At 33.9% G+C, this 61,673-nt stretch overlaps 5 protein-coding genes, 1 long non-coding RNA gene and 1 pseudogene across 9 annotated transcripts in view; 3 read left to right on the forward strand and 4 right to left on the reverse strand.

Moving 5' to 3' along the window:
* Window positions 1-804: 804 nt before the first annotated feature.
* LOC130810785 (LRR receptor kinase SERK2-like) lies at window positions 805-10,786 on the forward strand (annotated as a pseudogene).
* A 2,464-nt stretch (window positions 10,787-13,250) lies between these two features.
* On the reverse strand, window positions 13,251-16,091 carry LOC130811109 (pentatricopeptide repeat-containing protein At2g45350, chloroplastic-like). The gene has a single exon (XM_057677283.1). It carries the CDS (start codon window positions 16,008-16,010, stop codon window positions 14,079-14,081), a length of 1,932 nt encoding a protein of 643 aa, XP_057533266.1. The 5' UTR covers window positions 16,011-16,091; the 3' UTR covers window positions 13,251-14,078.
* A 2,886-nt stretch (window positions 16,092-18,977) lies between these two features.
* Window positions 18,978-19,863, forward strand: LOC130810518 (uncharacterized). The gene is made up of 4 exons (XM_057676616.1): window positions 18,978-19,150; window positions 19,228-19,423; window positions 19,510-19,645; window positions 19,725-19,863. The coding sequence occupies exons 1-3, from the start codon at window positions 19,052-19,054 to the stop codon at window positions 19,605-19,607; spliced, it is 393 nt and encodes a 130-aa protein (XP_057532599.1). The 5' UTR covers window positions 18,978-19,051; the 3' UTR covers window positions 19,608-19,645; window positions 19,725-19,863.
* A 1,108-nt stretch (window positions 19,864-20,971) lies between these two features.
* LOC130810786 (protein FAR1-RELATED SEQUENCE 11-like) lies at window positions 20,972-29,556 on the reverse strand. The gene is made up of 4 exons (XM_057676913.1): window positions 29,514-29,556; window positions 22,383-23,334; window positions 21,576-22,300; window positions 20,972-21,028 (listed from the first exon to the last, which is right to left on the reverse strand). The coding sequence occupies exons 2-4, from the start codon at window positions 22,882-22,884 to the stop codon at window positions 20,972-20,974; spliced, it is 1,284 nt and encodes a 427-aa protein (XP_057532896.1). The 5' UTR covers window positions 22,885-23,334; window positions 29,514-29,556.
* On the forward strand, window positions 24,109-29,980 carry LOC130809679 (uncharacterized). Of its 2 annotated transcripts, XR_009040890.1 has the most exons (3): window positions 24,476-25,007; window positions 27,174-28,108; window positions 29,694-29,980. XR_009040890.1 is itself a non-coding variant. In XM_057675440.1 (2 exons), the coding sequence occupies exon 2, from the start codon at window positions 27,174-27,176 to the stop codon at window positions 27,930-27,932; it is 759 nt and encodes a 252-aa protein (XP_057531423.1). In that variant the 5' UTR covers window positions 24,109-25,007; the 3' UTR covers window positions 27,933-28,395. The 2 variants fall into 2 exon arrangements, 1 of the variants encoding a protein (XP_057531423.1); XM_057675440.1 differs by lacking the exon at window positions 29,694-29,980 and having other exon boundaries at window positions 24,109-25,007; window positions 27,174-28,395.
* A 401-nt stretch (window positions 29,981-30,381) lies between these two features.
* On the reverse strand, window positions 30,382-36,833 carry LOC130809680 (50S ribosomal protein L19, chloroplastic-like). 3 transcript variants are annotated; one of them, XM_057675442.1, is made up of 7 exons: window positions 36,223-36,833; window positions 35,313-35,414; window positions 32,192-32,446; window positions 32,022-32,108; window positions 31,775-31,908; window positions 31,447-31,597; window positions 30,382-31,007 (listed from the first exon to the last, which is right to left on the reverse strand). In XM_057675442.1, exons 2-6 carry the CDS (start codon window positions 35,412-35,414, stop codon window positions 31,495-31,497), a joined length of 681 nt encoding a protein of 226 aa, XP_057531425.1. In that variant the 5' UTR covers window positions 36,223-36,833; the 3' UTR covers window positions 30,382-31,007; window positions 31,447-31,494. The 3 variants fall into 3 exon arrangements, with proteins under 3 accessions (XP_057531425.1, XP_057531424.1, XP_057531426.1); XM_057675441.1 differs by lacking the exon at window positions 30,382-31,007 and having other exon boundaries at window positions 31,182-31,597; XM_057675443.1 differs by lacking the exon at window positions 30,382-31,007 and having other exon boundaries at window positions 31,182-31,597; window positions 35,313-35,376; window positions 36,223-36,554.
* A 21,292-nt stretch (window positions 36,834-58,125) lies between these two features.
* Window positions 58,126-61,673, reverse strand: part of LOC130809681 (uncharacterized) — a 3,972-nt gene continuing 424 nt past the window's right edge. The window contains exons 1-3 of the long non-coding RNA XR_009040891.1: window positions 61,251-61,673; window positions 60,756-60,859; window positions 58,126-58,339 (exon numbers count right to left, since the gene is read on the reverse strand). The exon at window positions 61,251-61,673 is cut by the window's right edge and continues 424 nt beyond it. This is a non-coding gene — a long non-coding RNA (uncharacterized LOC130809681). The remainder of the gene's footprint in view (window positions 58,340-60,755; window positions 60,860-61,250) is intronic.

The raw sequence follows: 61,673 nt of genomic DNA on the forward strand, positions 1-61,673 counted from the left end.
AAAACCTTTGCAAACTTCCGGACACAAAAACAATTCAAGACAAAAATAAAATAAACAGAAAGCAAGGAAATGACGCAAAAATATATTGGGAGAAAAAAAGCTTTATATTTGCTTCAACCCGAGATGATATTATGTTCTTTGATGCTTACCTGTTGATGACGAAGTGCAACAAAGAAGAAGCAAGATGACGGCAGCAAGATTGAAGAAGATGGGAGTCTGTTTCAAGAAGAAGAGGATAGAAGAAGAATGGCAGTGAAGATTGAAGAAAAAGGAAATGACGGCCAGCGCCCAGTAGTGAAGAAGAAGGGATTTCAAAGGCCCAAAGTAGATTTAGGGTTTTGAAAATTTTTTTTTAAACAATATAAACCGGGTCTTTTTTAAATTTTTACAAAAATTTGAAAATAAATTTCAAGCTTTCCAGAAAATTGAAAATAATTTTTAAAAAAATCTGTACATTTCTTGAGGCGGGGCGGGGCAGGGCGAGGCGGGGATGGGGCGGGTATCACCTAAAACCCATCCCCATCCCCATCCCCGCGGTGGGTATGAATTTTATACCCGTACCCGCCCCATGACCCATCAAATCGGGACCCGGTTGCCTATTTTAAATCGTAAGATTGTAAAATCGTAGATTAGAATTAGGATTCTGATAACTATGCTACTAGTAAATTAATAATCATGTCCACCATAAAAACAGGACAATTTTATTTTTAATATATTTAACAGCAATTAAAGAGAGGTTTACACAAGGTAACAAAGAGACTTGAAAACAAATAAAAGATATAAAATATTATTAAAATATATATTATGGATAAGAGGCAAAATGGAAATGAGCGGGGACCAAGGTTGTTTAAATTAGGATTCTATCGAGGATCGACAAGGGGTAGGATCGAAATTGATAGAATCGGATCGTATGATCGTAAGATGTATTTTGATATGCTATAAAATGATCAATTATTATTTATATTTGTTAATATTGGTTAATTTTTTAAGTTTTAAGTTGTAAATAAAGATTTATTTGACTTTTTTTATTGATTAAAATGAATACATTTAATAATCAACTGCAAATTAGTAAGTACATGAATTTTCACAATAGTGATAAGCTTATATTTTCAACTTATATATATATATATATATATATATGTGTGTGTGTGTGTGTGTGTGTGTGTGTGTGTGTAACTAAAAGATAGAATAGAAGTTTTTTTTTTTATTTTTTTTGATTTTGATTATACTTGTAGGATTGTAGAATCATTGATGATCCTATCAACTATATTTCTAGATCTTGCTAGGATCGTATGATACTATATTTATTAAGATCCTACATAGATTTAGAACGCTCGGTTATTTTTAGATTGTAGAGTCGTAGAATCGTAAATCAGAATCAAGATTTTGGGTATGGGACAAAGTTAGACCTCATAGCCACCACTTATCCACTATTTATGACGGATTAGACTTTTCATACTCATATGCACCGACTACCGCTAAATTCATACCTAAATCTATCCAAACATAGACAGGTATAGTGTGAACCTATAAAATCATATGCACGTGGCTGCTATTTGATAAATCATTTTTTTACTAATCCTTGCCAATCCACCCACTACAAGCCCCTTTTCACTACTTTATCACCAAAATACTTATTAATAAGATTGTGCATATAACTTATGCTTTAACTTGACTTACCTTCATCAATAAAATGTTATCGCTTATCATACTAAATTCTCATCAACAAATTTGTCTCTCGCTAGTCGTAAGATTTTCTAACTTACCCAAGAATTAATTTTTTTTTAACATTAATTGCCCTATTTTTTTTCTAAATGAGATTGATTTCTAATAAATTAAACTTATTTTTTTTATAAGTTCAATATATATATTAGCTATATACAAAGGGACCATGAACCTTTTGGTAGTTTTGTATTGTAATAGCAAATATAGCTAGTAAGGAGTTCCCCACTTACCTACACCCCAGAGCGGATCGAACTGGATCCCGCATCCATATGTGAAGACACTAAAATTTTGTAGAAAATTTATTGTTTATAGGATGACCTTTATTATTGAAGCGTTTATGGGACACTCATAACCAGTTGAACTACACACTTTCAATTTAATTTTTGTCTCTTACTATTCTTATTAATTCGCAATTATGAAAATTAATGTCCCGACATGAAAATTTGTCAAAATAGACTATAGATATTATTTTTAAAATGGAATTCAAATATTAATTTTTAACATATTTACTTATGATTTGTCTAAATTTTTAATTGAATTTTTTAAAAATGATTATACTTTCACTGAGTCTTAGATCCCTTACTGCCTACGCCACAAATACCAAGATTTCAAATTCTACTCACTACTCACTACTCACTTCATTGTCTTTTTACTCTTCACATCTTTGCAATCTGTGCTGACCTTACTCCTTTTCTCACTTTCTTCTTCAGTTATTATTCCCATCCCTTTCTCTCTCCACTCCTTCTCTCTCCTCAAAACCCCACATTCTATAACAAAAGCTCTCATCTTTCTTTTACCAAATACACTTTTCATCTTTCAACCCTAAAACCCAGAAGAAAATGGAGTTTACTCATTATTTTTATACTTTCTTTTAATACCTCTTTTTCTCTTATGCTCTTTATCTGTTTGTGAAAATGTTGAGCTGAAAACTCTCATTGGCATTAAAACTTCTCTTGACCCTCATAACACCTTCCTTTCTTCTTGGAATGAAAATGGGGATCCTTGTAAGACATTTGAGGGTCTTGCTTGTAATGAGTTTGGCAAAGTGGCTAATATTTCATTGCAAGGTAAAGGACTTGATGGGGTTTTACCTTCTTCCATTGGTGAGCTCAAGAACTTATCTGGGTTGTACCTGCATTTCAATAGGTTAAGTGGAGAAATACCTAAAGAAATTACTGGTTTAACTCAGCTTACTGATCTGTATTTAGATGTTAATTATTTTAGAGGCAGCATTTCTGAAGAAATTGGAAATCTCTCTAATTTGCAAGGTTAGCCTTCTCATATAGAAGTTTTTTTCATTAATTTATTAGCAAAGGTTTAATTTTTTGGAGATTTTCTTTAAATTGGAATTGGTTTTTTAATTACCCTACTGTTTAATGTGCTTCCTAATTCCAAATTTGATTATTATAAATGTGTAAGTCAGTTAAGAAAAAAAAATAATAGAGAGAACTAAAAGTGGTTCAATTTGCTTGTCTTGCATTGCAGTTTTGCAGCTTTGTTATAATAAGTTAAGTGGGAATGTCCCTACACAGATAGGTTCCCTTAAGAAGCTCGAGCTTCTTGCTCTGTAGTATAATCAATTAACTGGTCCAATTCCTGCTAGTTTGGGAGAGTTGGACATGTTAACTAGGTTGGATTTAAGCTTTAATAGGTTATTTGGTCCAATTCCTGTCAAGTTAGCTGAAGCACCCTTGCTTCGAATCTTTGATGTTCGAAACAATACTCTTTCTGGCAATGTACCTGCTGGTAATTGAACTTTAACTTCCTATATTAATTCAAATTTACTTAATAGATTAATAGATGATTGAGAAAATAAGGAACTAATATGAACACTAACAAATGCAGCTTTGCTTAGATTGAGTGATGGATTCCAGTATCAGAATAATCCAGGTTTATGTGGGGTTGGGTTGCTTCCTTGAGAGTTTGCACTGATTCTGATGACCAGAATCAAAATAAACCTGAAGCTTTTACACCGGGTTCTGGTGGGTTGGGGAATACAGTTATACCCGAATCAGCAAACCTCCCCATAAATTGCAGCCGAACACAATGCTCTAACAGCTCTAAACCCTCACATGCTGGTTTAATTTCCGGGGTAGTTTTAATTTCTTTGGTCACAGTCGTTGGTCTTTCGATGTTCTCATGGTATCGACGCAGAAAACAAAAGATTGCAAGCAATGTGAATAATGCTGATGGTCGGCTTAGCATTGATCATTTTAAGGATGTTTTATAGGAATGTTGCACCCCTCATTAGTCATGAATATTCAAATGGGTGGGATCCTCTAGGAAAAGGTTCCCAAGATTTATTTGAGAATTATATGTTCAATATGGAGGATGTAGAATCTGCTACTCAGCACTTCTCTGAAGTGAATTTCCTAGGGCGAAGTAATTACTCAGCTGTTTACAAAGGTGTCTTACGAGACAGATCAATAGTTTCTATCAAACGCATAGCTAAGACTAACTGTAAGACATATGAAGCAGAGTTCTTGATGGGATTGAAGATCTTAACTTCCTTACAACATGGGAATCTTGTGAGGATTATGCACCAAGATTGGGTCCCTCAGACTCACAATCTTGCATTGAATCACTCTCGCCTTTGGAGATAGTCTGTAAAATGCGAAAACACACACAATCCTCACCAGTATATACCCAAGAAAGCACTTCTTGATTCTCAGGCCAGCCTCGTGGTCTCCCTCTTCAGGCTTCACTCACCTTTGGGTTGAATCCACGACCTTTCTCTAAGCTTCACTCACTCTTGTGGAAAGGTTACACACTAGATTGTTCTTCAATCTAGTTTCAGAGATATTCTATCACTCAATTGTGTTGTGACTGATTTGAAGGAAACACACAATATACTCAGGGGAAAGGAAGAGAGCAACGAACAATGAAAACGGATTGAAACTATGAAAATTTGAATGAAACTCTTATTACTCAGTTAATTGTCCCTTACATCAAGCCTAGCTACCTATTTATAGCTTTATATCATTACAACGACTAGTTTATACACGTGCCCAATATTAGGCTTATTTTAAAAACAGAAATCAGACAAAATGACTAAGTACTGGATGACCTTCTTCGCAGTGGCTAGTGACTAGGGCTGCACACGGTCCGGTCTGGTCTGGTTTGACAGAAAAATCAGACCAGACCAGAAATTCCCGTCTGGAAATTTTCCAGACCAGACCAGACCAGTCAAGAGACCAGACCAGACCAGACCAGACCGTTCGGTCTGGTCTGGTCTGGTCTACGGTTTTTTTTTTTTTTTTGTATTTTTTTAATTGAGTGAGAATCTAAGATAAACGATAATCTGTAAACAAAATACATCATCAAATCCGAAACATCACAAGTTTTCAATAGTTAAGTACATCACTAATTTTATAATATAGAACATAAAGTAAATTGATAGTAGTCACTACTCAGCACTCAGCAATAGCGACTTCATCCACGAATATCCATCATTGCATCAAGGAACATCAATAACTGAAGGAGCCAAACTGATCTTCGATAACTCTATACAATAAAAACAAACATCAAAAAATATGATTTTATAAAATAAACATAATACTAATCATGATATGAAAGATCACATACCGTTCTCTAGTTGTGTTATATCCTCCAAGCACTCCTCAACTTTTAGAGAAGAAGCACGAAGCCAATCTTGACAAGAAATAAGAGCTTCTGCCATCTTTGGACTTAATGAACTTCGAAATGAATCTAGAACTCGACCTCCAGTGCTAAAGGCACTTTCCGATGCAACTGTGGATACAGGAATGGCTAGCACATCACGAGCTACAAGAGAAAGAATTGGAAACCTTGAACTATTGTTTTTCCACCATGTCAAAATATCAAAGCAATCTCCATCTTCTTCTGTAACCTCATCTAAATACTTGTCCACCTCTGTTTTAGTCAATTCCCCATCCTCACGAGACTCTTTGAGTTTTTTAAACTTAGATCTCATAAGTCCTTTTTTCGGAAGTCCAGGTTCCACATCTTTGCTAGAACTTGAAGCACCAGCAATTTGGTTCGTTGTTGCGGATGTGGAATGAAAGCCTTTGTATTCATTATATAAATCATAAAGGGCATTCTTTACCCGCATACAAACAACAAAAGCATCATTATCTTTTGTGTACATTTGTCTTATCCCAAATTCCACAGTTTCCCATTTATATCTAGGATCAAGTACAGCAGCAACATATAGCATAACATTTAGTTTTTTAGGATCCCCCCAATACTTATCACACTTCTCTTTCATTCTTTGTGCCATATCCTTAAACTCATAATTAGGACTTTCACACCATTCTTTTAGCAAACAATCAACATCAGTAATATCATCAAAACAACCATTACAAGTAACATATTGTGAACCAGACACACGCAAAGTTAAATTATAAAACACTTCTAATAATTGAACTAAGCTCTTCACTTGGTCCCAATCATCAGTAGTAGGCTTTCCTAAACCATTCCCATAACCATGGGGATCTAGAAGATGCTCATGAAAATTTGGATCTTCCCCATCATACCTCTCAAATGCCAATATAAACTTCAAAGCAATGCTTAACATCAAATAAGTTGAGTTCCACCGTGTGACCACATCAAGAGACAACATGTTTTTTGATGGAATCTTCTCATCTGAAACACACTTATAAAACTTTTCAATTCTAGATGGAGAAGATAAAATAAATTTAACAGCACCTCGAACTCGACAAACAGCATCACTAACTAATTTAAGACCATCATTAACCACTAAGTTCATGATATGAGCAATACATCTTACATGCAAATATTCTCCATTCAACACACTAGTTCCCCACGTTTTGACTCTTGTTTTTAAATAAGCAATTGCAGTGTCATTAGAACTAGCATTGTCCACAGTAATGGTCATCACACTTTCAAGACCCCAAGCAAGCAAACATTTCTCAATTGCCTTCCCAATGGCCTGACCTTTATGACTTGATATTGGACAAAAATTTAAGATTCTTTTATTTAACTTCCAATCATTATCAATAAAATGCGTAGTTAAACACATATAATTAATTTTTTGGATTGAAGTCCATGTGTCAGTAGTAAGACATACTCTCCTACAATTAGTTTTTAAAAAAGATTTTAGTTTCAACCTTTCATCCAAAAACATCTCGTAACAATCTCTAGCAACAGTCATTCTAGAAGGAACCACAAACTTATTTTGCATCTGTGAGCAAAAGTACCTAAACCCCTGGGCTTCAACAAATCTAAAGGGAAGTTCATCAACAATTATCATGAACGCTAAGCCTTTTCTACAAGCCTCATAGTTAAAGTTCCAACTCTTTATGTGAGCTTCTTGTTCCCCTTGTTCATTAACACTTGATTGAAAACTCAATTGTGTTTGAATAGCATTTGATTTGTTATTGAGTGAAAATCTAGTACACTTACTTAAATGTGCTCTATAAGTACTAGTCCCATTAAAACTAGGATTGCACTTATATTCACGACCACAATAGTTACACTTACATTTGTTTTCCATATTTTTGTTTGTAAATTTGGTGAAGTGATCCCATATGTCGGATCTTGGTTTCACAACTTTTTTCCTTTGTTTGCTCATTACTTCCTCCTTTTTGATTTCATTAACATCCTGATCATCCACTTCATTTTCATCGCAAACTATAAAAGGTTCATCCATCGACATCGCAAACTACAATTGATCATCAACAATCTATTCAGTATACAAAGACTACAAGCAATTACTTACATTACGAGTAAAGGACTGAAACTGAGTAATTCCAATCAACAATCATCAACAATTACTTACAAGCAATTACTTACATCAACAATCATCAACAATCTATTCAGTATACAAAGACTACAAGCAATTACTTACATTACGAGTAAAGGACTGAAACTGAGTAATTCCAATCAACAATCATCATCAATTACTTACAAGGAAAAATTCGAAAACAAGCAATATCAAAGACTACAATCATCATCAACTAAAATTCGAAAACAAGCAATATCAAGAAAAATTCGAAAACAATCATCATCAAAGACTACAAGCAATTACCCAAAACAGGATTCACCTATTGAAGATCAAAAATCCATCTACTGAAGATTCACCTACTGAAGATCGAAATATCAAGAACAAGGAAAATCGAAATATCAACTACAAGCAATATCACCTATTCGAAAACAAGGAAAAAAACTACAAGATTCATCACTTGAAATTCGAAATATCAAGAACAACACTACAAATCCATCTACTGAAGATCAAAAACAAGAAAAATCCAAACAACACTACAAACGAAAGTACGAAAGTATGAAAGTAAGAAAAATCCATCTACAAATTCGAAACAAATAAAACAGAAGGCTTGAAAAAACCCTAAAAAATCAAAAAATCAACCAATATACTTACATTACGAGATTCTACACTTGATTCCGTGGTGACTGCGGAGATTGGAGAATGAAGATTGGAGGAGGAGCGTCGAAGCCTCGAAGAAGCACAAGCACTGTCGACTGTCGAAGACTTGAAGCCTCGAAGGAGGCGACTGGCGAGGAATTAGAGAGGAGGCGAGGAATGAGAGAGGAGGCGAATCAGAGAGGCGAGGAATCAGAGAGGAGAGGAGGAAGAGAGGAGAATGTGAATGTCTCGCGATTTTTGAAATGGAGAATTGGAGATGGAGGGCGGAGGCAGTAGGCAGTAGGCAGAGGCAGCCAGCACAGCAGGAGTTGACGAGTGACGACTAATTGCCCTAACCCTAATCCCTTAAAATTTTATTTTATTACGGTTTTCCGGTCCGGTCTGGTCTGAAAATTTTAAAACCGGGACCGGACCGTTTTGGAATACGGTCTGAAAAAAAAAACCAGACCAGACCATTTAGACCGTAGACCAGACCAAATATTAAATTTACGGTTTGGTCCGGTTTGGTTTACGGTTTAGACCAAATCGTGTTCAGCCCTATAGTGACTAGGGCACCTTGTGCTGGTTCTCTCGGCTTCTGTGATTATTGTCAGTAGGGTCCTAGGCCCTTGATGGCTAGATCCATGTGCCAAGATGTCATATCTTCCTTGGTCACCCCTTTGAAGCTCGTGGTTAAGTCTCAGGCAACAGAGTAAGGTGGCCTGGTCGTAAGCAGACTGTTGGGCAGTGTCTTGACTGTTTGAGCATGATGTGTGGCCTTTAGTTTTCTTGCGTACCTCTTGGGTTGGAGTAGCTGGCTCGTGGTGTGGATTGTTGTTCTCAACATGTTCCAAACTTAGATGCTCAAGATTTGTTTGAGTAGGAGCAGTAGGAACAGTAGGATCAGTGGGAACAGCTTGTAGTTCCCCTGTACTTGGACCATATTCTGAGCAGGGCGAATATGGTTCAGATTAGAGGCTTTTGCTGCTCAAAAGGAAGGGGAGAATGCTTCCTTATATATGATTATGTTCCCAACGGAAACTTGCTGCAGTATCTTGATTTGAATCATGGCCATGATAAACATCTCAACTGGTCTAACAGAATTTCTATTATTAAGGGCATTGCTAAAGGTTAGTATTGGTTGTCTTCCTTGTTTATCGATTCTGTATTCAAATTCTGGTGCAGCTCAAATTCTTTTATTTTCCTTAAGAACTAATGTATATGTTAAATGTCTGTGAAAGTGCGATACAGACATGATTTTATAGCCAAATTGAGGGGTTGCCAACTTGATGCACTTCTTATTTGTGTCTACATCTAACAGTTTGACCCTTGATCATAAATAAACCATACGTTTAGCATTTAGAACTGCATTTTCTGACATGGGTTTGTGACAATAGACTCAAACTTCACCTCTACTTCGGAACTTCCAATTGAAACAATGAGATTGGTGTCATGTTGCATGTCAGTTTTATGGATCAAATGAGCGAAATGAATGTTTTTGGAAAATAACCCACATGTGATCCCACATCGAACAGTTAGAGAGAGGTTGACTAAAATATAAGTTTGATGGGCTATTCCTCCTATTAACAATTGGTTTTAGATGGAACATCATCAGATTTGTGTGCAGTCAACTCTCCCCTTATGCGGAACTTGTAGTGTACAAATCTAATAACAAATTTATGAATGACTAGGATAATAATTATTAAGACGATCTCTTCCTCTGCATGCCGGTTGCTGAAATAATGAACTTGTTGCGACGACTTGTGATGATGCAAGTGAAGTTCACTAACTAATCCTTTTACTGCTCCCCAGGTATTGATTATTTACACACCTCACAAAGCAGTAAGCCAGAACTAGTTCACCAAAATATATCGGCTGAAAAACTGCTGATCGACTAGAGGCTTAATCCACTACTTATGGGATCTTGCCTCTACAAACTACTTGCTGATGATATTGTATTCTCTATGCTTAAAGCCAGCACTGACATGGGATACCTTGCTCCAGAGTATACAACCACCGGAAAATTTACTGACAAGAGCGACGTGTATGCATTTGGTATACTTCTACTCCAAATTCTATCAGGTAAATCAAAAATTGATCTATCTATTCGACAAGGTGCTGAGTCAGGAAGATTAGAAGATTTTATCGTTCCAAATCTTCTTGGAAAGTACGAAGAATCTGAAGCTATTGAGCTTGGTAAATTAGCTTCACTTTGCATTCATGAAATCCCTCATCAACGACCATCTATAAACACCATTAGACAAGAGTTAAGTCTGTTTGATGACAAATCTTAAACTCGAAAATGATGGGTTTTCCCGTCTTTTTTCAAATTAGCGACAAACGAGCATTTGCTAACTGCCAGCTAATCTCATTTTGCGATGTGGAAGTCACACTGATGTAACCATGTATGTATGGATTAAGGATGAAGGTACGCTAATCCGCTAGTCTGATACAAATTTTGTGCAAATGTCTAATGCACCAACTGCTGTTGTATTCTAATCAAATGTCTTAATTAGAATGTTGTAAGAATAACTGATTCTGTGTACTTGCTCTATTAGAATCATTTAGTTAAGGTGATTCAGTTTTAGGACTTTGTGGTATTTCTTGCTACATTGTGATCATCCAAATAAAAACACTAACAAAGGCAATATTTTCCTTTGTAGGACATTACTGCTTTTCAAATGAGGTATAATTGTTGTATTGGTGCACTAAATCATTCCTTTTAGTAAATTGTAAGCCACAACAAAATGAATTCCCTTCAAGTAATGAAACATTCAATGACTTGCTTCAGGTTTACTGTTTAAAGTAATTACGACCCATTTGGTAGATGGTAATAAATGGTAGTAATGAGAATAAAAAACTAATATAATTTTGGTTAAAAAATCTCTTGGTTACCTTGATGGTCATGCTTGTCCAACTTTAATTATCTCATTTTTTTCATAAAATTCATTCCAATGCATTACCATTAGGAGAGGTGGTATTAGATAGTAATAGAAATTTGTAAATAAAAAACTTTTTTGTGATAAAAGTTTTATTACCATGAGAATGATATGAAACTTTTAATAAAATTTTACGCTATAAATCATTCTCATTACCATCATTTAGTACCACTAATCAAACGGGCCGTTAGTATTACACTATTCACAAAAGTTGTTGCAGAAGTATTCCTTGTGTATACTCTTTTTCATCATCTCTCTATCCTGGTTTTTTCTACCAAGATACGAACCTTGTGAGTCATAACCGGAGTTGGCCTTGGACCTAAGCGCAAAATGAGATGGGTTTCTAACTAATACAACAAATAATGACTATAGTACATTACCCAAATGCCATTTTATGACCCTTGTTTAAGCGGTATTAGGATTTCACATGAATGTAACCCTATCCTTGTAAAGAACATTATCATTATCATCATTATACCCGGTATATCTTTGTAAAGGACATATTCTCTCCAATTATTTACAAACTTAGTTCAGTTAAGCTCATTTATTTTTAATTCTATTCAATTCAATTCAGTACTTTACTTTATTCTCATAACTCATATTTATTCAGTTCAATTTAATTCATTTCACAAAATTGATTTCTAGTTCTATTCTCCTATAGAGCATATCTGTATTGTTCCGATTGACAATTAATAGGGTGTCATCTAATAACAAGCAAAATTTCTCCTCAAATCATTATTTCCAATAGTGGTGAATGCAAGTTTCCTTCCTTTGAGCTCTAGTTTGGACCCATTACTCATGATTAAGCTAAAGAAATAAACTCTTGGTCCAAAATACAACTACACCTCCAGATGCAGACAATATTTATCACAACTGAACATGTGAATGGACCCATAAATTCTAAAAGGATACTATTACTAATATAACACCTAGTGTCACAAACAAACAAGGTAAGTTCCATCATTGAAAATTGACACAAAGAAGAAATTAAAACTCACTACTTTAACAGAAATGTTTTTATTTGTTTTTCATGTGAACCTTTATTGTCTTGTTTACCAAGAGCCAAAAGCTATTGTCCAACTTATGTATTCTCCTTTTCCGTTCCCATTCTGTTCATTACCACAATTTTTATTCTACTGAGACTGGTAAAATAATTTTTGCTGATATTTTTACTTTTTCTCCCCATAATATCCTCCTGTTCTGGTAAAGCGGTTCTCCTAATGATGACTAGAGTTGTGCATTCGGTTGTTTTTGAGTTTGGGTCGGTTGCAATTCGGCTTGATTGAGATTTGGGTCAATTATACTTAGGGCCTAATTTGGAGTCACTTCAGGTCATAGTCGGGCCAAGAGCCTGATCTAGTTTCCTACTAGTAAGAGAAGGCTGATTGTCAATTGTTTCCTTAATTCAAGTCTATGTATCTTAGTGATAATTTATAACATCTAAACCCTAATAATTTCTAAGCCAAGCAGATAGATGTTAGGATGGAGGGCAAAAATTCCCCCCACAATGTTGCTTGATTGTATTGCTACCTGGAATGATATTTGGTTTGAAACGAGGAATAAGAACGGAAATAAGGAACACAATCTAGTTTGACTCGGGAACAATTAGATACGAAATATATTATGTATAAAAAATATATTTGAAAACAAAATTGAATTAAAATGATTTTTCAATTTATTTTAACTGAAGTTTTTTACTTTTCTAGATTTATCTCGTTTTCTCCCTTCCTTTTTTCTTTAGTTTGTAAATAAAAGGCAAAATATCTTTTAAAAAAAGGTCTTCTACAACAAGACATCACCTTTAGCGATTTGGGTCGCGTTTTATTGTGATTCGGGACAAACGTTTCCGAATTGTGAAACATGGCTACGTTCTATGCTTGATTGTATAATTCAGCCTCATCCATAATGAGCATTTTTGACAACCGACAAATGAGACAATTTTGGTGAAGTTTTGATTAAAATAGGTTGTGATTGTGATGACAGAGATCACCAAGCAAATTATCAAGTGAGAAAGTATCTCATCACACAAAAGATCAGCTACTAGAAGATGACTGAAAGCTAAATTGACTAGTGAAGACGAATCGTGCAATACTTTTTTACCACATGTTTTGTTAGAGTTTGATCCAAATAATCAATGAAAGAACACAACAAAGATCAAAAACAGAAAATGCAAAACTAAGAAAACAACACAAGATTTGAGAGGTGGAGAAAATGAATATTATTGCTCTTGAGTATTGATTACAAACTATAATTCACTCTATGATAAGAATCCCTCCTTAGAATTATACAATACGAGAGAAGAAGATAAAACCCTATAAAACCTTTCACTAAAACACTAAGATTTGGAATGTGGCTCTCAACTCAATTCCCAATAGCTAGATGATCAAATGATCTTACATTGTATGTACAAGAAATATACTGAGCTTTATATAGGCTTTGGAACCAGAAGAAATGAATATGAGTAAGTCTTGAACTTATCGAATTATAACAAAATCCTGCGAACGTCTGCTCAACTAGTCGAGCAATTTATTATGGTCGATCGAGATCAAAATGTAGGCAAGTTTCTGATCTCTTGCTCGACCAGTCGAGCGACAAGCCTGAGTCGAGCGAGCATCTAGTGCAACGGAACAATTCTTCTCAACTACCATTATTCACCATAACATCAATATATCATCTCAAAACTCCAAATCACATATATCAACTTTCATACAACCATATTGGGATTATTGAGTCACCATATCTAACATGTTTTCTTAAGGTCATGATAACGTGCTATAGCTGACATTACAGTTTATACATAGCATTAATCTTTTCAGGAGCAGAAGAAACATAGAAAGAATAAGCATATTGAAGGAATTTAAACTGCATAGCATATATTGATACGGACATGAAGAATGTTTGACGAACTTCCTGTGGCATGTAATCTTGCAGGAGTCTATAATGAGTCTAGGACATTTACATCAAGGTTCTACAAGACTACAGGCGTATTCTGAGTAAAATATACATTAATAAATATATATATTTAACAATCAAGAGATGAATTTGTATACATTTTACTGGTTTACCAGTTCTAGCTCTGTGACTTCTGATTCGAAATTCAAGCAATGTCCTGAAGCACTGAACTTATCCAACAGAGAATAGACTTGGCTAGTTTGAGGATGGGATTTATCTCTAACAAGGAACTCATGGACTGAACCATTGAGTTCAATAGAACTGAAACCAGGAAGTTTCTTCAGAGCTTTGTTCGCCATGAATGTTCTGATTTTACTAACATCATCCCATTTACCAAATCCAGCATACATGTTGGAGAGAAGCACGTATGAACCCAAATTACTCAAATCAAGCCTTGTAAGACGCTCAGCAACCTGCTGCCCTAGATCCAGGTTTCCGTGATAGATACAAGCACTAAGTAAAGTCCTCCAAACAATGTCATTTGGCTCAATAGGCATCTCAGCTATAAATTCTTTTGCTTCTATTAGGCGTCCAGCTCGACCAAGAATGTCAACCATGCACCCATAGTGCTGCAGTTTCGGTTCCAATTTATGAACTCTCCTCATAAGTTCGAAACATATTTTCCCTTCCTTCACTAAACCGGAATGACCACAAGCACTTAGCAGCCCAATGAATGTGATATCATCCGGCTCTATAGATTGCTTACGCATTTCCGTGTAAAGGTCAAATGCTAGTTCACCCAAGCCATGAACAGCCAATCCTCCTATCATGGCATTCCAATGATCAACATCCTTTAAATCCACATTTTCAAATACCTGAATGGCACTATCAATACAGCCACATTTTGAATACATATCTATAAGAGCCACATCAAGTTTCCCACCAATTGCAATGCCATTGGACTTGATATAGGAATGCACAGTGATGCCTTCATCCACACGTCCTAGTTGGGCAATGGCAGAAAGAACGATCAAAAGCGAAGTTCTATCAGGAAACGAATTATCCATATTTAATATATCATAAAAGAATTTTAGTGCTTCAACAAAATTCCCGCTTTGAACATATCCAGCCATCATGGTATTGCAAACCACTATATCCTTTTCAGGAGCTTGATCAAATAAATTCCTTGCAATGTCAACACAACCAGTTTTGGCATAGCCATCAATCATAGTAGCCCAAGTGATTGCATCACGTTCAGGCATTCGCTCGAACAAATCATGGGCAGATTCCATCTCGTTGCATTTTGCGAGTCCATCAATCATCAAATTCCAAGTAACTAAATCTCTCTTAGGCATTTCCTTAAACAATTCCCAAGCTTTATCGAGATTGCCTCTAGATTGCATATACCCAGCAATCATCGAGTTCCAAGATATCAAATTCTTGATCTCCATACAATCAAACAATTCCCTAGCAACACTAATCAACCCTGCCTTCACATATCCATCAATCATAGCATTGTAGGAAACCAAATCCCTATCAGGCATCCTATCAAACACCTGGCGTGCAAGCTCAAAAGACCCACATTTCACATATAAAGAAATCAAACAATTTTGCAAATACAATTCTGAACCAATTTCTAGTTTCCTCAATAACCCATGAATCTGCATCCCTTCTTTAACATACCCATATCGAGAACAAACTTTAAGAATTAAAGAAAAAGAATACTTATCCACACAAACACCATTATCAAGCATGAAATTGAATATCAAAAGGGCTTGCTTTGGTTCATTATTAACAGAAAATGACTTTATAACTGCATTAAATAGAAAAGGATCAAAAAGGATTTGTTCCTCTTGAATTAAAGCATGTTCAGAGAGTAAAAGAAAGCGAGCAAAGTTAATGAGTGGTTTTTGCGGAAAAGAACATAATTTTAGAATGAGTTTTGTGGTAAAATTAGGGTTTTTGATAAACCCAGTTGCAATTAGACGAGCATGGATTTGTTTGATATCGTTTACAGTCTTGCAGTTATGAAGGATAGAGAAAGTGGGAACTTTGGAGTTCCATGGTTGAATTGAATTTGCACAGATTAACATCAATCTTAGCGGGAAAATTAGTTAGGAAGGATGTTGTAACTGTTGATAACTATCGTTAGTCAACGCATAGTGTGAGCCCTGAGGGAGTTATTTAACTGTTCACGTTTACTAACAATCTTTAAATATCGTCGCCCTTTTTATTTTATCGCCACCCATCTGAAAAAATTACGTATTTGCCCCTATATAATCAAAAAATAACGATTTTGCCATCGAACCTAAAATTTTCTATATATATCACATTCTCACTAAAATATTTCCTACCACAGATTAACATCAATCTTAGCGGGAAAATTAGTTAGGAAGGATGTTGTAACTGTTGATAACTATCGTTAGTCAACGCATAGTGTGAGCCCTGAGGGAGTTATTTAACTGTTCACGTTTACTAACAATCTTTAAATATCGTCACCCTTTTCATTTTATCGCCACCCATCTGAAAAAATTACGTATTTGCCCCTATATAATCAAAAAATAACAATTTTGCCATCGAACCTAAAATTTTCTATATATATCACATTCTCACTAAAATATTTCCTACCACACCTAAAAACCAACTTACAAAAGCAAATTGTTGGAGAAAAAACTAAGTTCAATTCGCAAATAATTAATCGAGGTAATTTCTTTTCGAATGTAATTAATTTAAATTTTCAAACGAAAAAAATATATATATAAGTTGAACCGCCCAGATCTGGGCGGTTCAACTTTAAATTTTTTCTTTTTTCGTTTGTATTTGTATAATTATTATAAATTTTAATTACATTATTATTATTATTATTATTATTATTATTATTATTATTATTATTATTATTATTATTATTATTATTATTATTATTTTTGGAATTGTTATTTTAATAATTTTATTATTATTGTTGTTATTGTTGTGATTTTTATTGTTTTTATTATTAAATATATTTTTATGTTTTGATTTTAAAATTTTTTAATGTTAATATGTTTGTTATAATTATTATTACAATTTTTATTATTATTGTTGTTGTTGTTGTTTTTTTATTTTTCGAATTTAAATTATATAAAAAAAATTTAAAATGAATCGCCCAGATTTGAGCGATTGGACCCCCGTTCAATCGCCAAAAATGGGGCGATTGAACCGGGGTCCAATCGCCCAGATCGGGGCAATTCATTTAATTTTTTTTTCGTTTGTTTTTGATAATTATTATTGTTATTTTTAATTTTATTTTTGTTGGTATTATTATTGTTATTACTGATATTAGTTTTATTTTTTTTATTATTTTTGTGATTGTTATTAATTTTATTATTAAATAATTCTTTTTCTTTTAATTATTAATTTATTATTTTAAATATGTTTATTATAATTAATTTTATTATTATTAATAAACTTTGTATGTTGTGTTGAATATTATTTTTATTATTGGTGTTGTTTGGTTATTTTCGTTTTTTTTTCCATTTTTAATTTTTTATTGTTATTTTTTTAGAAAAATTATTATTAATTTTATTTGTATTATTATTGTTATTATTATTATTATTATTATTATTATTATTATTATTATTATTTGTTATTATTTTTATTGTTATATTATTTTTATAGTGGTTGTTGTTATTATTACTATTATTATATTATCCTTTAATGTCATTTATAATTTTTTTTTGTTATTAGTGTTATGATTATTGTTATTATTTGTGTTATTATTGTTATGATTATTATTAATGTTATTACTTTTGTTAATGTTGTTATTATTTTTATGATTATTGTCAATTTAGAAAATTAATATTGTTTTTTGTTCATCTGGTTAATGTAACGTAAAGTTTGATTATGTTCATTTATTTTTAATATTTAATGAAACTGTCAAAAATTGTAGAAAATGGCTGGTAATCAAGGAAAAGGAAAGGGTTTTTTTAGACAATTGTTGAGAGGTAATAGTTGTAGGCCTACCTTACTCAGAGGGGACCCGCATGAGAGGGGGGTAACGGGTTCTGCTAGGAGGGCTAGGCAGGAAGAGGCTGCCAAACACATGGGGCCCAACGGTCGAGTACGCTGAACCAAGTGCGTACTCCTTTTGATGACCAGGCTAGCAGCCTCCAGAGTAGTTGGGGGGTTTCTAGTGATGATGATAATGATGCTGATGATGTTTAGTTCCAAGGTCCTGATTCTCGCCCATTGGACTGGACTGTTGTTCGGGGCCCCGATGGCAGATTTGCCCGTGGCGGCCCGAGTTCTTCTGCCGCATCTGAGCGCGCAGGACGTAGTTTCATCGATAATGAGCCGCCACGGGAGAGCAGGCCCTCACAGTCCGCTAACACGGACTGGTTAGTGACATCACCCCAGCCCGGGGGCCGACAGATACGCGATTGATCCCTAACTATGGGGGGCACATAGCTAAACTTATTTTTGACGGCTCTGAGCGTACGCCTCCGATTCTGGATTGTCGTATTAGGAAGAGGCTGGTGGAGTCCATTATCCGACTGAGGGATATGTCCGATGCGCTGAACGATGTTCTACCTGCCACTTCCCTCGGCCAACTACCGGACATTATGCACCAACACATCGACTGTGCTTTAATATCGGCGTTCGTCGAGAGGTGGCAGCCGGATACGAACACTTTCCACATGCCATGGGGGGAAATGACGATTATGTTGCACGACGTGCAACGCATATTGGGCATTTCTATTGAAGGTTCTCTGCTGGCTGAGCCTTCGGAGGCGGAGTGGTATGTCGGTATCACCAATCTGTTCGGGGAGCCTATCTCTGAGCTTAGGCGTAGAGGTGCATTCACCTGCGGCTGCGTAAGCGTTGCTGAACTGATGCGGTTGTGTCATAGGTCGCAGGCCATGGATACCCAGACGACAGCCTACTACATGGCTATCGTCGGCTCTACCTTGCTGGCGGATAAGACCAGAATTGGCATGCGACCTCACCCGATACTTTCCGTGAACGACGATCAGCAGGAGGTGGCCTGGGGTGCGGTGACCTTGGCATTCTTGTACATTGCCTCACATTGCTCCAGACATGGATCTATGAGTACTTTCCCGCTTTCCGCCCTCATCCTCGCCGAGAAGATGTGCCAAACATGACTAGGGCGGACATGTGGACAACGAAGAAACCATGTCATGAGGCGGACAGGCTGAGGGACTGCCGCAGGGTTCTTGACTCAATGACGGAGACTCAGGTATTGTACATTACATTTTGTCATGCATGTGTTTTTAAATTTGCAGTATTATTTTTGTTAACTTGGCCTGCATGCAGGTGGAATGGACTCCCTACAATTCTTCTCCTAGTGCGTTGCTGAATGAGCACCCACACACCACCGTCATCGGGGGTATCACGTGCTTTGATGTCTTCGAGGTGTATTTGCTGGAGCGGACATTGCGACAGATCGGGTTCGTGCAAGCTATTTCTCCCACTCCTATGAGACCAGCCAAGGCTCTCCGACCGGCACACGGTACCTACTTCGCGACCTTTCCTTCTTCTGCTGTATATTTGGAGGCATGAAGTAGGTTCCCCTTTAATGCCCGCCTTGTTGAGCAGGGACTTTGTCGGGTTTGTTCCTTCAGAGGCTGAACCTAATTACGTTGACTGGTTCAGAGTGTGCTCGCACCCATACATCGCCCCCGACGAAGGGCTGACTTCCGGTCCTGGTCCTTCTCAGAGCAGAGCTGAATACGTGAGTTTTGCTTTGTCTTTTTGTTTTTGTGATGTTGTTTTATTTCTTGTTAACTCCTTTTTTTCTTTTGTGTTTTCAGTTCCTGAATGAATGGCTCAGTAGATTCGCTCCAGTGGCAAGATGATCCAAGTACGTGTGGTGGTTGAAGAAATTATGCACGAAATGGATTTAACACACAAACACAAGGGGATATTCCAAGATTGTTATAACAATGCCTTGCCAAGAGTTGGACTACCAAACCTCCTGTCAATGCAACACCGGTGCTTTCCTTTGATTAATCAAGGGAATACTCAATGTTCTTGGATAGGATGAAGTGCAATCTTGAAGACTGATCAAGGGGTTGCACAACAAAGAAGGGCAAACTGGCCCTAAGTAACCCAATTGCTAGGCAATTGTAAGGAAAAACACACTTGGTGAATTTTCTGAATTTTTATTAAAAATCAACTTATCCCTTTTACAATGATGGAACCATCTATATATAGACGTAAGGGAAGAGGGAAATACAATGAGGAGGCTAATGACACGTCTAACTAACAATAACGGTCATAAAGGATCACGTGCACAACATGTGCTTCATTAAAAACATAAAAACAAGCTAAGTATAATTCTGACAGATGGCTGCTGAACAGGTGACCTTTCACCCATGTTTTTATGCACTTCCAAAGGTAGATGATGGCTACTAAGAGTCTTAGAAGCAAGCTCCTAGTGTAGAGATTCCATTTCTACCCTTGGTGGTCCCGTAGGTCAAACGATGTGCTCAAACCAAGTCTCACAAGGTGCCCTGGTCATAAGATCAGTTCTGCACTATTTTGCACCAGTGCTGACTGGGTGACCTTCATCCTTTCATCTTGAGGTCTTCTAATGATTGATAGGAGGAATCTTTGATCATGGTAGGAAGATCCAAGTGTAAAGTTTCCAAATCTACCCTTAGAGTCCTCCAAGGAGTCAAGATACGTTCTAGACACAAAGCCCAAGGTCTGCTGGTCAGTGGTTACAACCTCACGCTGATGTGCAGTTTCTGTTGAGTGCGAGACCTTTAGTATTGATTTCCATGTGTTTTTGATGATGCACAATAATGTCCTTTGGTCAAGGTGTGATCTCCCATGTACCAAGATTCCAAATCCACCTTGTATGGCTAATGAATCTTTCCTGGTTGATCTAGAGGAGGGCTGCAAGGTCAGCTGTTTGCTAGCTTTGATCATAGGCTGCTGTACTGTTGCTTTGAGCTTCTGTTCTTCCTCTTTAGTTGCTGAATCTGTGTCATAGCTTGCATATGACTCATTGCTTTGTTCTTCATTCATGCTTCCTGTATGGATCCTCATTGAATCATCCCAATATGGTCAGTGGCAAGACTACCTCCTCAGCTTGCGGATTTGAACCCCCCTCAACGACATGCGTTAGAAATATACCTTAATGATTGTAGAGATTTATTTGAAGAATGGCAAATTTTTAAAGGGCATGGCGCTTCATAGTCTGTACTTAAACTATTTTACATTAATGATTGCATTTATTTTCGTCAATGAATGTCGTTAGTATACACAGTAGTATAACTATGGATTATATACAACTTTTAATGAATGTCGTGTATAAATTCTATAAAACAAGTACATAATTATTTATACAACACATAAGACTATAGAGTATCTAAATTTACAGTATCGTCAGCGGTGTTATTAGTCGGTCGTGGTCGTGGCCCGCGTAGATTATTCCAGAGCATAATCCTTGTAGTGAAATGTGTGTCAAGATGTTTGGTGAAATTGTCAGCTGCTTGTTTCCTACGTTGATGGATGGGTGGGAGTGGGGATGAATCGTCGTTCATTAAAAGTTGAACCAAATGATTTCTATTCATCCAACATATATGTATTTATTTATTTACACTATGCACGCCTGGTGCTTTCCTTAACGGAAGAACCAAACAGTTGTATCGTACTCCTTCGTTGGTCTCGTCTCCTAACTCTGTGTATCTCAAAGTACTCCAGAATTGATGAATGTCATCCAAATACAAAACACCATGTGAACCGATGGACATATCTAAATAACATGCACACGGCAATCCATGGTTTTGTTGAAGTACACAACCGCATTTGTTAAATACAAAATCACCCAGTTCTAACATGCGGTTATACTCAAGCTGGAGATGCTCCAAGGCATAGATAGATACGTGGCGATATAAAGGTCTAAAGAAATGCTGTCGCATCGACCTTGCTACAGAAGTCATGGATTCCTGTAGTGCTTGTTGGATCCTGACTTGCTGATTTGTAATCTGTGCATGTGCCCTTTTGAACAGGGTATCGAATGAGCAATTGCTGCTACCAAGGTAATACTTGAAAGACGAATGTTGGATTTCAACTCTGCTGGTAATCTGGTTACCCAAGTGGAAACAATCATTCGTCCACGCACGCACACACAAATTTCTCTCTAAGTGGAATCCATGTTCCAGCCAAATACCGAACAACCTTTTTGTTCCTAACCGACCACGTACTGACGATCGCTTGCCCCGTTCAAATTCCCCGATTGTAGAACTTTCAACCAAGGGGTTCCATCTACTTTTCCTGAATACCTGCCCTTGTTGATTTTTCTTGCCGCCGCAAAACTTGTCCACCATGTTCTCAACGCCGTTGCCAATATGCCAAATGCATAACAAATGCCGCACATCTACATTAAACAAAACATTGAACGTAATTAAGACATAATCATTAGATATAACCACAATAATGAATCAACAAAGTCTTTTTACCTGGGAAGACATCACAAATAGCTGCAGATAAACCTTCGTCTCGATCCGTTACAATGACGCTAGGAGTCTGAGCAGTGCCGAAAATATCTCTCAATCCCTGCAGCACCCACGAATACGACACAGCCGCCTCATCTCGCATCAAACAAAACGCAACCAAGAAGTTGTGATTGGTTGGCGTCATTCCGATCACTTCACATAGTGGCCACTTTTGTTTGTTCGTTTTGTACGTTGTATCTATCAGCATAACATACGGCCACGTATGTATCATTTGGATAGAGTTAGGATTTGCAATTAATAGTCTGCTCAATTGCCCTTCGATATCCAAGTCTGTCCAGACCACGTAATTAAGTTCTGTGGTCATATGAAGACAGTGCTGAAGGGGAGTCCTACCCTCCATCTCTTCTCTCCTTATTGATTGCCTAATATTATATATCTGATTCATACTAGCATAAAAACCAGGAAAATTATCTCTAATAGAATTCATAATAAAGGCCGGTTGCATTTCGATTGCACTAAGCTGTCGTATGTGCTCCCGAATATCTACATTGATCCTATTCGCCCTTACATGACCATCTCTGTAGACTAAGAACGGGTGGTTATGTATTCCTTTTTCACCAGGACACACCCTTAACGTCCAAGGTCTTTCTGGTGGTTTACGACTACTTCCTAAAATCAAAAATTTACACCCGCAACTTCTACTTTTAGAACCAGGTCGGGTAGTATTATCTAGATTATGTACATGACCCCTAATATTACCATAGCGGTGACATCTTAAATAGACACTAACTCTAGAACGTTCTTCTTTCTTTTTATAAGAAGCACGTATAAATTGAAAACCGATTGTTATTGCTATCGCATCGGCCCAACTATCTAACTCATCTACGGAGATAAATTCCCTATCCGTAACAAAGCTACCGGAGTAGTCGACGTTGTCTCCAAAGTTTTTAAACTCCTACAAATTTGAAATATAAATAATATAAATTAATTACATTAATGACGTAAATATAAATAAAAATTATAACAAAAATTAATACAAATACTAATACTAAAAAAAAAATTAATACAAATAATTATAATAATAATAATGACTACAATAATAATAATAATAATAATGACAACAACAACAACAACAACAACAACAACAACAACAACAATAATAATAATAATAATAATAAATAAATAAATAAATAACAAAAAGTAAAATTAATAATGACAACAACAATAACAATTTTAATAATAATAATAAAATTACGTAAATAAAAAAATGAAAAAAATTAAAAAAAAATTATCAATAATAATAATAATAATGACAACAACAACAACAACAACAACAACAACAACAATAATAATAATAATAATTATAATAATAACAATAATAAAAAATTAACAAAAACTAAAACAACAACAATAATAATAAGAATAATAAAAAAAATTAATACGTAAATTAAAATTGAAAAAAAAAATAATAATAACAATCACACAAAATGGGACGACTGAACCATGGTTCAGTCGCACAAAACTGGGCGACTGGACCATGGATCAATCGCCCAGGTTTGTGCGATTGAACCATGGTCCAATCGCCAGTTTTGTGCAATTGAGCCATGGTTCAATCGCCCAGTTTTGTGCGATTTATTTATTTATTTTTTTAATTTCCAACGATTCCAATCGAAAACTTTACGCACCGCATCCGACTCATAGTCGCTTTCGTTAGCCATATTTAACCAATTACGGGTTACAACTTCTTTAACAATTTTTAGAGAGATAGTATCGTGTTTGAATTCGTACTTCATACGCATCTCAGAATTCGATATATATAGACAAATCTTCCGCATTAAATTCTTAATAGTGTTATTAAGCGTGATTTACATTTATTAATTAAGTTTTAAGTCCAGTGGCAATTTTGTAATTTTTTAAACTTCAAAAACAAAAACGTAATTTGGAGAGGGGATGACGATAAAATAAAAAGGGTGGGGAACTTTAGTAACACTCTTCCTAATAGCCAACCAAGAATTTTATGGTTCAAAGTAAGAATGAAAAGAAACTAAAAAAAATAATAATAATAGCCAACCAAAACAAAATCAGTTTTTGAATGCCTTTTAAAAGATCACTATTCATCTTCATCTTCCTCCTTTCCCTCAGACCCTAATTTTGGCATTTGTTATTGTTCATAAACCATTCGAACACAATTCTTCCTCATCTCTCTTAAACAGCTCAAGCAATTCGCCCTCCGCCAACAACAACCACTTAGGGGGCTTTCTTTATTTCGAAAATCAGTGCACAAAAAACAACCCCTCATCACCCCTAATTTGTGTTCGAAAATCAGGAGTTGAATTCGATTCGTTTGGGTTTGAAACAACAATAGCCTTGATTGATAAGGGGCTGATTGTACCATTGTCTTCTTCCTCCTCTAATTTCATTCGAAAACAGTAAGACCACTAGTATTCCCTTCTATTTGGTCCAACAAGCCATTGTATTCTGGCTATATTGTGCTATTTTGGGTTTAAAACTAGTGGATTTCTTCTACCCTTTACCTCCATGATGATGTTGATTGAAGAATAACAAACAATAATTCTTTTGCTTCCTGTTACTCGAAAAAGGGCTAGAACTAGACTTGCTTTATTTTAGGTAATTATGTCTCTTTTATCTTTATGTAAATTCTATATTTCAATGTATATGTTCATCTTGACCTATCATACCTATTTTGATATTATTCCATTCTTTTCTAGCAAAGTAAATTTGTCATAAAGATAAATTTAAATAATCCAAGATTTGTTGATTATAATTTTTTAGCCTACAATTAGTAGCAATTTATTGGATGTTGGACTAAGTTTGTTAGTTATTGATGATTAATATGACATTTATGAAATTAAGAAATGGATAAAAATGTGTGTAATTGATAGATTATGGGTAATTTAATGTTCATGAATTAATTATGAGACTCTTTTAAGGATCCTGATGGTGGCATAGAATGTCTATTGTTGTTTTGTTAATTAGATAGTTTGACAATTTGAAAGAAATAAACATTATGTTGATTGGTAGAATTAGGTGATGTTGAGATTGATAATTTTATCGTGGATACCTTTCAAGAACAAAATGTTGGATGATTTAAACTAGATGAATTATTAATTCTTTATGAGAATTATCGATTTTGGGCTTGAATGACTTCTCTCGGGTTTAATAAGATGTTAATGGTGAATTAAAGATTTGGATATGTAATATTATGAGGATTAAAAATGCTAGAATATGAATTGGGTTTAATCTACAATCATAGGAGGAAATGTAATATGCTGTATGTTAGTAGAGTAAGATCGAACGCACGTTAGTGATGTTATGTTTATGGTTATGCTTCAAGAGACGATATCATCAAGGAACTTTTCTAGTAGATAGTTGTGCACTGGACACGACTCGTTGAAGCGACGTTGTCGGTGAGTAGTAACAGTCCCTTAAAGGGTCTGGCCAGACCACAATTTTGAAAATTATTTTATTAAAGTTGTTTTGAAATTGATAATTATTGAGATAAATTTTTTGATGACTTATTATGCTGATATTGTAATATGATCAATGGATTGGGCTCACGAGTTGGTCATTGACGGAGTAGAGGGACATTGTTTCCCTACTCCGTGTTTTTGAGGCGAGTTGTGATTTAAATATTGACTAACTTCACCTAAGAATGACATAGCCTTATAGCTAGGGATGCAAACGGGGCGGGGCGGGGCGAGTATTGGCGTTACCATCCCCATCCCCATCTGGTAAATCAATCCTCATCCCCATCCCCATCCCCGCGGCGGGTATAATTTTTTTCCCCGTCCCCGCCCCGATGGGTTAGTACCTAATACCATCCTCATCCCCATCCCCATCTGGGTATATCCCCGTTTAATACCCATTTTACCCGCCCGACCACCCGTCAAATCCCCGCTTAATACCCATCTGTGTCACATATTTATTTTCAAATTCCCATCTAATCATCACTTAATATCGCCTACCTCTACACAACTCGTAATGAATATAAACAAATTTTATTGAGAAAAAAGGATAAAAAATAGAAAAAACATGATTATAAACCTTACTCTAAAAAACATGATCTTAGACCTTAAAAGAAATATAAAGACGGGGTTTTTAAAGTTTTTAAAAAAATTTGAAAATAATTCAAAGTTTTCAGAAATTTGAAAAATAATTTAGGGTATTCCAATTCTCAAAATTTGTACATTTCGTGAGGCGGGGCGGGGCGGGGCGGGGCGGGGCGTGGATGGGGCGGGTATCACCTAAAACCCATCTCCATCCCCATCCCCGCGGTGGGTATGAATTTTATACCCGTACCCGCCCCATGACCCATCAAACTGGGACCCATCCCCGCCCCGATGGGGCGAGGATGGGGCGGGTCTCCTATTAGACCCGCCCCGCCTGCATCCCTACTTATAGCTATGGGTGTACCTCTACTAGACTCCTAGTGCGCTCAAAGATCTAGGACTAATGTTGCTTTTAAACTTCTAATTTGATTTAGCATGTCGTTTTGTTTTGGATTGTCGCTCATTTAATTAAATCTGACTCGTTGTTGTTTCTATCTTTTAAAAGATTGCTTACAGATTGGTACTAGTCGGGTTCAAAGGGATATCAGAGAGTGTTTAGAAGACCTCTTTGATTGAAAATTTGGTCCCTTATGTGTATAAGATTTGTAAGATGTAAAATTGTGTAATAGAGTAGCTATATAGGTTGTGGACCTTTATACTTTCATATTGTATTTGTTTGGTTATTAATATGGCTATTGAGATTGACTCTACCTAACTGTCACAGATGAGAAATTTGGCTGGAACATGGATTCCACTTAGAGAGAAATTTGTGCGTGCGTGGACGAAAGATTGTTTCCACTTGGGTAACCAGACTATCAGCAGAGTTGAATGCCAACACTCGTCTTTCAAGTATTACCTTGGTAGCGGTAATAGCTCATTCGATACCCTGTTCAAAAGGGCACACGCACAAATTACAAATCAGCAAGCCAGGATCCGACAAGCGCTACAAGAATCCATGACTTCTATAGCAAGGTCGATGCGACAAAATTTCTTTAGACCTTTATATCGCCACGTATCTATCTATGCCTTGGAGCAGCTCCAGCTTGAGTATAACCGCATGTTAGAACCGGGTGATTTTGTATTTAATAAATGCGGTTGTGTACTTCAACAAACCCATGGATTGTCGTGTGTATGTTATTTACATATGTCCATCAGTTCACATGGTGCTTTGTATGTGGATGACATTCATCAATTCTGGAGTACTTTGAGGTACACAGAGTTACGAGACGAGACCAACGAAAGAGTACGATACGCGAACGCCAATGACAAAGAGTACTTTCAATCTCTGGTCGATGAAGTCCTTAAATCTGATCCCGCTGTTATACGCCGAATGTCTCAGGTACTTGAATATGAACTACACTCAGATGCGGCAGAAGAACTCGGGCCGCCACAGGCGAATCTACCGTCGGGGCCCCGAACAACAGTCCAGTTCAATGGGCAAGAATCAGGACCTTGGAACTTAACATCATCAGCATCATTATGATCATTACTAGAAACCCCCCAACTACTCTGGAGGCTGCTAGCCTGGTCATCAAAAGGAGTACGCACTTGGTTCAGCGTACTCGACCGTTGGGCCTCATTGTGTCTGACAACCTCTTCCTGCCTAGCCCTCCTAGCAGAACCCGTTACCCCCTCTCATGCGGGTCACCTCTGAGTAAGGTAGGCCTAGAACTATTACCTCTTAACAATTGTCTAAAAAACCCTTTCCTTTTCCTTGATTACCAGCCATTTTCTACAATTTTTGACAGTATCATTAAATATTAAAATAAATGAACATAATCAAACTTTACGTTACATTAATAAGATGAACAAAAAACAATATTAATTTTCTAAATTGACAATAATCATAAAAATAATAACAACATTAACAACAGTAATAACATTAATAATAATCATAACAATAATAACACAAATAATAACTATAATCATAACACTAATAACAAAAAGACATTATAAAAAAATTTAAAGGATAATATAATAACAATAATAATAACAACAACCACTATAATAATAATATAACAATAAAAATAATAACAAATAATAATAATAATAATAATAATAATAATAATAATAATAATAATAATAATAATAATACAAATAAAAATAATAATAATTTTTCTAAAAAAAATAATAATAAAAAAATAAAGATGGAAAAAAAAAACGAATAAAGCCAAACAACACCAATAATAAAAATAATTTTCAACACAACATACAAAGTTTATTAATAATAATAATATTAATTATAATAAACATATTTAAAATAATAAATTAATAATTAAAAGAAAAAGAATAATTTAATAATAAAATTAATAACAAGAACAAAAATAATAAAAAAAATAAAAAATAATATCAGGAATAATAATAATAATAATAATAATAATAATAATAATAATAATAATAATAATAATACCAATAAAAATAAAATTAAAAATAACAATAATAATTATCAAAAACAAACGAAAAAAATAAAAATTAAATGAATCGCCCAGATCTGGGCGATTCATTTAATTTTTTTTTTTTAAATAATTTAAATTCAAAAAATAAAAAAAACACAACAACAATAATAATAATAATTGTAATAATAATTATAACAAACATATTAACATTAATAAATTTAAAATCAAAACATAAAAATATATTTAATAATAAAAACAATAAAAATCGCAACAATAATAACAATAATAATAAAATTATTTAAATAACAGTACCAATAATAATAATAATAATAATAATAATAATAATAATAATAATAATAATAATAATAATAATAATAATAATAATAGTATAATTAAAATTTATAATAATTATACAAAAACAAACGAAAAAAAAGAAAATTTAAAGTTCAACCGCCCATATCTGGGCGGTTCAACTTATATGTATATATATATATATATATATATATATATATATATATATATATATATATATATATATATATATATATATATATATATATATATATATATATATATATATATATATATATATATATATATATATATATATATATATAAATAATTTTTCGTCTGAAAATTTAAATTAATTACATTCGAAAAGAAATTACCTCGATTAATTGTTTGCGGATTGAACTTAGTTTTTTCTCCAACAATTTGTTTTTGTAAGTTGGTTTTTAAGTGTGGTAGGAAATATTTTAGTGAGAATGTGGTATATATAGAAAATTTTAGGTTCGATGGCAAAATCGTAATTTTTTGATTATATAGAGATAAATACGTAATTTTCTCAGGAGGTGGCGATAAAATGAAAAGGGTAGCGATATAATAAATAGAAGAAAGGCAATAAGCGGACAACAATTTTGGTTAAAGAAGTGTGATGTTTTAAATAAAACAAGGAGGAGAGCGACCTCGAACTCCAAACAATATTCTTTAAAGAAGTGAATACTTTCAAATTGATTATCACCTTTTTTTTAATATTATTATTATTATTATTATTATTATTATTATTATTATTGTATAAATGTTAGTACTATTGTATAAATATGGAAAAGCCAAAAATTCGAAGACACCAAATGGAATTTCTCTTATTATTATTATTATTATTATTGTATAAATGTTAGTATTATTATACTTGTATCAGATTGAGTATTAGTTTAGTAGTAGTAATCTTTAAGTATGTATTAGTACTGGTATAGAGGTATTAGTATAGTAGTATTCTTATTAGTGTTAATATTAAATAGTGTTAATATTAGTATTATTGCATTAATGTCAAAAGTATGAGTTTGTATTAATTTTTCCTCCGCCGTTTCGATGTCTTTGTTCTATTTGATTTTTAAACACTAACTATTCACAATTCACTTCATTTGCATTTTAATCTTAAACTATAAGCTAAAACATAATCAATTAGGATATAGTTTGATTCATCTCATTTCAAGGATAATTAATATTAACTTTTTAGAAGTTTTAGTTATGCACAATTAGAGATATTAATGCTTGAATAATCCGTCTTGACAAACGTTTCCAAATCAAATGAGACAAAGACATAAAAGTAGTAGGAGTATTTATTAACGTTATATTGGCCGATTCACCAGAAACATGAACCAAACCTAGACGAACAATTGTGTAGTAAGTAGTGTTGTAGCTTTTGTGTTGAATTTAGGAGCATAACATGGTCCGTTGCCTATAGGCTAAAGGCTGAAGCACAACATTCCATTAAACTAAATGAGCCTACAAATTACAATACAAGAAAATTTATAGATAATATGTCCTCTATCCAACAATATATAGTGATTGTATTTTTACCTATAAGGCTCTACATTTAGCTAAAACGAAACAAGCAGCTAGTAAGCTTATATCAAGGAAACTGTGTCAATGCAGAATTGAAGCACCTCTATCAGAGATAGTTTAATATCATCACCCAAAATCAGATTGATATTTGCCGTTCTAGAAAAGCTAAATCATTTGTATGAGCCAAGGCAAAACACGTTCCTTCCAGCGACCCGAATTCATTCTTTACTTCGTAAAAGTATTGAAAACTCATAATTGTAGGTTTACTTCCCCTAATGCTATCTCACGGCATGCTCGGCTGCTCGCCACGTATTTTCCTAATTAACAGTAACAACAATAACACTAATTAAAGAGAAAACAAACAAGTGGAATTTGGAAATTCCATCTATTGCCTTCCCCGGACAGAGCTATCCAAAGGCATAACAGTTTTCATAGTAGGAATTTAAAAAAATCAAACTGAGATACATATACCGATATACTAGTTTCAGATATCTTCAAAAACTCTGACAATACCATTTCATAAACTCTTCATAGTGTACTGCTAAAACTTAACAGTAAACTAAATCCCGATTTTCATCCTTATTTAATGAACTACACCAAAAAGTACATGGTTACTGAGGAAAAGGCTCACTCTATTTGTAGCCTTCTCCAGAGTCACAAACACGGTTAGGTAAATAGGCTAATAGTTACTGTTCATTCCACCAGCAGAATAAAGCAGAGTGTTAGCACACCTTCACAAAGAACCCAGTTTCTTACCGTGCAGTGACAATATCCATACAATTGAAAAAAAAAACATGATAGTCACTATTTCTTGAGCGGGTTCATCCTTTCCCTAAGGTAGTATAACTTGGCTCTTCTCACTTTTTTCTTATCCAGCACTTTGATCTCCTTTATGTTCGGGGAATACCTATTGGCATGAAATCAAAGGTATATAAATTATTCAAACAAAAACAATGAACTCACATTTTAATAGTTAATGTTATATTCATAAACCAAATTTGCTAAAGAGAAAAAACATAAGTAATAACTAATAACTACATACACTCGTGTTGAGAATGAGCAATAGAGAAGATGTTTCACATACAGTGGGAGAAGACTCTCAACTCCAACTCCAGCAACTAGCCTCCTCAGTCTGAAGGTTGAATTAAGCCCTGCATTTCGCCTGGCAATGACAATGCCTTTTAATGTAGTAACACGTCGTTTGTTTTCAGGAACTTCCTGTTCATATGCAATTCACAGAAACCAGAAAGCAACGTTATAATAAGTGATCCTGTAATCCTATCCCAGCAGGCAAACAAAAACAATAGTTGCTTCTACAAACTTTCACATACCAATTTAATCTGGATAATATGTCCTGGCCTAATATCAGGTATTTCTTTCTTCCCTCTTACTTCTTCAACTGCTTCTTTATCCAGAATCTTTTGGCACAAAAAGATAGAACATCAGAAACAGAAGACCAAATGACTTTCATGTAAAAGAGATGTAGCAAAATCAAGTATACCTGCATTATGTGCCTAGCCGTTTTGTCAAGCCTCTTAAATTTTATGCGAGCAGGTCCATCAGTTACACAAACTGTAGAATCCTCTACAGCAGCGGATGCCACAGGATTAACAGCTGTTGTATAGCACCTAGAATCAGAACTTCCAAAGGCAGCAGCCCCGTCAATGGAACCAAAATTTGCACTTCCACAAAAGCTAGTTGGCGAAGGTGCAGTATATATGTGCATTGAAGCACATTCATGGAGGAGCTTTCTTCCCTAAGAAAGTTCAAATTTGTGATCATCAATTTTCAACTCAAAAAATGCTGAATATGTTGGCCTGCATGGAGTTGAAGCATCTAGGAATACCCACAGAAATTGGAAGGAGACGAACTAAAGAAAAAACCGCGAAGGGTGTAATTGATGTCTAATTAGCGACAAGCAGCATCATATTGACATGACATAAAATCCAAATCCTGCTCACACGAACTTAACTTGCTTACAAGCTCTACCGAAAAGCTATTACTCTCTCTCTTTCTTTTTGTTTGTCCATTTTACTTTTTGCATGCATTTCAAAGCAAGTTTTTAACCTTGATATCTGTTAGTACGCATCATAAAAAATTGTAAAATTATACATTAAAATTCTTTGCATCAAGACGAATCTAACAAGATCCCACGTGAATATAATTTGTCTTCACTATATACATTAAAATCAAATTTAAATTTCTCTCCTAAAGTAGAAAAACTTAAAATGGACAAAAAAAAGGAAACGGAGGGAGTAAAACAATTCATTATACAACAAAGGTTCAACTCAATAAAAGAAATTACATACTTGTTATGTTTGTATCTTAGTTTTAAAAGACGTGAGGCGCAAAAGGGACCTGGAGCCTAGGCGCAAAGCATAAGGCGAAAGCGCGAGCTTTTCGTATGCGAGGTGTACTTTTGACTCAGAGCTTATGACAGAAATGTAGAACATCTTAGGTACTTGATATAATGATATTCATATTGTAATTGAATCAAAGATCTAAATACATTTATTACGATTACTTCAATCTACTAATATTATACAAAAGAGCATAGGAAGGTAACTAAATCTACATGTTAGAATAAATTGTCTAATTGTTCTCAAACTAGTAACAAAAAAGAAGAGAAAATTAAAAAACCTATAAGAAAAAAAATGATAAATTTAGAAGGTAGAAGACACATAGAGAGAAAAATTGTAATAAGAAAATTGAATAAAACTATAAGAAAAAATCTAAAAAAACAGTAGACAAATTATCAAAGAGATAGAAAAAAATAAAAGATTAAAAATCGAAGAAGTCATACGAAAAGAAAAAAAGATGAAAAATCTAAATGAAGAATCTACGACAAAGAGGATAGAAAAAGAAATAAAAAAAATTGTCCTGGTGTGGAGGCCAAGGGAGTGAAGTTCACAAAGTTGTAAAATTGTAAACAAATCTTTCTTTTCTCTACTCGAAATATTCTTTCTTCCAACAAGAGGACTATTATTTGTCTTTATATGACAAATTACTAAAAGACATTTTTTCCATTATATAGACAAAGCACATAAAGCGCAAAAAGTACAAGACGCAAAAAAACGCAAAAGGCAAACAAAAGCGCACGCCTTATGGATATCGCTAAGCCCAGACTAATAAAAAGCAATATTTCTAGAGCCTCAATGTGAGGCGCGCCTAGGCAAGCATTTTAAAACAAAGGCTCGTATACTGTAGTGAAAGGAATGAATTAAAGGAAAAAGATATGAAGTATAGAGCTAGTAAAGAATTCATAAAAGGTGAACTCAAATAGATTAGAATCTACATGTCCCATTGAGACAAATATTGCTTATCCCTTGTTATGCTATTACTTGTGAAATAGTTTCCATAGTAGAAATACCCCATAATTGAATCCTGTAATTTGATGCAATTTTCAACTGCAAATAAAACTGATGTCTCTCAATAGCTCCAAGCCTCCAACAGAATTAGCAAAACTCAATTAATCTATCACACATTTAGGTCTCGGCCATTAAATTCAGTGTCTACTTCTTCAATCAACATATAGTCACCACAAACAACCTCAACATATTCCACTTTTCAAGTTTATGTTTTCACCTTTCTCTCTTTTCCCAACAACGCTTCATCAACAAGATAAAATTTCACTTTAATAAATCACAGTGAATCCCAATAACTTTTTTCACTAGCATTTACTTCTCAAAATATTTTTTCTAGCTCCGTTTTTTCAGTGACCAACATAATAAACACTAGTTTTATACATACATCTAACTAAAAAGAAAACATTTTCCACAAAGATTTATGTGGACTATTCAACAAATTCCGGATAAACTTACATTCCACATAAATTTGAAATAGCTTTCTTTGGTGCTATAATTTACGACATGCAAACTGTGACATATAAGTTCTAAAATGAGTATCATATCTTATATGAACCCAAAATATTTCAGGGCATTAAAGGTGTGTCGGGCGTTTTCAATGCTTGGATAATAATTTACTCCACAGTTTATTCCTTCTATCCCTTGTTTTATCTTCAACTGCTAAAAAGAAAGTCCCACACATCAAATATGGGAGACCACTTATATCTCTATCCCTCTATCCCATTACTCTCTTTTTAAGTTACAACACTTTTTACCCAACACCTTTGTAAAGCGGTATAGTCCCTTCACACTGAAAACTGTCATCATAAGGTTAAAAACGTGAAGTTAAAACCCCCATGTTTGATTCATTATAATTAACATTAAACGGTTATTTACCATTAAATGGACACTGTCATATTGAGGTGAAAAAGCGAACATTGAATCATGATTCACGATTAACAATCAATCCCATAAACTTGGAGTGGAAAATCTTCTGCAAAGTAAATAAAATTACCAAATGCTTAGCAGTTTCCTATGATTAATAAGTTCATGGTTTAGAGTGCTTAAACTTCAATTTTCAACGTCTAAAGTGAATTAAATCAATTAGTCACAAAATAAAAAAAAATTATTTCAGTGTTTAATTGCAATCAATTGAATCCATTTCTCTCATAAACAAGGCCAACATTTATTAATGATGTGAATATAAATAGAGTTCATATAACTAATTAGCGCAATAAATAAGAAAGATAATGAGAAAAATAAAAGAAAAGGAAGTACCGAAGTCAAGGAAGAGTGAGAATAGAAGCTGCGAATGTTGGTAGAACCGAACTCTGAGTGAATCCTGCATTGCAATCGAACTGCCCTAATTAGAGATTGCATCTGCAAATTCCGGGAAGAATAAAAACTTCAATTACTTAGATTAATGAAAATAAATTAGAATGGAAAACAAAATTGATTCGCGATAATTCCTCGTCTTGTGTTCAGTGACGGATCCAGGAATCAAAATCATGGGCAGCACCATTCACCAACGTGTTAAAGTAAATTAATAAAAAAAATTGAGTTTTGTTTGCAAAATGAGCATCCCAAAAAATTTTTATTGCTCCAAATTACAAGTTACATGTTACAACGAGATACTTCAGGCTTTATTATTACACATAGCACCTACCCACAAAACCCAGATTTTTTTTTCTTTTTAGCAAAATATGCTAGTTTTAATTAAATGAAACTCAACTTTCGAATATGTAACTTATGAATGATTCTCTGTTTTCAGCCATTACTCGTGCTTTTACACGCTTTATAATAATACTTCTGGTTCTAGAATATAACGAATTTTAAGAAGAGTGTTTTGACACAAAAGTGTTTGAGAAGGTTACCACACCAAAATCCTAATTTCAGATTAAATGAAGAGATCATAAAAAAAAAAAAAAGCTACATTTATACATTTACTTCACCATTCATCAGTATTCAATAATCAATAAGACACACACAATCACACAAATGACAAAACTAATTATGATCAAACCACAAAACCAAAAGCCCTAAACAAATTCACAATTATAAATCTCTATTTCTAAACCCTAAAATAATCATTTAAAGAAAAAAACTCAAAAAAATTAGATTTTAATTTTAAAGAGAAGAAATCCTAAATTAATTGAATGAGCAATTAAAATTTAAAAGAGAAACTTACAATAACAACCAAAGAATGGTGGTCCGGTGGTCGGTGGTCTGTGGTCGCAGGCGGCAGCCGGCAGGCAAGAATAAAGCTAGGGACGCGGCCGAAATTACAGTCAGAGGGAAGAAGCGAGTCACCGTTGACGGAGGAGTCAGACGCAGCTGGTGTAAAACTGGTAGTGAGAATGAGATGAAATTCGAAAATGGAGATGAAAGGGAAAGAGAGAGGCAGGTGGAGGGTAGGGGTAATTGAGGCTATAGAGAAGAAGCGCGGTTTGCGCGAAAGCAAAACCCTTGTTTCCGTTCTACTCTATCCTGGGCCTTTTTCGGTCCGCAATTTCTAAACGCCGACTCTTGTGAAAAATTCAATAAAATAAGGATTTTATTAAAAAAATTCTTAAAATAAGTTTCGGAAAATTTTAATTTTTAAAATGAATGTCTTCGTGTCCAAGCATAAAATTAGGTTGTTCGCTACTAACAGCAAACAAAAGAAAAAAAAATATTTTGTTCACTAGTAACAACGAACAAAAAGGAACAACGTCTTAATTTTTGAAGGGACAAAAAAATGAAAGATTTGATCTTTGAACTCAATTAAGTTGCAATTTAAAAATAATACAAATGATATAACTGGTATAGAGATATTTATTTCCTTAATATGAATTTTTTTTATGTTTGTAATTAATAATCAAATTCCTAATAAATTTTTTGTTGATTCATACAATTTCAATTATTGATAATATTTAATGATATGAATTTGATGCTTAATATAAGATCATTGGTGAAGATAGCTTAATCATTACACTATATGAAGGTATATGCAAACTATCTGTTTGTGATTTGCAGTATAAATGTTTAATGCAAGTGAAGTATGTGTTTGTAATATGCAAAGTAGCTATTTATCATAAACAAAGTATGTGTGTAATATACAAAGCAAGTTTTATGATATGCAAAGTAAGTTTTAAACATGTATCAAGTAGGTATTTATCATACGTCAAGTAGGGGTTTTTTGTAACATATAAAGTCTGTGTTTATCATTGTTCAAATATGTATTTATCAAATGAAAGGTAGGTGTTTATCCTGAAAAAGTATGTGTTTATAGTATGTAAAATAAATAATTACCACGTGTCAAGTGGGTGTTTATATTATGCAAACTAGGTGATTAACAACAAGGTTTTAAATGTATATAAAGTAATTGTTTTATATATGCAAAATAGGTTTTACGAATAACGAAGTAGGTGTTTATGGTATTTTAGTAGGTGTTTATCGTATATTTGAGTAGGTCTTTATAGTGTGTGAAATACTTGTATATCTTATTCAAGTAAGTGTTTACAGTATATTAAGTAGGGGTTTATGAGATTTTAAGATGTATAATAGGTGTTTGTGGTATATAAAATAAGTGTTTAAGGTAGGTTACGTAGATATCAATTATTCATAACACATTAATTATTCATAACACATACTTAACACATTGCATTATAAAAGTATTGAAAATAGGTACGCTACTTACTATCTTACAGCAGATGTTGACGAATAGACCTGACAGAATTCCATCCGACTCGTAAATGAACTCGGTATCCGACCCGACAAAACTCAAACCCGGCTGATCCAAAAGTGACTTAATCCGAAACATGACCTACCTGATAATTAGCTAACCGAAAATGACCCGATTGGCAACCGACCCGTTTTGAGAGGTCCAATATCAATTTTTAGAGTAATCTCAATGTTAGAATTCATTTCACATAAAATTTTAGTTTTCAAAGTATCTCAAACATAGTAAGTATGTCACTTGAACCCTAAAACTCATTAATATATCTCAAAAAACACGCATTTAGCGATCTTTTTATCCATCGTAATTATTTTAATTTAAAAAAAGGACGTTATAATCATCTTAATTGAGTTTATATATCTTGTTAAATAAGTCAAATGAGTTTTTAATTTCTCTATATTTCAGTAACCAAATCGATATAATATATAAAAACGTTTTGCACATTTGAATGAGCTTTTCAGAAAAGGAATGTCGCTACCCTAAATTATAAAAAGCGGATCTCATACGTCGAAATAAGTACTTAGTTATTTCTATATGTTTCCAACATAGAAATTGAGAAGATATTTTTTATGAGAAAATGAGAAAATATTTAATGTCATTTTTATCTAACATTACAACTTTAGTATACACAATAACTTTTATGAAGCACGTATCTTATAAGTCTTTCAAAATAAGTATTAATTTCCATGTTTTACTTACACTTAAATGTATCCGACATACCAACTATTTTTTGAAAATCGTACATCAGATTTCTCTAATGTGACACGTATCTCGCAAATCTAACTATACATAGAGATGTAAAGTTTGGAACAGGAGCATTGCAATTACTGGTTTCTTATAACTTGAATTCAATTACAAAAGGCTTATCTATTGTGTCAATTGATATGCGGATAAATGTCAGAGGGATGAAAAATAGTTTTTTTAATTAAAAATGTTTCAAAAATAATAAAAAATGGAAAAATCAAAATTTAAATTATATAAGTCATACCCGTTAGGTCAGACCGACTGACCTGAAACCGGGAGTGACCCGACTTGAAAATGACCCGACACGAGGATGGCTCAACCTGAAAATAACCCATCCAAAATTAATCTAACTCGTAACCCGTCCGACCCGGCTATTTTGGCTGGTCTAGTGATGAACATATAGGTAACAGTGATAATAAACAATTGTAAAAGACAAGTAACTAACTTAAAAAATGTTGCCATTTTCGGATCACTAGAAAGAGTTACATCACAAAATTTACTAACGGTGTTCTAAACTAGATACCTAATCGATTTGGATATCTGATTTTTCGGATAGTGAAAATTATGATCCGGTTCGGATCTAAAGTAGCTTTATGATTAGAAGTTAGAAAATCGAAGATCCCATTTCGATTTAGTGCCCCTAAAACCAAATTTTAATGGTATTTTAAGAATTCTAGGTTAATGAGAGCTATACTTCCTCTGTCCTTGATTTTCATTTGTTTTGGCTCAAATTTTAAGGTTTATTGGATGATGTTAGGGTCCAGTTAGTCTTTTAGCATCTATCTCCCACTAATTTGAAGCGATATAGACTTGAACAAGGTTTTGTATTGAGGATAACAACTTGATTGTTATTCCTATCCTATCTAGATTGATAACTAGAGGAAGTCTGATTGTCCATCTATGATTAGGTGAGAGAGTTTGACTATATGGGTCAAACCCTTCTATCGATGTCACTTGTTGAAGCAATGGATTTTGCTTCTGGTATAAAGCCATGTTTTGGTCTTGTAAGGGTGTATGAACAGTCACACGCCTAATCCAGACTGTTTTGATGATCTGTGGTTTCCAAGCTTCATGATCTTCTACTGCTGGTCATGTGTTAAGCATTCACAGATAGTTTGATGCGGTAGTTGTGGTAGCCTTTGAGTAAGCTTCTAGTCTGCTACCTCTCAAAGGAACGTCATCTCTGTTCAAGGTAGAGGCTTTGATGGGCCAGTGTAGTGGACGTGATATGGCTTGCTGTTGGATGCTGTATGCACGCTGATGCCCAGTTAATGCAGTTCGATCTGTTGTTGTTCTTGTTGCTGTTATATGATACTCAAATGGCTTTGGTAGACGCTGTTGGTCCATGTTTGCTTTCGATCTACGTTTATGAAGTCTTGATCTTGAGTTGCGGGTTGCTCAGGGTGCAAAATGTCTTGGTTTCCCGGTTTTGTAATAGATTTTTGTATAGGATTGCTAACGTACAATATGTATTGGCTAGACGATAGCTATTCTTTTGAGGTGTCGCCTCCCTCCTAGCATATGATGAAGGGCTTGTCTTTGGCCCTTAGGAGCTTCGGTGGGTTGCAGCACCTATGTCTCTTGAAAATAGGATGTAAAGCGGTGGCTTTTTTTTTGGCATTTTTAAAAATTTACTTTGCCAAAAAATATCCGGATATTTGGTTTTGCCAATATTCCAATTCGATATTCGGTTTAAAATCTAATATCTAATTCAAATTATACGATTTTTGAAAATTGGATAAATTATTTGGTTTTGAAATCCGAATATTTCGGATCAAATAATTTGGATCGGATATTTTTGAAAATCCTTAAAATTTACATGATCTTGAACGATTATACTTATCATATGCAAGGGTAACAAGATTTAATATAGAAAAATAGACTCAAAGATTAAGAATAGAATTTTTGAAAAGGACCTCGTTTGTTCTTACGAAGGCAAAACTCAACATCCAGCTCTTTTAAAAGAAATATAAGAATAACCTACTACATCAAAAAACATAAAGCTTGTTTCAACATCCAAAAGTGATTGTAAGGCAAGGGTGAGAATAAAACTATATCAATCTAGTGGTCTACCTATACTAAGTAACATATAATCTTATGTACACATGAGTGAACAAGGGTTGAATGGAAACAATTCCATTCGTATAAGAGACGTATATCCATTACAGAAAAAATAGCTCTCTAAAATCTTTCGAAGACACAAATACTAAACCTAATACCGCATATATAAATTGGTAACAAGATGCGAGAGGAGATGTATTTGTTGGATATACTCTCACTTATCATATAAAGTATGTAAACATGTTTATGTATTGTGTGTTTATGGCATACACAAAGTAGTTGTTTAATTTATACAAATTAGGTATTTATCATATTCAAAGTAGTTGTATATTATATATGAAGTAGTTGTTTAATACTATATCAAGTAGTTGCTTAAGGTATGTCAAGTAGGTCCGATGTCAAGTAGGAGTTTATCCTATGTTAAGTAAGTGTTTATTATATGCAACATAGATGTTTAATTTAAGTAAAGAATGTGTTTAGGGTATGTATATAGGTGTTTATACTACTTGAAGTGCATGTTAAATTTATGTAAAGTGGTTGTTTATGATACATTAAGTATGTGTGTATATTATGTGATGTATTTGTTTATGATACACAATGTAGGTGTTTGTCCTATACCAAGAAGGTGACTTGAAATAGTTATTTAGTATATGCAAAGTATGTGTTTATGGTATGTTAAGTAGGTGTTTATAGTAAGTGAAGTAGGGTTTTGGGTATGCAAAGTAGGTGTTCAGGATTTGTTAATCCAGTGTTTATGATATTCAAAGTAAGTATTTATGATATGTACAGTATGTGTTTATCCTATGTCAAGAAGGAATTTATGGTACATGAAATTGGTGTTAAAGATATGCAAAGTAAGTTTCTAGGATACACAAACTAAGTGTTTATGATAAATGAAGTAGGTGTTTATAGTTTGAGCAACATGTGTTTAAGGTATACAAAGTCAGAGTATATTATATGCAAAGTAGGTGTTTATGGTAAGTGAGTAAGGTATTTATGATTTATGTTGATTAAAACTTGAAACAAAATATGCTTAAGACGAAGGATATAAAGGGTAGAGATGCACAAATAATAATTGATTTAACTAATACAAGAGACCAAGAAGGATTCTCAAATTTTTTTACCATATAAAACGATATGAACAAAGTCAATTTTCAACCTTATTTTGGTGTGATCGATTAAAGAGAGAAGATTACAAAATTTATGGAGTTGTGGTTGTAGACTCAATTAGGAACGGGAACAGCAACAAGAGGGGGGGTGAATTGTTGTTGTTACTAGTTTAAGCGTTTTTTTTTGCCCTGTTTTTGCGGAATTGAATAAAATAAATAAAGCTTAAACTTAGAGCGAAATAATTAAAAGAGACAAACGATTTTTACGTGGAAACCTTCCAGGCCTAAATAGAAGGAAAAACCACGACCCCTTGGGATTTCTAAATTCTCCACTATGTTTAAGGCAACTCGTTACAATTACATTAAACATCTTACTTCACTCGAAGCGCATCAACTAGGCCAACTCTTCTCTCTCAAATCGCTTCACTCAAAGCAACAAACTTAGCTTCACTAAAAGCTAATTCTCACCACTAGCTTCACTAGAAGCTTTCTCCTTAGCTTTACTCAAAGCTAATCTCTTCTCTAGCTTCACTAAAAGCTAATTAATTTCCGCCTTAGACTCACCCGAGTCTAATTACAAATTCTCTCAAAAACCCTTACAAAAGGATAAAAATTCTCTAAAAATAAAATCAATGAGTTGCACAAGAAAATAGTATAAATTAATTGGCATTTTTAAAACAAATTTTTCTTGTAAAAATTCTCCCAAAATTACGTATGATTTAATGGCTCATACTAAGGCAAGTTTTTATGAATAACCGAGTCCACTATTTAGGCATGGCCACGGTCCGGTTCCGTTCCGGTTCCATCCGGTTTCGGTTCCACCCGGTTCCGGTTCCATTTGGAACCTGTCGCGAACGGTTCCGGTTCCGGTTCCGGTTCCGGGCGGTTCCAAACGGTTCCTTGGCGGTTCATGAGGCGGTTCCGGCGGTTCCAACTCACGGGACGGGCGGGTCGGACCATCGGTTCCATTTTAATTTTTTCTTTAAATTTTTGTATAATAAAAAAATACTATAATATCGCGGACGTACCTTTGATGATTACTTGATTATTAGCGAAATTCATTGCATGTCAAGTTGTCATCGTTATTGAAATATTTACTAAAATGAATGGAAAAAAATTAATTAATAAGAAACGAATCAATGATAATGTCGATAAAGATGATTAATAAAAAAAGAGGGAGAAAATGGACTTGAACCTAGTACCCAAATGAATACTAAGCTGCCTACGTATCCCGAAGGAATCAAAGCCCACGTAGTTCTTTGTCATACCTTTTATTTATAGTTGTTGAGTGTTGATTCATCGTTGTCGCTTGTCGGATTGATCCTATTCGTCTTCGTCATCATCATGTGGTTGATATTGATTAGATGCTTCCGCTGACTCTCCTCCTGACGATGATGAAGTTGTATCCATCATCATCCATGGATCATCATCGTCGTCTTGATCATCATCGTTCCTTAGTCCTTGTGTTCGTATCTCCGCTTGGTCCCAATCTTTCTTGCAAACACATATTTGAATACTATGTGGAGCAAGACGAGATCGCTTTTCATCCAGAACTCTTCTACCTGCACTAAAAGCAGACTCCGACGCAATAGTGGACGCGGGAATTGCAAGGATATCCTTTGCAATTCTCGATAAAATGGGAAATTTAAAAGATTTTTCTTTCCACCACTCCAAAATATTATAGACACTTGGGTCTATTTCAAAGTGGTGTTTTAGATAACTATCTAGTTCTAAAAATGTGGTCGAGGAAGAAGATCCTACAAAACTATCATCTTGCGTCATTATGTTAGCAATTACTGAATTATAGAAAGTGGGACGAGCCGAAACGCTAGCACGCCTAGACATATCGCGTTTCGGGTTATATACACTAGCGTAAAAATCATACAGTTCAGCTAAATATTTTTTACATGTTCCGACATAATAAGCTACATCGGAAGACGGGCGATCTAACGCTTGATAATAAAATCCTATTACTTTGGTTAGGACCTCGGTTTTAAAACGTGGGTCCAAAATGGTTGCGATTCCATAAATGTAAGGAAAATCGGTAAAATATGATTTCCATTTTTCCATCATTTCAGCAAGAATCGGCCTTAATTGTGGGTTAGTATCTTCTTGTGTATGTTTAAGCAAGTGATAAAAAATAGTAATACATTCACTTATTACTAAGTGAACGTTCGGTTCATAAACATAAGAAAAAATCTTAGTCGCGTGGTCATACGCTTCTAATATGTTATGTACACCTATTGCTAATTCCCAAGTTTCATCAGCTATGAAACTATCTGTACACTCACTATATAGTTGTGTTATTACTGGGCGATAAGCAATCGCCTTTCTTAATAAATCGTTCGTTGACCCGCAACGTGTAGGAGTATCTAATGACCAATACACTTTTTTAAGTTGGTATTGGTCGCATAATTGTTTATATCTTCTTTTAATCTTTCCGATCCTAAGCCATTTTACTATATCCCTAATTGGTTCTAATAATTCACTTAATTGTTTTATACCTACTTGACAAGATAAGTTAACTATGTGCGCACAACAACGTATGTGTAATAAGCTACCCCCAAGGATTAAACTAAAGGCGGGTTCGTTAAATAAAAGTTCTATACATTTTATGTTTGCGGTTGCATTATCTGTTGAACAACAAAATATTTTATCTAATAAGTTCCATTCCCTACATATCTCTATTAATCTATATTTTATGTTTTCGCCGGTGTGTCTTTCTGGCATAGTCTCAAAAGCAATTATTCTTTTTTGAATAATCCAATTTCAATCTATCCAGTGTGCTGTTACACACATATAAGATTCTAAATGTGGGGGAGCAGACCATATGTCAGTTGTTATGCTAACCCTACCATTAAACGATTTAAACATTTCAACTAGGTCATAGCGCATTGATTCGTATAATTTAATTGTTCGTCTTTTAAGAGTGCTCCTAGGGATTGCTCTAAATTGTGGTTGCAATTGTTGTCTAGTGAGACGCTCATATGCCCTACTTTCACCGTGGTTAAAAGGCAATTCATCGCAAATTACATACCTAGAAAATTCATCAATCATGTCATTACGATTATATCTAAAAGGCATACCTGTGTTGGGAATGTCCCATTGTGTCTGTCGGCTTCCACTTGTGGTCCCGCTGCCGCTTGATGCATGAGTTTCTTTTGTGATTCCATGCTTCTTTGCCAAATGTTTGTTAAAAGATCCCGTACCACCACCTAACACGTATTCACAAAACACAATAAATAAATGTTTATAAAATATGAATATATGATGTATCAATGTATTATGTATGTCAGTATGTATAAAAAACTTAAAAAGTATTTACCTCTGGCGAAACTGTATGAAACTAAGGGCTTTACTCCTTGACTTTCACAAATTTGACAAGTGCATAAGAAAACATCTGGATTCTCGGTTGGTTCTTTTGTGAAATACGACCACACATGTGAAACAGCTCTACCACTAGGAGGTGGCATTGCCGGAAAAGGTTGTCTTACTGGTTCATCTTCATCTAAATAAATAATTTAAAATTATAAAACTATAATTAAATAAATAAATAATTTAAAGTTTAATTAATTTGAAGAATAAAATTATAAAACTAACCGATAGTTTGGAAATTGACTCGTTTACCACGAGCTTGTCTTTGTTGTTGTTGTTCTCCTTGTTCTTCATCTGATCTTGTTGATGACTGTCGAGATATATGTACCCCAATTGGGGTCGTTGGTTCTTCTTCTTGTTCTTCTTCTTCTTCAATTTGTATATCTTTTTCAACTTCTTCTGCATATTGATGTAACTCCGGGTCGTACCCTTCCGGATAATTAGGTTCATAATTATAATTACTAATGGAGGGTGTTGTTGATACCGACGGAGTAGAAGTGGCCTTTCTTTTGGAGGAACTGGAACCTCCTAATGATTTTGCCACTTTAGTAACTTTTTTTGTGGCTTTTTTCAAAAATGAAGACATGATTGATAGTATAGAAGTAAAAATAGAAATATAGAATTAAGAAATAAATAAATGATTAATTATGTAACTAACTAAATTAAGAAATAATTAGAAGACTAATTATGTAATTAAGAGAATAATTGCGTAATTAAAGAATTAAGTAGAGAGAGTAAGTAGAGAGAGTAGGAGAAGAGATGAGTTGTGAATGAAAATGATTGAAATTGATGAGTATTTATAGGAAATATCCCAACGGCTCTCTAACGGCTAGTAACGGCTAGTTTGGCTCAACGGTTCCATGGAACCGGTGGGCCGGTTCAACCGGACCGGTCCCGGTTCCGGTTCCATGGAACCGTTGAGCCGGTTCAACCGGACCGGTCCCGGTTCCGGTTCCAGAACCGGTTCCATGGAACCGTTGGACCGGTTCTCCCGGACCGGTTCCGGTTCCAACCAGCGGGTTTTTTGGCCCGGTTCACGACAGTTTTTTCCGGCGGTTTCACGGTTTCGCGGTTCGGGGCGGTTCGGAACCTGTCGCAAACGGTTCCGGTTCCGGTTCCGGTTCCAAGCGGTTCGGGACCGGTTCGGTTCCGGGTAACCCGCCCCGTGGCCATGCCTACCACTATTTATAGAGCTAAAATCCCTAATAAAAAGGAATATTCCAACCCATTATTCCATTATCAAATGATCATGGGAGTAATGTGGATAATGCAGCCATACGGTTATTTGACTAAGTCAAACCAGACAAAAATAACCGCTGTCTTCTGTTCCCTTCAAGCAGCAGTTTCTTCAATAGCTGTTCCTGTTCCAGTACTAATTGCTGGAACGTGTTTGCTATAAATAGAAACGGTTATACTGATTGGGAATGATTACTTGCTAAATTTTAGGAATAAGGACGATTTAGAATGATAGCTAAGACCCATTCAACAACCACTAATTCTATTTTTAGTAAATCCAATATTTACTAAAAATAGATCCTAAAATAAAGAATCTTTATTTAAAGGGCATACGTAAAGTAATTTTAAGAAAACTTTTTGTCAATTAATTATAATAATTAATAAATGCAACAAATTAACTTTATTTAATACATTAACTAAAAATAATAATTATAAATAAATAACCAGAATTTCCAGTTAACGTAGGCTGACTCCAGTTCAGGAACAGTGCGCTGTCTCCAATTTTCAGTTTTGCTAGAGCATCCAACTTAGGAACAATAGACTTGCTGTCTCCATTTTACATCCCAAGCGATATACTTCTTCTAACATCTTTCGGATCCTTTTGACACGTACATTTCCATGAACCAAGTCATAGGTACTATCAACGATCACAATTAATCGGATATCGACCTGCACACAATCTCTAAACACATATTTGCTTAAGTGTAGTCATCATCAAAACTCAAGAGGTCCAACAAATTCCCCCTTTTTGATGATGACAAACTTTTAAACAAACTTAAAATAAAATTAGAGTATAATCAATATTATAGAGCATGTCAGAGATTAAAACAACTCTACATAACTTAGTAAATTAACTCGTTATAATATAATTTACCAAGCAATCATAGCAACACAGTTTACTCCATATAGTATAAAAACACAATATAAAATATATGTTTTTAAATAGTTTCCAAAAATAGTTAACATAAATCACTAAGTATTTCAAATGTAATAACTTCGAAATCAGAACAGTTAATCATATAATCAGAGCATATATCTTATACTCCTATCAACAGAACATTCAAAACAATTATTAGAACAATTCATCATCAGATTCATTAGAGCAACAGTTCATCAAATAACTTCTATTATCAGAGCAATAAAAATCAATCTTGATCATAAGCATCAGAGCATCAAGCCTTAACAAAAGGTGTTAATTATATACTGTCAATAGATTAACTATACTTTGACAATCAGAGCAAAATCAGCAAGCAATAAACAGCAAGCAATAAACAATCAGCAGAATACAGCCAAACAGCCTTAGATCATGAATCATAACCTTAATCCTAAAGTCCAACATAATAGATATTATCAGAGCTAAGCATACTCAAGCATTATTTAAGTTTGTGTCAAATATTCCCCCTTTTGACATCATTCAAAAAGAATTGGATCAATCAAACCACATCACTAAGCATATAGACATAGTCAAAGAGAGAATGAGGATGCACAAAGTAAAAAGCAGTAACAATGAATGCAAACGAGATCAGCTATGATTAATCGTCACAGATAGTTAGTAGCATAAAGGAAAATGTAGGTCATAGTATGAATTAATACAAACAGTACCCCAGCTGGTACAAATCAAAAGCAAGAAAAGATTGTTTGATAATAGTGATGGTTGCAACAAATAAGAAAATATGATGATTATCAAGAGAAATTAAGATGCAGGAGCTTCTTCATCTATATATTCTGTTTCCACCTCTACTGTGTCGAGCTTGGCACCCAAACGTGCTTCTATTTGGTCCATTTGAGCAGAGAGTGAGGCTATGGAGACACGAATTTCATCTTTAAAAACAAGAAAGCTGGACTGCAAATCATTGAGTTTCAGGAGAATGGAGATTAGATGGTCAGTGGGAACTGTAGTGTCACCTAAACCTTGATTTTGTGATGTGTGTACTGGTGGTGGTGATGATGGTATAGGTGACTGTGGTGGTGAAGATGGTTGTATTGGTGACTATGGTGGTGAAGATGGTTGTATTGGTGACTGTGTGGCAAGTTTAGGTGAGGAAGGATGGCTTGGTTCAGGTGTTGTGTATGAGGCTGAGTCATCATCAATAATAACAACAGGTTTCTTTCCTTTGGAAGCTAGCCTACGACTCTTCCTAAGGTTTGAACCAGGTAAGGAACTCTCCTCATCTTTTTCTTCTTCTTCCTCCACAGCATCCTTCACAGGTTCCTTCTCAACTTCCCCCTTACATGAATTTTCCTCCTGTTCCTCTTCAGAATGCTCCTCTGCCTTCTCAGTGGCACAGGGAACATGCTCCTGTTCCTCCTTATTTACTTCCTCCTCCTTAACATTTTCTTCATTTTCTTCTTCATTTGTGCCCTCAGATTGTTCAGAGATATTCTCAAGGGTCCCTTTTGCATTTAATCTAAGATGCAAGTTGTTCAAACACTTAACACCTACTTTGTTATTTGGACCCATGGGATAATTTGGACCATCAAGAGGAACACCTAACTTCATAAATATCCATGTTAACAATCCACCATATCCTAACAAATTACCCTTAAAAATACAATCATTCAAGTGACAAATCATCAAAGAAGGAAAATTAATCTTGATGTTATTAGCCATACAATATATTAACGTAGCATCCCTTAAACTGACCTCACTTCTTTTAGATGTGCGAGGCAAAATAAATCGTCTTGCTATATTGTATAACAACTTGTGCATAGGTGACAGCACATTGTGACTAACCTTTCCTCTTTTTTCTTTTATCCCTAAAAACTTCTAAACTACCTTCTCATTTATCCCAGAAAAATTGATTTTTGATCCAACAACATATATATCAAATCCAGTGGAGGGAACACCTAACCACCCTCCTAAAATCAAACTATTAAATTCAATTTTAATCCCCTTAACAACACTAGTACAAACGCCATGGTCAAAAGAAAAATTTGAAATAAACTCGCGCATCAAGTTAGGGTACATTGGGTTGCAACAATGTTCTGCCATTAAAGATTCCCAAAATTGATTTTGCAAAATGGCGTGAAATTGAGGAAAGAAATTAGATTCATACCATTGTTTGTCTAGCCCGAAACCAACAATCATTTCTTTGGATATCTCCTCAGCACTAACTGGAACAACAACTTTTGCCCTTTTTGAAGATAATTTCTTTACTGTAGAGTCCCTTTCTCTCTTTTTGGTTTCATGCACTCCAGAGGCAACCGGGGTTTCCTGTTGCTTTCTTGATGAGGACTCAGTTTCGGTAATGAGAGGTGTTGGATGGATGATTTGTAGAGGTTTGGGTTGTTTCATTTTTGGTGTTTGGTTCTTGGTTTTCATGGTGGTTTGAAGAATTAAGAAAAGGAAAAAGCAAGAATGAAATGATGAAATGCAATTGAAGGCCGTTTTGAAATGCAGTGAGATTGAAGATGAAATGATGGATTTGACGTGAGAGAGTGGCATTAATAAGTGTGAGGTGACGGTTATTTTTTAATGAATTTGGTGCTTCATTGTCCTTGTTTATGTATATGGGCATAGAAAGTGAAATGGAAACAGACGAACTTAGTGAAGAACTATGATGATTTAACTCCCGCTATTTTAATGGAAATTGCTGGGTAAATATATATATTAAATATTATGAAATTTTTTATGAAAATGAAAAATAAATGGAAATTTTATGCTACTATAATCTGATCAAATCAAACAAGCAATCATATGAGCATTCACAGTATATACTTTTAAATGGTGCGTACCTGATCCTTTCAATAATCGATTTTTCAATCAAGATTTTGTTGTTGATCGACCTTTTCAATTTTCATTCTGACTTTAAGGATCACATATGTCACTCACTTCAATGCAGCTTGATCATGCCAAGTTCCAATCTCATTTTTTCATGTTGTTCCCTTGGAAGCGGTTTAATCATGATATCTGCTATTTGCTCGTTTGTGTTTACATGCTTGACAATAATATTTTTATTTTCAACATTATCCTTAAGAAAATGATGCCTAATGTGAATATGTTTTACTCTAGAATGATGCACTGGATCTTTTGATATGCATATGGCACTCGTATTATCACAATAAATAGGAACACATTCAAACTTAATACCAAAATCTCTTAGCTGTTGTTTTATCCAAAGCATTTGGGAACAGCAAGCTGCTGCTGCTACATATTCAGCTTCGGCAGTGGATAGTGCAACAGTGTTTTGTTTCTTGGAACTCCACGAAGCTAAACATGAGCCAAGAAATTGTACCATACCTGAAGTACTTTTTCTATTAACTAGATCACTTGCATAATCTGCATCACTAAAACCTTTTAAATCATAAACATCACTTTTAGGATAAAATAAGGATAAGTCGTCAGTTCCCTTCAGATATCTTAAAATACGTTTTACTGCAGTGAGATGTGATTCTTTAGGATTGGATTGAAATCTAGCACATAAACCAACACCAAAAGCAATATCAGGTCTACTAGCAGTTAGATATAATAAAGAGCCAATCATGCCTCTATACATAGTTTGATCAACATTTGTTCCATTTGGGTCTTCATCTAATCTAACATTTGTAGCCATAGGTGTGTTGTTGGTTTTAGCATTATTCAAGCCATATTTCTTGAGAAGTTCTTTTATATATTTTTGTTGGTGAATAAAGATACCATTTTCAGTTTGTTTAATTTGCAAACCAAGAAAGAAATTTAATTCCCCCATCATGCTCATTTCAAATTCAGTGCTCATTAGGTTAGTAAATTCTTTACACAACAGTTCATTGGTGGCTCCAAAGATAATATCATCAACATATATTTGAACAACTAAAATATCCGAATCTCTATTCTTAAACAATAAGGTTTTGTCAATTTTGCCTCTTACAAAGTCATTTTGAATCAAAAACTTTGAATGTCTTTCATACCATTGCCTAGGAGCTTGTTTCAAGTCATAAAGAGCTTTATCAAGCTTGTAGACATGATCAAGACAAGAGGTTATTTCAAAGCCTAGGGGTTGTTCAACAAAAACTTCTTCATCAAGAAAACCATTTAAGAAAGCACATTTCACATCCATTTGATATAATTTAAAGTTCATGAATGCAGCAAAAGAAATTAAGATTCTTATAGCCTCTAACCTTGCTACCGGAGCAAATGTCTCGGTAAAATCAATACCTTCTTGTTGATCGTATCCTTTGAGCACGAGCCTTGCTTTGTTTCTAACAATTATTCCATGCTCATCTAGTTTATTTCGAAATACCCATTTCAAACCAATTACCTTTTTGTGTTTCGGTTTGGGTTCCAAGTGCCATACTTTATTTCTTTCAAATTCATTTAATTCGTCTTGCATGGCCACGATCCATTCGGAATCCTTTAGAGCTTCTTCATGATTCTTGGGCTCGAGTGATGATAGGAACGCAAAGTGTGCACAAAAGTTTCTCATTTGAGATCTAGTTTGTGTTCCTTTATTCAAATCACTTATAATCAAATCAAGAGGATGATAACTTTGATACTTCCAAGGTTTTGGCACAAAATCTCTTGTGGGAACAGTAGCATGTTCTGGTTCATCAGCTTGATTAACATTCTGTTCAGCTACTGGATTGTTCTGCTCATCTGTGGGAACAATTGTATTGGGAACAGTCTGTTGGTTCTGAAGTACCGGCTGTTCCTGATCAAGATCGTTCCTTTCTGCCTCTTCTGGGATCAGCTGTTCACCTGCTGTTCCTTGATCTTGCATTTTCATTTCTTCTTCATCATTCTCAAGATTTGCAAGACCTATCTTAAAATTATTTGTATCTTGTTCACTTGACAAAAAGTTAGTTTCATCGAAAATTATGTGAACGGATTCTTCCACACTCATTGTTCTTTTGTTATAAACTCTATATGCCTTACTTTGAGATGAATGCCAAGAAATACTGCTTCATCACTTCTTTCATCAAATTTACCTATATTTCGTTTTCCATTAACATGTACAAAACATTTGCATCCAAACACACGAAAATAGGAGATATTTGGTTTAACACCTTTAAGCAATTCATAGGGTGTCTTTGAAGTGATTGGTCTTATTAATACACGATTCAAAATATAACATGCAGTATTAACAACTTCGGCCCAAAAATTTCTAGGTAGACCACTAGCAATTAACATGGTTCTAGCTATTTCCTCTAAAGTTCTATTTTTCCTTTCTACTACACCATTTTGTTGTGGTGTTCGTGGTGCCGAAAAATTATGACTTAATCCATGCTCATTGCAATAATTCATGAAACTTGAATTTTCGAATTCTCTTCCATGATCTGACCTTATGTGAATAACTTGATTATTGGTAGATTTTTGTATTTTGTTAGCGAAAGAAACAAACTCATTAAAGGCTTCATCTTTACTAACTAAAAATAAAATCCAAGTAAATCTACAATAATTATCAACAATAACAAACACATATCTTTTGCCACTACGGCTTTGTGTTCTCATAGGTCCACATAGATCCATATGTAATAATTCAAGTGGTTTAGTGGTGGTCACAATATTCTTTGATTTAAAAGATGACCTTACTTGTTTTCCTTTGGCACAAGGATCACAAATTTCATCCTTAAGAAATTTTATAGCTGGTAATCCTCTAACTAGGTCTTTTGATCTTAATGTATTAATCAATGTATAACTAGCATGACCTAGACGCCTATGCCAAAGAAGTGGGTCTTCTTCTATAACGCTTAAACACGTTAGACTGTTTCTGGGAACAGTGTCCAGGTCCACCACATAAGTGTTCCCTTTTCTGATTCCCTCAAGAACGGTGTCTCCTGTGTCATTCCTAGAAATAATGCACCCTTTTTGAAGTAAAGTTCATAGAGTTACCTTTAACGCAAAATTGAGAAATGCTTAGTAAGTTATGTTTCAAATCCTCGACTAAAAATACATTATCGATAGCATGGGAACATGACCTTCCAACTTTTCCTTTGGCTATTATCTCACCCTTCATATTCTAACCGAAGGTTACTGTTCCCCCATCATAGGCTTCAAGTGAGAGAAATTTAGATTTGTCACCCGTCATGTGCTTGGAACACCCACTGTCGAGATACCATGAGCTGTTCCCCCTCACTTGGACCTAAAAAAAATTAATGGTTAGTTACAGGAACCCAGGCTGTCTTGGGTTCCTTGTCGATTTTACAAGAATCTGTTTTCTTCGTCCAAACGTTATCGACATAATTTCTGTTAGAGACAGTGTACTGTTCCCTTTTGGTGCACTGGTCCTTCAGATGGCCAGTTCCTCCACAGAAGGAACAGATTCTGTCACTAGGGAGATCAACGTAAGCTTTCTTCTTCTTGTTATTCTTAAAGTAATTTAGGCCTTTTGAATTTTTACTTTTGGCATCTTAAGTCCATTTGGGAGTATTTTTGATTTTCCCTTTTTCTCTTGAATTTAATTCAAGTTTATCATTATTGTTGCAGTTAGGTTCTAGATTCAACTTTAAATTTTGAAAATCATTGCACATATCTTTAGTAGATGCATCATTCAATTCTTTATTCAAGCCTAATAATTTCTATTGCGACAACTCAATATTAAGAATAGCATTTTCCTTTTTAATTCTCTCCATATTTTCCTTTAGAATTATATTTTGGTCCAACAAATCGAAAAATCTATTTTGAACATCGTATCTAAAGGTGTTTATATAGGAGACATGGTCTTTGCTTACCTTGAGTTCCTTTTCTAATTGGAGACACTTAACATTGCAATTTTTAAGTTTAATTTGTGTCTCCTTTAGCAACTTTATTAATTTATTTTTACTCAATTTGGATGGATGGACAGAAAATGAGTTAGAAGAACATACCTGCTTTATGGCAAGGGCATTAATTTCCATCTTCTAAAAATCTTCTTTTTCAAATTCGATAATGGGTTTGGGAACAATTTCATGATTGGAGTTAGTAGTGGTTACCTCAAAATCTCCAATTTCGATGACTCTCCAAACTTGATAATTTTCCGCTTTGATGAAGATCTCCATCCTATTCTTCCATTAAGTATAGAATTTTCATTAAACATGGGTGGTTTTTGAGTAGAATATCCTTCTTCCATTCGCTCGTTCATAATTGACAGTTTTTGGGAACACCAGGATTCTGCCCTCAGGGTTTCCTGATCTACTGGGAACAGGGCTCTGATACCAATTGTAGACTCAATTAGGAACGGGAACAGCAACAAGAGGGGGGGTGAATTGTTGTTGTTACTAGTTTAAGCGTTTTTTTTTTGCCCTGTTTTTGCGGAATTGAATAAAATAAATAAAGCTTAAACTTAGAGCGAAATAATTAAAAGAGACAAACGATTTTTACGTGGAAACCTTCCAGGCCTAAATAGAAGGAAAAACCACGACCCCTTGGGATTTCTAAATTCTCCACTATGTTTAAGGCAACTCGTTACAATTACATTAAACATCTTACTTCACTCGAAGCGCATCAACTAGGCCAACTCTTCTCTCTCAAATCGCTTCACTCAAAGCAACAAACTTAGCTTCACTAAAAGCTAATTCTCACCACTAGCTTCACTAGAAGCTTTCTCCTTAGCTTTACTCAAAGCTAATCTCTTCTCTAGCTTCACTAAAAGCTAATTAATTTCCGCCTTAGACTCACCCGAGTCTAATTACAAATTCTCTCAAAAACCCTTACAAAAGGATAAAAATTCTCTAAAAATAAAATCAATGAGGTTCACAAGAAAATATTATAAATTAATTGGCATTTTTAAAACAAATTTTTCTTGTAAAAATTCTCCCAAAATTACGTATGATTTAATGGCTCATACTAAGGCAAGTTTTTATGAATAACCGAGTCCACTATTTATAGAGCTAAAATCCCTAATAAAAAGGAATATTCCAACCCATTATTCCATTATCAAATGATCATGGGAGTAATGTGGATAATGCAGCCATACGGTTATTTGACTAAGTCAAACCAGACAGAAATAACCGCTGTCTTCTGTTCCCTTCAAGCAGCAGTTTCTTCAATAGCTGTTCCTGTTCCAGTACTAATTGCTGGAACGTGTTTGCTATAAATAGAAACAATTATACTGATTGGGAATGATTACTTGCTAAATTTTAGGAATAAGGACGGTTTAGAATGATAGCTAAGACCCATTCAACAACCACTAATTCTATTTTTAGTAAATCCAATATTTACTAAAAATAGATCCTAAAATAAAGGATCTTTATTTAGAGGCTCATATGTAAAGTAATTTTAAGAAAACTTTTTGTCAATTAATTATAATAATTAATAAATGCAATAAATTAACTTTATTTAATACATTAACTAAAAATAATAATTATAAATAAATAACCAGAATTTCCAGTTAACGTAGGCTGACTCCAGTTCAGAAACAGTGCGATGTCTCCAATTTTCAGTTTTGCTAGAACATCCAACTTAGGAACAATAGACTTTCTGTCTCCATTTTACATCCCAAGCGATATACTTCTTCTAACATCTTTCGGATCCTTTTGACACGTACATTTCCATGAACCAAGTCATAGGTACTATCAACGATCACAATTAATCGGATATCGACCTGCACACAATCTCTAAACACATATTTGCTTAAGTGTAGTCATCATCAAAACTCAAGAGGTCCAACAGTGGTAATATTTTATACAACTTAACGAGAAAATCAATACAATCTCATATGTGGAACAATTGTAGGCCTCAATAATCATCGGAGTATTGTTATGTTCAGTTGTGCCTTTATAGCTGATGATAAGGTAAAATCATTTGATGAGTATTATCAAAATTCAAAATCTTATTTACACAATATGTTAAACTTGTTCAAAATCTTTTGACGCGTTAAATTGAAGACAATAGAAAGCTTTTAAAAATTTAAACCCTTAATTTTAAAAAAGGGAGGTGCACCGAGACACAAGAGGTCCTTAGAGCCAAGGCACAAACCGCCGAGCGTAGGTACGCGTTTTTTTTGTTGGTGAGGCGCAACTATCCACTAAAAAGTTTTAAATCAATTTTTAAACATATTTCATGCTTAAAATAACACGATGTTCATATTATAATTGCATCAAGCTTGAAAATATTCATTTTTATTGCAGTTACATTACTTATGCACATAAATATTATACTAAGAATATGAAAAGTACACAAAGTTATTTTCTTCCTCTTCATGAGCTTTATTATTTTTTATTTCATGGAAATAACATTCTCTCAGGCTTTATGTAACAACCTTAAACTAACTAGCTAATTAAACAAGATTAATTTAAACTAATGCGAAAGCTAATACTTATATTGGGCTATTAAGTTGATGATATAATCAATTACTCAGCTAACTGTCTGACTATATTATCCACTAAACATCTATCAAAAATTTAAATATTAAAGTTTATAACATTTAAAAGATGTAAAGAAGTTACATCATAAGAAATATTTGAAATGATTTATAATGCATAAATTTCTGCAGAAGATCCGGCAAAGTTCCTGCATGTATAAAAAATAATTTTCAATAATTAAATTAAATTAATTTTTTACATCTTTTGGATTTGTAGTTTTAATTATAGATCAAAAGAAAAGAATGAGTGCCTTATAAATAGCTTAATCCCTCTCATAATCCAACCTAATTATATATTAATTATGCATAAAACTATGGCAAAGAAAATGCTATAACTAAAATGAGTGGAAGTTGCTCTTAACCTTGATTCTAACCTCCATTACTTGCAAATATATTGGCGTTGAGCTAAATTTCATACTACAAATCCAAGTATAGATGCTAGTAGGATTCATCGATCATTTCCTACAGAACATTTAACTGTGCAAACACAAAACTAAATAACTACATTATAAAACTTTTTTTTTTCTTTTTGCAAATACCTTTTTAACTTTCTTTGCTAAAACATTTCCTTTCAAAGTCTTGAAATCATCAATATATGGAATGGATAAAACTTTATTTTCTATTTTCTTTGCTAAAACATTTTCTTTCAAAGTTTTGAAATCATTGATCAAATCTATAGAATAGAACAAACTTTATTTTCCATTGGGCTAGCTAGGACCTCCGGATACTATTAAACAAAGATCCCTAGTGTGCACACCCCACAAACGACGAAACCGTAGCAAAATATCTCAGTTCGAGATACTGAGCAAAACGTAGCCCCAACTATTATGTAGTGTCGAGACAATCCCGACGAGGTTCCAATTCCTTGAGACACCGTTAAGGTAGTCCCAACCATTTCAAAACATAAAACCATCTATAAAGCTTTTTTTTTAACTATTCTATTGTTTCGAGATTCAAGAACGAACTTTTTATATTCGGAAGAATATCATCCTATATTCATATCAATCTCAACTAAACTGAAATACACACCTTTGTAATCTTTTCTCGTAACTATTAATAGATTTGACTTAACTGGCTAATAAGCTTTGTGCTTCAAAATATTCAAGCGTTACTTTTTCTTAGTTCAGTCAATACGGGGTTAAAATATTCAGTGTAAACATATTGGTGCTTCAAAATAACTAACAATAGATTTGACTTAACTAGCTAATAGGCTTTGCTTAACTTTGATTTTATGAAACAATAATTTTTATTCAAAATTTAATACAACTAATTCCTACATCTTATTTACTTAAACCACTATTTCCCCTTTTATCTCAAGTGTTATCTTTTCTTAGTTCTTGATTCAATGTCTTTCTAATATTTCTTTATATTTATCATATAATCAATCATATTATATACATACTCGTAAACAAAATGATAATTATAAACAATGTAGGCATAACCTTTTGTAACCGCCTCGAATTATGAAGGCAAACACTAACTGGAATTTAGTATTAATCAAGCGGAAGCTTACTTTTGCCAACACAATTAAGGGGTTACTTAAAGGTCAAACCAATATCCAAGTATAATACTTGAACCAAACCAAAGCAATATAACGGAAGTCTTAACTGTCTAAAATATAGGAAAATTACAACCAAATCGAAATAAGTCCAAAGTTCAAATTACATCCTTAAAATAGTCTAAATCTAAACTAATAGTCTCTCAAATACAATAAAGAGATCTAAACAAAAGGGGAGTCATACTCCAACTCGGGTTCAACTTCCGCTCGCATATCCATTCTCCGTCGAGGTGCCATAGGGGTTTACTCTAAAAACAAAACCATTGGAAAAACATACAAAGCATAGTATCAGCAAAAAGGCCGAGTATAAACACACTGGTGTCTGTCAAACAAGTTATTAAAATCTTCTTTTTTTTTTTTGAGTAAATTCATTTTGAAATATACTTTTTCATTTGATAAATCATATTATGATTCAAATCCAGTTCAATGGCTCTATAGTAATTTCAAATTCTCATTTTTCATCATAAATCATAAGATCTCAATAGATCCAAATCAATTTCAAACTCATATCATAAGTTTACATGGGTACTCTGTGAGTCATCCTGTGACTCGTTTGGTAGTCGATCTACCGTCCGCGACATGTCCGGCAAGTGTAACACAATGGTATTGTGAACAATACGCGCTCAGCATTGGTGAGCCGTTTAATCATGCACACAACATTTGCTGTGGCATATGTACCCGCCATTTAGGCTAAAACATTTTTTTGTGCATAATATATATCTTGTAATTTAATAGCATTTGAAAGTCAAAAATATGATAAATATCTATTATTTGCACATAGCAAAACATACTTTATTTGCGACTTAGCAAAATCAAATCATAATATTTCCCACATGGGTAAAACATGCTTAGCATAATCATATCATTAAACATAACCTTTGTATTATATTGGGGCATCACTAACATGTATGGAAATGCATCGTAACAAAAAGTGATTAAAGTTCAATACAATTTTTTTTTTAGGAAACCACTAAAATGTTTCGTTTCAATCTTTCTTAAAGTAAATATAACTTTAAAGGGTTTTGAAATTCATTCAAAACAACTAGAATATGATTCATAAGTCTATAAAATCTTTACGACAGAAGATTTCATAAAACACTATTTTCTTAAATACAAGATAGTTTTGCCGGTAATAAAATCGATAATTGATTTGCAAAGTACATATTAATTCTCCAACAAGGCCCAAATTAATCAAGTCATTATAATACCTTATTTAAAATGAATTTAAGGTTGTCCCATCAGATTATAATTGGTTATGCGAATTTATAACGATTTTACAATTATTTTCGACAATTTGGGTATTTACCGTTATTTAAATGGTGTCTTAAATCCGTAAAATTTTATAAACCATCTAATTTAAAATTATTTTAGACTATGAGGCAGTAGTTTATTAATATAATTATAAATTTTTGATATAGATTTATTTTTACCCAAATTTATTTAACAATATTACACTTTTTAATAAATAAACATTTTCTATTAATTTGATAAATTAGTAAATAATTAATAATTTATTTTGTAAAATTATACCAAAGTTCCAGAAGTCATATAACATGTTTATTAGGCCATTTACACTTATAAAAAATCATGTATGATGTTTTATTATTTTGTATAGATATTTTATCGATATATAGAATAAAATAGGTTTAAAATTATTTGAGTCCGAATAAAATATTATAAAAATTATATGATATTTCAGAAACTTTTTTAAGGGGTATAAAATTTTAAATAACCATTAAAAATCATTTGGGGTATTTTTAATAATTAATATTGTTATTTTACCGATAAACCGAATAAAATTTATTTAAGACCATATATAGTTACGAAAATCAATATAAATTTTTCAACATGTATCTACTGTTTATATAAGTGTCTCATAAAAGTTTCATGTCCAAAAGACGTTATTTAGTATTTATTTTATATTTTACCGTTTTCAAACTTACCGATTATTAATAACCGAGTAAAAATTATTAAGGTCCTTAAATGTCAACGAAACCTTCCCAAACTTTTACCAATTTTACCTACTGTCCATATGAGTATGTGATAAAAATTTCAAGTCCATATGTCTTTGTTTGGTAATTATTTTATATTTTACCATTTTATAATTTACCGTTAAACAATTTAACGATTATTCAAAAATCATAAAAAAATTCAAAACTAAATATATTCTGGCCAAATCTTGTTGGAGACATTATAATATATTTTTATTAATTATTTTTGATGATGAAGAGTTCATCTAATACCATGTTTTATAATAAGAGTATTTAACACCTTAAAATCCATTAAAATGTCAATTTAACGAATAATCTCAACAAAAAGTATCAAAGAAATTTTCTTAACATATAGCTACTGGAAATTTCTTTTAAAATGAATTTCAAATATTTTCAAATTCATATAATCATTTCCATCACAATAACTTTCACAAAGTAGTGTTAAACATGCCTTTAAACATACAATAATTTATAAAATCAACATGCATGATGCCCACAATAATAATACATGTAATAAATTATTCCATACTCAAATTCATCATTTTGACATCATTTATCAAGATTTAAGAACTTCTCTTTGGGAATTTATTTTTTTTTCTTTTAAAAAAAAGTTTATACACAAACTTTCCCAACTTGTTCTTAAATCCTTTAAAAATCACCCCATGTGACATACCTCGACTCCAAGCCTATATAATTATTCCGTAAGCTCCTACGCGTTTTTAGAAGTGGTTCTAACTTCAGTTCCTTGCCCTTCAAGCCTCAACTCCAACTCTTCAACTAAACATATTGCATTCATCCAAAAATCAATAATAATTTTGGATTTCTAACATGCACTTAACTTTTCCTAGTTAGAGTTGTTAAACTAATACTTGTGATGATTTTAACATATTTGGAGTATACTTATTATGTTGAGCAACATACTTAGTTAAGTCTCATAATTTTACTTGAATCCTTTAAGTAACAAAATTTATATGTTTGTAGAAATACATCTTCTTACTTTCTATTATGGCCTATTTTCATAGATTTATAAATGATGATTTTCTTAGTTTAGAGATAAAATACTCATGTTATAATGATCTTAGTTTATAGAAAGATTCATAAAAAAATATGTTTTACATGAACAAGTTTTAACAAAAACTAGTGGAATAAAGAAATGAACATAACTTACTCTATACTTGGTGGATTTCTTCAAGTTTGGTGTCTATGGAAAGCTCTTAAGATGAAGATTATTTTTATGGGAGATTTGAGTTTATAAACATAAATTTTCAGAAGTTTTAGATGGGTTTTTGAAGAAGATTTAATGAGAAAAGAAGGTGTTTTTGCTAGGAATTGTAAGATTGAACTTCAACTATGCTTATGGATGAAATAAGGAGTAAAATGAGGAGTGAAAGAAGGTTGATGGAGCTGAAAATATGGACAGCAAATATGTCTTAATTTATCATGTTTGCATGCTTGTTATGATGGTGTTTTTGGGTAAGAACAATAGGGGCTTTGGGTAGAGAGTTTGGTGGAGTGTGTAAGTGAGTTTTGGGGCTAAATGAGGGCTAGTATGGCAGCTAGGGGCTGCTGTTTTGGGGCTGATTTGGAGTGC

This window comes from Amaranthus tricolor, chromosome 4 (assembly GCF_026212465.1).
Source record: "Amaranthus tricolor cultivar Red isolate AtriRed21 chromosome 4, ASM2621246v1, whole genome shotgun sequence".
In the NCBI taxonomy this organism is placed as follows: Eukaryota; Viridiplantae; Streptophyta; class Magnoliopsida; order Caryophyllales; family Amaranthaceae; genus Amaranthus; species Amaranthus tricolor.

What these genes read in the sequence shown, in the direction of transcription:
- LOC130809680 (XM_057675442.1), bottom strand. Translation starts at nt 35,414, where the DNA reads ATGCAATCTCTAATTAGGGCAGTTCGATTGCAATGCAGGATTCACTCA. An exon ending in CGGCTAGGCACATAATGCAG is followed by an intron (nt 32,109 to 32,191) that starts GTATACTTGATT and finishes TTGTGCCAAAAG; the next exon opens with ATTCTGGATAAAGAAGCAGT. An exon ending in ATATTATCCAGATTAAATTG is followed by an intron (nt 31,909 to 32,021) that starts GTATGTGAAAGT and finishes GCATATGAACAG; the next exon opens with GAAGTTCCTGAAAACAAACG.
- LOC130809679 (XM_057675440.1), top strand. Translation starts at nt 27,174, where the DNA reads ATGAGAAATTTGGCTGGAACATGGATTCCACTTAGAGAGAAATTTGTG.
- LOC130810786 (XM_057676913.1), bottom strand. Translation starts at nt 22,884, where the DNA reads ATGCAACCGGCCTTTATTATGAATTCTATTAGAGATAATTTTCCTGGT. An exon ending in TATTTGTGATGTCTTCCCAG is followed by an intron (nt 22,301 to 22,382) that starts GTAAAAAGACTT and finishes TGTTTAATGTAG; the next exon opens with ATGTGCGGCATTTGTTATGC. An exon ending in GAGACGAGACCAACGAAGGA is followed by an intron (nt 21,029 to 21,575) that starts GTACGATACAAC and finishes CATGTCGTTGAG; the next exon opens with GGGGGTTCAAATCCGCAAGC.
- LOC130810518 (XM_057676616.1), top strand. Translation starts at nt 19,052, where the DNA reads ATGACTAGGGCGGACATGTGGACAACGAAGAAACCATGTCATGAGGCG. An exon ending in ACTCAATGACGGAGACTCAG is followed by an intron (nt 19,151 to 19,227) that starts GTATTGTACATT and finishes GCCTGCATGCAG; the next exon opens with GTGGAATGGACTCCCTACAA. An exon ending in GGCTCTCCGACCGGCACACG is followed by an intron (nt 19,424 to 19,509) that starts GTACCTACTTCG and finishes CTTGTTGAGCAG; the next exon opens with GGACTTTGTCGGGTTTGTTC.
- LOC130811109 (XM_057677283.1), bottom strand. Translation starts at nt 16,010, where the DNA reads ATGTTAATCTGTGCAAATTCAATTCAACCATGGAACTCCAAAGTTCCC.